This window comes from Lutra lutra, chromosome 7 (genome assembly GCF_902655055.1).
Source record: "Lutra lutra chromosome 7, mLutLut1.2, whole genome shotgun sequence".
Lineage (NCBI taxonomy): Eukaryota > Metazoa > Chordata > Mammalia > Carnivora > Mustelidae > Lutra > Lutra lutra.
Window position 1 is genome coordinate 78174108 of NC_062284.1, and position 72089 is coordinate 78246196.

The window sequence follows — 72089 nt, forward strand, 5'->3', positions numbered from 1 at the left end:
GTATGGGTAAAGATGTTGAAGAAAAGAGCAATCATGAAAACAAATGTTTTCTTTCTAAAACTTCTTCTATGAGCAATCTGAAGCATCTCCTGCCATATTTTGTATTGGGGTATTCATTTAACCCAAGTAAAATTTGAAGTCAAGTTATTAAAAGAATTTAGGAACTTAATTTCTAAATTAGTAATGAAAGTTAAACTTTCTATTTCCCCTTTTATTGGTACTTCTTTGTATAAGGGAGGAAAAGAAAGTATAAAAAGTATATTATCAAATGTTAGATACTTGTAGAAATATCCAAATAGGAGATTAGAGATAGGTAAATGAACATAGAGATAGGTAAATGAACACAGATCTGTTCTCTTTGTTTCTTTATGTAAAAAGGCAAATCATGATAGCTAACTATCTGGTTGTTTTTGTTTTAATCACAAGTATGATTGATTGAGTTTTTATATTTTGACCAAATTGAGCTCTGAAGATAAAGCAGTAGTGAGTAGAGGAAGAGTGATTTTTTCCCCCTATCTCAGGCTTCCTTTTTGCCAAAGTGGCATTCTGTTGAAGTTTATAAGGAATAAGCAGTTAACAAAGTATCATCAGATATCCTACCCGCATTAACAGCCCCAAAACCAATCAGGATAAGACCGAGGAAGGCAAAATAGAAGGGACCAGTTGCTAAAATTTAAGAGCTATTTTCCAGACACTGTGGTTTATCTGCTTTATCTACATATTCTGAAGGCCTATGTTACTGCTTTTACTTTTTACTTTGTTTCTACTTGTTATTTGTGTTAACTGAGTCTAAGAGGTGTTAGCCCCAGCCATATAGCTGTTGGGTAGTAAAGAAACAGTTTCAAACACTTCTATTTTTATGCCACAGAGAGCTGTTGGCTTGGCACATATACTTCCCAAGATATATCAATAATTGAATTAAGGGATTATGTGCTAGAAATGAGAGAGTATCTTTATATATTTTTATTACCAAGATGGTGGCAAGAAGAGATAGGTCTGAAGAAAACTATAAACCGTCATTAGAGTCCTGCTTACAAGTAAGATAAAAAGAAGCTGTTGTCTAATTTCCCTCACATCTATACTTTCTAGTAATAAAAATACTTGGACTACCTAAGTCAGAAGACACATCCCATATAAAAACATTCAGTCCCTAATATTGTACCAGCTTTTCTTTCTGGCTGCTGTGCAATCTGGTGTTTTCTTTTAACTTAAACTCTTCTCACATCATTCAGGGTACTTTTTCAGTGATGGCAGGATACAGGGAAGAAATCAGGCAAAACAGGGATATGAGGTTATATGTATTTCACACCAAAATAGAAGTGCGATCAGAAAAGGGAACTTGTATAATGAAAAACTATGCATAGTGTTAACCCTAGAAATAAAAGCATTTTTACCACCAAATGAAAGGTTTTTGTTTTGTTTTTGTATTTGTTTCAGGAATAGAAGGTAACTATGATTGGGGACAAGCAAGTTATGGTAAAACCTTAGGCAAATCCCATAAACAAAGGAGAGGAACCTTACTTTATTGGAAAGGGGGAATTAGGGAGGGGTTGTTTTGAATGAAAATTCACTGGAGAAAAGTAAGAATTCTGGGTAAATAATGGTTTCTCATTGGCTGAGTTGCAGGGATAGTCAATTTTTTGTAGGAGACATTAGTACTTGTTTCCCTTTTGGGAACTGTAATTGATGATTCTTTCCTGTAATTGACATTGAGTGGTACAGTTCCTCTTCCCAGTATTTCCTCCTGTCCTCCTAAGTCCACTTTAGTAAGCTTTCCCTTTATTAATGTTCACAACAGCATAACTGTGTTCCCATTTAGATTTTCAAAGGTAATTAGAATTGCAGTTTGCATAATTTTCCAGAAATGCTGTCTAGAGTGATTTACTCTTTTGTTTCTGAGACTGAAAGCTTTCCCTGGCAGTGTTATGGTATCTCTCCTTTCTGTCCTGGCACTCCCAGTGCCTTGAATAATCTTCCCTACAGCAGGACTCATAAAGCTAAGTTAGGCAGATTCAAGAAGGAACATTCCTGATTGCTGATGAGGCCTCCTAGGAACTCTAGATCTGTTCTGTAGGGATTTGAGGCTTTTGTCAGATACCTGGTGAGAATAAAAGACTGGTTTAAAGTCAGTAATACCCTGTCATTTGAGGGGTGAGCGTTTGGGTGACGATGCTGCAGTTTGTGGATTACCCAGATTCTGACTCCCATCATCCGAATCTTAGGCAGTAAAACACATTTAGTTCCTTCAAGAAGATAAAGGGGACAAATAATCAACCTGTTTCTTCATTAAGCAAAATTCTGGGTGAAAGAAGCTAAAACCACATCAAAAATCACATTGATGGGAAAGAGGGATTTGATTTATCCGATTCTTACATTATATTAAAGACAGAGTTTGCCATATTCATGTGTTGGAAGTGACTTGATATAATTTCTGGTTGGTAAGTGTGGTGCCCCAGAATTTTTGCTTTTATTGTTTACAGCGGGATTTGTCTTGACATGGGAGATAGAAGAAAAGTCAGAAATGTTAGGTTAATTTCCATTACAAGGGACAGAAATTTCCTAGGCATAAGGTGTGGGTAAATGTAAGAATGCAAAAAGAAGAGTTAGGATGAAATAAAATAGAGACAATGAGTTTTGAGAAATTTGGATGGTGTTGGCAGGTGTTAAATATCTTGTATGTTTAAACATATTTTGAACTCAAATAACACTTGCAGAATTATAAACAGATTATAGTCTATGCATCAGGGTTTAGTGTAAGTAAAACTTCTTGGGGGTCATGATAAAGAAAATACAATAACCATGTTAGAAATGAAAGAATGAATGTTTGACTAAATATGACTTACTATTTCTTAATGTTATTTGTTAAAACAAAATGTTAAAATGTAAAAATTTAGACTCTATTCAAAATTAACATTTGTTTTCAAATTAGTACATGTAGTAAAATCCATGGCAGGAGAAACTATTTGGAACATACCTTCAAGGCTCCTTGGTGATAAATGAGCCTTAAAAGGTTTAGTTAAATCCATCTGCCTCACTCTGTGCTCAGCATTCATTAAATCTATTGGATTGGAAAGTCTCAATAAGGAAAAATTCAGAACTGTTTTCCATTTATCAATTCCTTTGTGACAACGAATTTCAATGATGGTATGTTGAGGGTTTTCAAAATGTGATTTTTGTATTTTTGCCTATTGAAATCCTTGGCATGTAATAAATTTCAGATATACAACATAAGGATTCGGTCTCTGTATATGTTGTGAAATAATCACCACAGTAGGTCTAGTTAATATCCGTCCCCATAGAAATTTTTTTTCTTGCTATGAGAACTTTTAAGATGTACTCTCATAGCAACTTTCAAATATACAGTATTGTTAACTATAGTCACCATGTTGTACCAAACATCCTCAGGATTTACTATTCAGTAACTGGAAGTTTGTACTCTTCTACCTTTACCAATTTTGCTTTTATACTCTCCTTTAGCAAGTACCACTCTGTTTTCTGTATCTGACTTTTGTTTCATTTTTATTTTTAGATTCCATATGTAAGTGAGATCATACAGTACTTGTTTTTGTGTGACTTATCTCACTTAGAATAATGCCCTTAAGATCCATGCATGTTGTTGCAAACATCAGGAGTTCCTCTTTTTTTTATGGCCAGATAACATTTCAGTGCGTGTGTGTGTGTGATAACTTAACCCACTAATGGACACTTAGGCTGTTTCTATGTCTTGTCTGTTGTAAATATGCTGGAATAAACACGGGGTATATATTATCTTTTTGAATGCTTTTGTTTCCTTTAGATAGAAGCAAAATTGCTGAATCATGGTAATTTTAATTATTTTTTGAACAATCTCTGTATTTTTTATGGTGGATACACCAATTTATATGCCTGCCAGCAGTGCATAAGGGTTCCCTTTTCTTCATATTTTTGCTAGCAGCTGTCATTTCTTGTCTTGTTGGTAATAACCCATTCTAACAAGTGTGAGGTGATAACTCACTGTGGTTTTGATTGACATTTCCATGATAATTGATGTAATGTAATTTTTATGTGCCTGTTGGCCATTTATATATCTTTTTTGAAAGGTTCTATTCAGATCTTTTGCCCATTTTTAATCAACTATTTTGGGGGGTTGGTATTTATTTGCTATTGAGCTATACATATTCTTTATACATTTCGTATATTAACATCTTACCCAACTATGACTTGGAAATACTTTCTCTCATTGGACTGATTGCATTTTAACTTTATGGTTTCTCTGCTGTACAGAAGCTTTTAGTTTGATTTGACTCCACTTGTTTTTGCTTTAGTTGCCAAATCCCCCCCCCCCCCAAAAAAAAATTGTGAGGACTGATGTTTAGTATCTTACCCCTTATGTTTTCTTCTAGGAGTTTGATTTCAGGTCTTCAGGTCTTGAATCCATTTTGAGTCGATTTTGGAGTATGCTAGAAGTTAGTGGTTCAGTTTTATTCTTTTGCATGGAGCTTCTTAATTTTCCTAACCCCATTCTTTAGAGAAACTGTAAAGGTATTTTTATATATTGTGGGTATGTAAATTTTATTAAATGTCTTTTTTTCCCACATGTGGCAAAAGATGATTTAGCAGTTTTCTACTTGGTGTACTGCTTTGCATTAATAGACTATATATACATGTATATATACTGGACTACTCTTTGAGTATTAGGATGAATATAACAGTTTATTCTAATTTGTTAATTTAAATTTAGTATATGACTTTTTCAAATACACACACACACACACACACATGCTGTTTCCTGTGTGCATATATTATCTGTTTGGAGTATCAGTTCTTAATTGTGGAGTGATTTCATAATATAATACCTTTCCTATATTTGAACATTTTCTGTAATCTGTACATCTTGATCTATTTATTTGATGTGTAGAATAATTCACAAGAAAACAAGGCTGACTTATTTTTCCATTAACTAATTCAAACTTGGGGCGCCTGCTTGGCTTGGTGGGTTAAAACCTCTGCCTTCGGCTCAGGTCATGATCCCAGGGTCCTGGGATTGAGCCCTCACTGGGCTCTCTGCTCAGCGGGAAGCTTGATTCCCTCCCCTCCCCACCGCCCACCGCCCCCCCCCCCCCCAGTTTGCCTCTCTGCCTACTTGTGATCTCTGTCAAAAAAATACAATCTTTTGGGGCGCCTGGGTGGCTCAGTGGGTTAAGCCGCTGCCTTCGGCTCAGGTCATGATCTCAGAGTCCTGGGATCGAGTCCCGCATCGGGCTCTCTGCTCAGCAGGGAGCCTGCTTCCTCCTGTCTCTCTGCCTGCCTCTCTGCCTGCTTGTGATCTCTCTCTGTCAAATAAATAAATAAAATCTTTAAAAAAAAATACAATCTTTAAAAAAAAATTCAAACTTAGACTTAATTTTTCAAAAGTAAGTTAGGGCAAGGCATCCAAAACACAAAAAGTAATGTAATGCTATTTTTAACTTCAAGAAAATAAATTTAAAATTTCTGAAACACACATAAGACAAACTGTCTTTTTTAATGTCCTGGTCAATAAGATAGTATTTTTTAAAGGCCACTATGTCAAAGTTAGGGAGAGGAGAGGAATAACCTCCAAATACATTGATCAATCCATGGGAGGCCCAGATATCACCTGCCTCTTAATGAGATGAAATAGAAAATAATAACATTGTATAGTATTCTTAGTTACAAACAGTAATAAATGAACTTCATTCTTACTATTCCCATAGTGATAGGGTGAATGGCAGATAGAGACAGTTTGAACAATATGATATGGAATCAGACAAATCCAGAATTTGGGACATTCTTGAGTGCAAACAGTCTTAAAATTGGGTTCTTCAAATGACATTAAGAATAAGGTTCAAAAAAAAACTATGAAGTAGAAGATACTTAAAAACAGGCAAACAAAATACAATGTGTATACCTTGTTTGATCCTGACTTAAACTTATAAAGAGACATTTGTGAGACAATCTTAGAGATTTTAAGACATTCTGGGTATTGGATGATAATTTTGATAAGTGTGATAACATGTCTGCATTCTTAAACATATGTTTAGAAATATTAAGCATTAAAGGTAAAAGAATGGTTATGTGGGATTTACTCTAAAATGCCAAATCACAACAATAATACAGAGATTCAGATAAACATGGAAAAATAGATTTATTGGAAAGGTTTAATAACACCAGGGTTCACTATATTTTTCTCTCATTTTTTAGATATTTGAAACTTTCCATGAGAGAATTTAAAAAATAATAAAAGATCTGAGGGAAAGATAAACCTCTATTCTGAAAGAATAAAGAAACATTTCTTCATAGTGTTCAAAATATTTATGTAAATGGACATTTTTTGGTAACCTGCTAAGACTCATGCTATGCTATTTAGAATCAATGGTTATGTCATCTGAAAATAATCTTTGAAAAGACAGTACCCAGATATTATACAAATAACATTCAAAAGCCCTCATTCAAGACTCATGTTTGGATTATAAAACACAATTCTGATAAATTATTATGGACTATGGAGAAAGAAAGGACATAACAATTGAGAGCAGTTTTCTCCCCATCAGTGTTAATACAGATATAAATTTGTTTACTTTCTATTTTTCAAAAGTAGACATAAAATAGTACCTAAACATGATTATGCTTTCTTTAAAATAACAGATAACTTAGATTTGAAAACAGAAAAGAAAACAAAAGGCTTCTCATGTATGGAACTACATTCAGTATTCAAATATTACTCTTAAATTAGGTTATCATGCCCTGGAGGAAAAAGCACCCCAGGAACTGTGTTAAAATAATCACTTTTTGAGAAGGAACTTTAAGACTAGGTATTTTCATGATTTATCATTTCTGTCTAATCAGTAAATTCATGTTAACTTCTACCATCCAATGAAGACATGACTTTGTATAGAAGACATTGTGTTCATGAATCTTCTGTCCATGGTTGAGGGCCATATTGCAAAGTGCAAGGGAGTTAGAGAATGGCCATTGATAATGTTTGCCAACCATTTTTCATTGGGAAGTTAGCCATGCTTGGACAGTAGGCAGAGGAGACAAGAAGGAAGTGATAAATAGTCCAATTCATTAAAAGAATCGATGAGCAAACCCCTTCCTCAGAGGAAAGGCCAACTGTGACCCAGTATAGAACTTCTATTTTTAAATTTTTATTTTTTTATTTTATTTTTAAAAAGATTTTATTGAGAGAGAGTGCATGCACATGGGGAGGGGCAGAGAAAAAGAGCATCTCAAGCAGACTCCATGCTGAGCACAGAGCCCAAGGTAGGGCTCTGTCCCTGGACCCTGAGATCATAACATCAGTGAAAACAAGAGTCCCACGCTTAACTGACCAACTCAGGCAGTCACCCTTAAATCTTTCTTTTTTTCTTTAATTTTTTAAAAAAATCAGATCTGATTTTTCTTTTTTTTTTTAAGATTTTATTTATTTATTCGACAGACAGAGATCACAAGTAGGCAGAGAGGCAGGCAGAGAGAGAGGAAGGGAAGCAGGCTCCCCGCGGAGCAGAGAGCCAGATAGGGGCTGGATCCCAGGACCCTGGGATCATGACCTGAGCCGAAGGCAGAGGCTTTATTTAACCCAGGCGCCCCGGATCTCATTTTTCTACATGAAATTTCCCTAAGTAGTTTTGGAAAATATTATACATTAGCATTCCTTACTACAGAAATTCCAGAAAATTCTTGAATACCAGGAAGTTTTCCTACCATAGAATGGGAAGTGTATTTAAGCAAGTAGTACCTGATTATCCTTCCCAAATCATTTGTTAATATAACCACGAAAGCATCAGAGATAGAAAGCTTAAGGGGAACACAAATTGCAGCATATATTCCAGCTATGCCAGACTCTTGGAACAATCTACCAAGTTTAAATCTATAAAATAGTAAATTAAGGACAAATGCGATAAAAAGGAGGCTTCTGTGGCTGGAACATTCAAAAATACCAGAGCGCTAGCTCCTCTCACAGAGCAGAGTATCTTTTGACACCAGGAGAACTCACAGGTCCCCAACCTCATCGGACTCTGCATTCAGTCACATAGTTGTTCTCTAACGGGGGAGGAGGCACAGAACCGGGAGTAGCCCACAGGCAGAGAGCCCTCCCCGCACGGTGGAGTGTGAAGTGCTTTATGACAATTTCATAACCCACAGGGCACTTCTCCTGGGGTGTGGTGGGGAAAGCCTCCAAAAAAAGCACTAGGGTGCAAAGTAGATTTTACAGAAGATTCTTAAGGCATCGGAATGAGGATTTATGCCACACACTAGAAGACGAACAACCTAGTAAGACATCTTGTTTAAGATTTGTATTTCCCTCCACATTCCTTTTACTTGGGGGCCTCCGAGCCCCTCCTCTTTCTTTCTTGGGAACTCCCCACAAAATAATATCCTTTGCTTTTCTCTTACTGGAGCTATTTGAGGACTTACAGGCCCTACAGGCCCAATTCAGAGCAGGTTTATCAAATCATTCATCTAATGAACTCCTCTAACTGCCTAGAGGGACTCTGCTGCTGAGAAAACTCAGTTTTGTTTGTCATTATCTTTGTGTCCTGGAATGTGAAAGAAGCAGTTGTTAGGACAGAGGCTAGAAGGGCCCTCAGCGAAGTGCCCGGGAAGGACATAAGGTTTCTTGAACAGCGTAAAGCCTGTGCAGGCCAACCACTGTCCTGCCTTGTTTAGAAATCAGCTTCCCTCATAACAAGAAAACCAAGGGAGTGGAAGTGATCTGTACTGCAAAGCTGACTTCCACAAATGTCTGCTTCATTAGATTGTCCTTGTAGAGCCCATTTGGATAGTGAGTTGGTTGGGTTATGCAGCGTTTCTCAACCTTGAATGTGCACATAAGTCACCGGGGGATTTTGTCAAAATGCAGATTCTGATTGTCTAGGTCTGAGCTGTGACATCTAAGGTTTGACCTCTTGAATTTCCATGCTTCTGGTCTGTTGTCTATAGAAGGAGAGTGTCCTAATAGAGGTGGAAGTGGTGACAGAATGGAGGAGAGAAGGGATAGTAACTTGAAATTAGAAGGGATTTCTGTGTAAAATGTCTGGTAAGTTAACTAAAGGGAAAGATACTCCTACTTCTATGGTGCCAGTAACTTATTTTGATTTCTTTAATCATTCTAAATACTGTATCAATTTTATAACTAATTTTATATTTGTTATTTCATATTCTTGGTCTGGAAGAGGACCAGTAAAATTGTATATGCTTCAGGTTTCATAAAACCAACATTAGTCATTGATGGATACCAGGAATCTGATTTGGAAATGCATACAGATGTTTCCTCCTCTCAGATGTTGACCATGAGGGTATTAGTAGGAGTAAGTAAGTAAGGAGGAAAAAAAATCTCTATATGCCATAAACAAAGCCTAGAAACATCTTTCAGTCAAGCTTGAATAAAAGAAGAGGAACTTAAAAAGCAATCTGTGGCGTTACTTAAAACATAAAAGAGGGGACGCCTGGGTGGCTCAGTTGGTTAAGCAGCTGCCTTCAGCTCAGGTCATGATCCCAGCGTCCTGGGATCGAGTCCCACATCGGGCTCCTTGCTCATCAGGGAGCCTGCTTCTCCCTCTGCCTCTGCCTGCCATTCTGTCTGCCTGTGCTTGCTCTCTCTCCCTCTCTCTCTCTGACAAATAAATAAATAAAATCTTTAAAAAAAAAAAACATAAAAGAGGAGTATTATAAAACTAGGAAGAAAAGACCAATTATTGAATCTGAATAATTTTTAAAGTATTTTTTGCATGTTCAATAATGTAAGAAAGAAAATTGTGAAGTCTTAGGAAAAAGGAGAAGAGAGACTAAATGATGGGTCAAATACAAAAAATCAAAACCATGAAAGTCTGGATAAATTCCCTCTAGGGAAAAGGAAAAAAAATCCACATTCAGAAAAATAAGCACAATATATAGAGAATGTAAAGTAAGATTTTGTGATACCAAGTTACAATCTCAGAATATAAATGTTAAAACCTGGCCTCAGAGATATCCGGCCAAAAGAGGTTACTTTTGCTACAGTGTGTCACTTAAATGAACAGACACTGATGGAAAATTCATGTTGAATTGGCAGAAAATAAATAACTGGGGAAAATATCAGTATAACAGTTTGAGTCTGTGGAATCTTAAGTAGACAAGATACAAAAGAAATAGAATCCATAAAGAACTTAATTAATTGAATTATTTTATTTCTAGTAAACTCTATAACTTAATAGAATACTTTTCAAGAATCAAGCTTTATGTTGAACAGACACATATCTTAGATTAAAACATCATTTAAATACAAAAGAATGCATAAAATTGACATATTTTGCCAACATATTAAAATATGCAAATAAAAAAGCTTTTAAGTTACAAAATGCTTTTCTAAAACATTAAGGGATCAAATATGCAATGAAAGATACTTTGGAGGGAAAATGCCAAAATTGAATAGTAAAAGCTACAGTTGGAAGGCCATGTGTTCTAGTTAAAAAGTACCTTCAGCTATAGTAATTAGAGAAAGAACAAATAAAATACAAATATGAAGAAAATATTGTACAGGAGAAAATGGGAAAAATTAGAACTGGTAAGTCTGAAAGCCACTTTGAGCAAACCTAATAGGTTTAATTGTAGCAAATGTATACTTAACACAAATTCAGAATGGAAAATATGAATTCTTAGTAGAAATAGAAACCCATATCCAACTTCTTTAAAGGGAAAAAGGTGACTATAAGTGCTGAAAGTGAATTATATCCTAGAAAACTGCAAAAAAGATTGTGAAAGGGCGGGGATGATAAGCTAAAAAGATGTGGAAGTGTTGGGGTTTGGAACTAATGATGAAGGAAGAATTATTGATATCTCTTTCTTGCAAAAAGGTGGTTTTATTAAAGCACAGGGATAGGACCCAGGGGCAGAAGGAGCTGTTCTGGGGTTGTGAGGAATGGCAGATTATATACTTTGAAGTTGGGAGTGGGTTAGGGACATCACAAGCCTCCAAAGTACTTTGCAAACAAGGTTTCCAGGACCCTGAGTAGGCCAACTATTGTTAGGAAAAGGTCACATATAACCTTTTAATAAAACTTCCATCATGAGATCCTTCAGATGTGTGTCTGTGGGCCATCTGCTTGGGGGATGACTGCCAGCATAAATCTTGGAGGACAGAAACAAAGGAAGTTTCCAAGGAATTTCTGTATATTTAAAGTAAACTACTAACTGGATCCCTGGGGCGGGGGGTGAGGGGGTAAGATTGCTTTTTGCCTTTATGAAGTGTCAACATCAAGGCAGCTGAGCTCCCAGAGGAAGGTCATTCTGCCTGTTTGAAGGACTTTGTCAATGGGCTGTAAGTAGTAAGGAACTTTAATTTTTTTCCTTTTGCCTTTGTTTCCCACATCATAAAACAAGAGCCTTCAGGTCAGAAAGCTTCTCATTAGGGATTGGGTACTTAAAGCCTTTATTTTTTTTTTTTTAATTTTTTTTTTATTTTTTTCAGCATAACAGTATTCATTATTTTTTCACCACACCCAGTGCTCCATGCAATCCGTGCCCTCTACAATACCCACCACCTGGTGCCCCCAACCTCCCACCCCCCACCCCTTCAAAATTCTCAGATTGTTTTTCAGAGTCCATAGTCTCTCATGGTTCACCTCCCCTTCCAATTTCCCTCAACTCCCTTCTCCTCTCCATCTCCCCTTGTCCTCCATGCTATTTGTTATGCTCCACAAATAAGTGAAACCATATGATAATTGACTCTCTCTGCTTGACTTATTTCACTCAGCATAATCTCTTCCAGTCCCGTCCATGTTGCTACAAAACTTGGGGATTCATCCTTTCTTTCTTTCTTTCTTTCTTTTTTTTTTTTTTACAGCTTTATAAACATATATTTTTATCCCCAGGGGTACAGGTCTGCGAATCGCCAGGTTTACACACTTCACAATACTCACCATAGCACATACCCTCCCCGATATCCATAACCCCACCCCCTCTCCCAACCCCCTCCCCCATCAACCCTCAGTTTGTTTTGTGAGATTAAGAGTCACTTATGGTTTGTCTCCCTCCCAATCCCATCTTGTTTCATTTACTCTTCTCCTACCCCCTCAACCCCCCATGTTGCATCTCCTCTCCCTCATATCAGGGAGATCATATGATAGTTGTCTTTCTCCGATTGACTTATTTCGCTAAGCATGATACCCTCTAGTTCCATCCACGTCGTCGCAAATGGCAAGATTTCATTTCTTTTGATGGCTGCATAGTATTCCATTGTGTATATATACCACACCTTCTTTATCCATTCGTCTGTTGATGGACATCTAGGTTCTTTCCATAGTTTGGCTATTGTAGACATTGCTGCTATAAACATTCGGGTGCATGTGCCCCTTCGGATCACTATGTTTGTATCTTTAGGGTAAATACCCAGCAGTGCAATTGCAGGGTCATAGGGTAGTTCTATTTTCAACATTTTGAGGAACCTCCATGCTGTTTTCCAGAGTGGTTGCACCAGCTTGCATTCCCACCAACAGTGTAGGAGGGTTCCCCTTTCTCCGCATCCTCGCCAGCATCTGTCATTTCCTGACTTGTTAATTTGAGCCATTCTGACTGGTGTGAGGTGATATCTCATGGTGGTTTTGATTTGTATTTCCCTGATGCCGAGTGATATGGAGCACTTTTTCATGTGTCTGTTGGCCATCTGGATGTCTTCTTTGCAGAAATGTCTGTTCATGTCCTCTGCCCATTTCTTGATTGGATTATTTGTTCTTTGGGTGTTGAGTTTGCTAAGTTCTTTATAGATTTTGGACACTAGCCCTTTATCTGATATGTCGTTTGCAAATATCTTCTCCCATTCTGTCAGTTGTCTTTTGGTTTTGTTCACTGTTTCCTTTGCTGTGCAAAAGCTTTTGATCTTGATAAAATCCCAAAATTTCATTTTTGCCCTTGCTTCCCTTGCCTTTGGTGATGTTCCTAGGAAGATGTTGCTGCGGCTGAGGTCGAAGAGGTTGCTGCCTGTGTTCTCCTCGAGGATTTTGATGGATTCCTTTCTCACATTGAGATCCTTCATCCATTTTGAGTCTATTTTCGTGTGTGGTGTAAGGAAATGATCCAATTTCATTTTTCTGCATGTGGCTGTCCAATTTTCCCAACACCATTTATTGAAGAGGCTGTCTTTGTTCCATTGGACATTCTTTCCTGCTTTGTCGAAGATGAGTTGGCCATAGAGTTGAGGGTCCATTTCTGGGCTCTCTATTCTGTTCCATTGATCTATGTGTCTGTTTTTGTGCCAGTACCATGCTGTCTTGATGATGACAGCTTTGTAATAGAGCTTGAAGTCCGGAATTGTGATGCCACCAACTTTGGCTTTCTTTTTCAATATTCCTTTGGCTATTCGAGGTCTTTTCTGGTTCCATATTAATTTTAGGATTATTTGTTCCATTTCTTTGAAAAAAATGGATGGTACTTTGATAGGAATTGCATTAAATGTGTAGATTGCTTTAGGTAGCATAGACAATTTCACAATATTTATTCTTCCAATCCAGGAGCATGGAACATTTTTCCATTTCTTTGTGTCTTCCTCAATTTCTTTCATGAGTACTTTATAGTTTTCTGAGTATAGATTCTTAGTCTCTTTGGTTAGGTTTATTCCTAGGTATCTTATAGTTTTGGGTGCAATTGTAAATGGGGTGGACTCCTTAATTTCTCTTTCTTCTGTCTTGTTGTTGGTGTAGAGAAATGCAACTGATTTCTGTACATTGATTTTATATCCTGACACTTTACTGAATTCCTGTACAAGTTCTAGCAGTTTTGGAGTGGAGTCTTTTGGGTTTTCCACATAGAGTATCATATCATCTGCGAAGAGTGATAGTTTGACTTCTTCTTTGCCAATTTTCATGCCTTTAATTTCCTTTTGTTGTCTGATTGCTGAGGCTAGGACTTCTAGTACTATGTTGAATAGCAGTGGTGATAACGGACATCCCTGCCGTGTTCCTGACCTTAGCGGAAAAGCTTTCAGTTTTTCTCCATTGAGAATGATATTTGCGGTGGGTTTTTCATAGATGGCTTTGATAATATTGAGGTATGTGCCGTCTATCCCTACACGTTGAAGAGTTTTGATCAGGAAGGGATGCTGTACTTTGTCAAATGCTTTTTCAGCATCTATGGAGAGTATCATATGGTTCTTGTTCTTTCTTTTATTAATGTGTTGTAGCACATTGATTGATTTGCGGATGTTGAACCAGCCTTGCAGCCCTGGAATAAATCCCACTTGGTCGTGGTGAATAATCCTTTTAACGTACTGTTGAATCCTATTGGCTAGTATTTTGGCGAGAATTTTTGCATCTGTGTTCATCAAGGATATTGGTCTGTAGTTCTCTTTTTTGTTGGGATCCTTGTCTGGTTTTGGGATCAAGGTGATGCTGGCCTCATAAAATGAGTTTGGAAGTTTTCCTTCTATTTCTATTTTTTGGAACAGTTTCAGGAGAATAGGAATTAGTTCTTCTTTAAATGTTTGGTAGAATTCCCCCGGGAAGCCGTCTGGCCCTGGGCTTTTGTTTGTTTGGAGATTTTTGATGACTGTTTCAATCTCCTTACTGGTTATGGGTCTGTTCAGGCTTTCTATTTCTTCCTGGTTCAGTTGTGGTAGTTTATATGTCTCTAGGAATGCATCCATTTCTTCCAGATTGTCAAATTTGTTGGCGTAGAGTTGCTCATAGTATGTTCTTATAATTGTCTGTATTTCTTTGGTGTTCGTTGTGATCTCTCCTCTTTCATTCATGATTTTATTTATTTGGGTCCTCTCTCTTTTCTTTTTGATAAGTCTGGCCAGGGGTTTATCAATCTTATTAATTCTTTCAAAGAACCAGCTCCTAGTTTCATTGATTTGTTCTATTGTTTTTTTGGTTTCTATTTCATTGATTTCTGCTCTGATCTTTATGATTTCTCTTCTCCTGCTGGGTTTAGGGTTTCTTTCTTGTTCTTTCTCCAGCTCCTTTAGGTGTAGGGTTAGGTTGTGTACCTGAGACCTTTCTTGTTTCTTGAGAAAGGCTTGTACCGCTATATATTTTCCTCTCAGGACTGCCTTTGCTGTGTCCCACAGATTCTGAACTGTTGTGTTTTCATTATCATTTGTTTCCATAAATTTTTTCAATTCTTCTTTGATTTCCTGGTTGACCCATTCATTCTTTAGAAGGATGCTGTTTAGTCTCCATGTATTTGGGTTCTTTCCAAATTTCCTCTTGTTATTGAGTTCTAGCTTTAGAGCATTGTGGTCTGAAAATATGCAGGGAATGATCCCAATCTTTTGATACCGGTTGAGACTTGATTTAGGACCAAGAATGTGATCTATTCTGGAGAACGTTCCATGTGCACTAGAGAAGAATGTGTATTCTGTTGCTTTGGGATGAAATGTTCTGAATATATCTGTGATGTCCATCTGGTCCAGTGTGTCATTTAAGGCCTTGATTTCCTTGTTGATCTTTTGCTTGGATGATCTGTCCATTTCAGTGAGGGGAGTGTTAAAATCCCCTACTATAATTGTATTCTTGTCGATGTGTTTCTTTGATTTTGTTATTAATTGGTTTATATAGTTGGCTGCTCCCACGTTAGGGGCATAGATATTTAAAATTGTTAGATCTTCTTGTTGGACAGTTCCTTTGAGTATGATATAGTGTCCTTCCTCATCTCTTATTATAATCTTTGGCTTAAAATCTAATTGATCTGATATAAGGATTGCCACTCCTGCTTTCTTCTGATGTCCATTAGCATGGTAAATTCTTTTCCACCCCCTCACTTTAAACCTGGAGGTGTCTTCGGGTGTAAGATGAGTTTCTTGTAGGCAACATATAGATGGTTTTTGTTTTTTTATCCATTCTGATACCCTGTGTCTTTTGATTGGGGCATTTAGCCCATTAACATTCAGGGTAAGTATTGAGAGATATGAATTTAGTGCCATTGTATTGCCTGTAAGGTGACTGTTATTGTATATTGTCTCTGTTTCTTTCTGATCTACTACTTTGAGGGTCTCTCTTTGCTTAGAGGACCCCTTTCAATATTTCCTGTAGAGCTGGTTTGGTATTTGCAAATTCTTTCAGTTTTTGTTTGTCCTGGAAGCTTTTAATCTCTCCTTCTATTTTCAATGATAGCCTAGCTGGATATAGTATTCTTGGCTGCATGTTTTTCTCATTTAGTACTCTGAATATATCATGCCAGCTCTTTCTGGCCTGCCAGGTCTCTGTGGATAAGTCTGCTGCCAATCTAATATTTTTACCATTGTACATTACAGACTTCTTTTCCCGGGCTGCTTTCAGGATCTTTTCTTTGTCACTAAGACTTGTCAATTTTACTATTAGGTGACGGGGTGTAGACCTATTCTTATTGATTTTGAGGGGGGTTCTCTGAACCTCCTGGATTTTGATGCTTGTTCCCTTTGCCATATCGGGGAAATTCTCTCCAATAATTCTCTCCAATATACCTTCTGCTCCCCTCTCTGTTTCCTCTTCTTCTGGAATCCCAATTATTCTAATGTTGTTTCGTCTTATGGTGTCACTTATCTCTCGAATTCTCCCCTCGTGGTCCAGTAGCTGTTTGTCCCTCTTTTGCTCAGCTTCTTTATTCTCTGTCATTTGGTCTTCTATATCGCTAATTCTTTCTTCTGCCTCATTTATCCTAGCAGTGAGAGCCTCCATTTTTGATTGCACCTCATTAATAGCTTTTTTGATTTCAACTTGGTTAGATTTTAGTTCTTTTATTTCTCCAGAAAGGGCTTTTATATCTCCCGAGAGGGTTGCTTTAATATCTTCCATGCCTTTTTCAAGCCCGGCTAGAACCTTGAGAATCATCATTCTGAACTCTATATCTGACATATTACCAACGTCTGTATTGATTAGGTCCCTAGCCTTTGGTATTGCCTCTTGTTCTTTTTTTTGTTGTGAATTTTTCCGCCTTGTCATTTTGTCCAGATAAGAGTTTATGAAGGAGCAAGTAAAATACTAAAAGGGTGGCAACAACCCCAGGAAAATATGCTTTAGCTAAATCAGAAGAGATCCTGAATTGTGAGGGGGGAGAAAGGGGATAAAAAGGGGTTCAGAAAGAAAGAAAAAAAAAACTATTAAAAAAAAAAGAAAGCCGATAAAAAAAAATATAAAAGGAGGAAAAAAAAATATATATATATATATATTAGATAAACTATTTAAAAAACGTTAAAAAAAAGAAAATGGTAAAAGTTAAAAAAAATTTAGCAGAAGAAGAGAAAAAGAAAAAAAAAATTGAAAAAGAAAAAAAAATTAAATTAACTGCAAGGCTAAAAAATCATGGGGAGAAAGCCATGAGTTCCGTGCTTTGCTTTCTTCTCCTCTGGAATTCCGCCGTTCTCCTTGGTAGGTGAACTTGGTCCTGGCTGGGTTTCCCGTAGATCTTCTGGGGGAGGGGCCGTTGTAGTGATTCTCAAGCGTCTTTGCCCCAGGCGGAGTTGCACCGCCCTTACCCGGGGCCGCGCTGAGTCATCCGCTCGGGTTCGCTTTCGGGAGCTTTTGTTCCCTGAGCGCTTTCCGTAGAGTCCGGAGGACGGGAATAAAGATGGCGGCCTCCCGGTCTCCGGCCCGGAGGAGCCGAGAGCCCGGGGCCCCACTCCTCAGTGCGCCCTCAGAGAACAGCGCCAAATGACTCCCGTCACCCTGGCCTCCGGCCGCGCTCCGAGCTGACCGAGCCTGCGACCGGTTCAAGGCAACCCCGAGCTGAGAGTCACTCCTCGGCTCTGTCTCTACAGCCGGCTTCCCCGTTCTAATACCGGTAAGCTCTGCGACACTGAGACACCCCCGATCCTTCTGCGACCCTGCGGGACCTGAGGCCGCGCTGACCCCGCCTGGGCTTCACCCCAGTTAAGCCTCTGGAGCGATGTCCCTCAGCGGAACAGACTTTTAAAAGTCCTGATTTTGCTCCGTTGCTCCGCTGCTCGCCGGGAGCCGGCCCCTCCCCCCGCGGTCTATCTTCCTGTCGCTTTGGATTCACTTCTCCGCCAGTCCTACCTTGCAGAAAGTGGTTGATTTTCTGTTTCTGGAATTGCTGTTCTTCTTCTCTTCAATCTCCCGTTGTATTTGTAGGTGTTTGCAATCTTTAGATAAGCTATTTAGCTGATCTCCCGCTACCCGAAGTAGTCTCAGCCTGCTACTTCTCCGCCATCTTGACTCCTCCCCCTAATTCTAAAGCCTTTATTTTAAGAGCTGTAACTTATTTACCAGGCCTGATTTTTATTTTATTTTTTTTTACACCTTAACTCCCATAAAATTTGTGTCAGTTGCTTTATGATTTTTATTTCTGATACTTCAGTATAAAAAAAACTAGAAATTTTGTGCAGTTAAGCACTTATGGTTTTTGAGTTTTTTTTGTTTTGCTTACTTTTTCACAATGTATTATCTGAGACTGTACACACCCCAAACTAAGTTTCTGGAGGTTGCTTTCCCTGGCATAATTGGGTGACTCTGCCTGGGAAAGTCCAGCATTTTCAAGCTCCTCTATACTCTATAATGTTAACTCAGGCCAGAATGAATGCTTTAGATTTAACTTGACCAAAGTATACATTATTCTGAGAGCATGGAAACAACAAGAGTTGATGTGGGATTATCAGATTACACTGAGATTTTTAGCTACTCTGTAGCTCTATTCCAATGGGATGGGCCCACAGTTTGAGTATTAGCACACTAACTGGAGGTTGCAAGTAAATCTGGGCCTTATACATAAAAATCGGTTTCTCACCAGTTGGTTTCAAATCATCTGCCACAAGAGAAAACCTGTCCTTTAACAATGTTAAGTTATAACACTATTTTCTTCCTGTTTTGTACATGAGCCCTTGTGGATTGAACATGAACATCTTGGTTACCTTGATTTAGGCCATAAGAAATAGTAATAGTGTTCCAGTCTTAGGAGGCACTTGCCCCAAGACCTACCTAGTAGTGTTTTTGTTTCACTGTATAAATTGGTCTGTCAACTGCCCACTCTAGGATCAGGGACACTTACTATTCCTACCCAACTCCAGGAGGAGATACAAAGCTCATGAGACCTTTGAAATCCCACAGCAAGCTGGTAGACCTAAATCATATTAAATATGTCCTCTACTTCTTGCAATATGGAGCAATGGGATCTGGATTGATCCTTTCTCCTGAAACAAATACAAAAAAACAGGTTTCAGACATTCGCCTCAAGTAGTGAAGATTCTTGACACAAGGAAATGAGTTCTACCACTGCTCCAGCTACTGTCTGGAGAGACTTGTCTAGGCTACATTGAGATGAGTCAGAATCCAAGCAGACCTGTGAGGCCTCTCAGTTGAGGAGACAAGTGAGAGTCTGCGAAGGCCACAGTGGTTAGGGATCACAGGGCAAATAGTGCATTTAACTCTAGTAAAGTCTGCCTCAGAAAACTATAAAGAAAAAAGTTATTCTAAAGCTATAATTGAAAGAGTAATACTAGCATAAGAGGAGACAAAGAATGGATAGCTTGGGATCCTATTTCAGTATTTGAACTAAAGCTGGTAACACAAGTCAGGGAGGAAAAAAAAACTTAAAAATATTTGAGATGGTATTAGATTTTTAAGGAATAGTGAGATTGTAATCACATAACATTAATTACCAAAATGCTAAAGTAAGTAACGCGTTTTACCTGTAAGTGCTAAGATGTGTAGGATATTAGAAGTTCTGCTAGATGCTAAGAGTCAAATGTGGAATAGGGAGAAACTTATTTTCTGCCATCAGAGATTACACAGTCTTGATATGAGGATGTGGATACTAAAAGTGTGACAGACCATGTAGAAAGAGAAAGTATGAAGTTCACAAAGAGTGCATTTAAGGTGAGCCTGTCCTAGTTCTAGAGTCAAGGAAGGTCTTTCTGTAGCAATTTGTTTAAATATGTACTTTAAAAGGTTACCAAAAGCATGGACAAGGAGGTCAGGAGAGTAAAACAATCTTATTGTTTCTTAAATACCTAACGCCTATCCTAAGAACCCACTTCCACAAATAGCATGGTACATTTCTAATTTTACTTTCACCTTAAATATACATATATCTATAGGTATAGAAAAATGTCCATGTTGAAAGGCTTCCCACCAGAGAAGCTGTTAAAGTGAGTAGGTTTTGCAGCAAGGGGAAATTGTATTGGGAATGGTTGTGGATTACCCAAACCCCAAGCCACAGGGTCAACCACAAAGAAGGCTGAAGCTTGATCCCTGGAGGGCTTGCATTTCTTAAGGACTTGTCTTTATCTTTAAGACAAACTGAGAGCTATTAAAAAGCTTTAGGCTTGGGGTGTGGGAAAACCTCTAGGCTTGAAAATTTCAAAATCCGGCATGTTTTTGGAAAGCATGTTTTTGTGGGAGTATAGAGAAGAGAGAAAGGTGGCATGGAGAAGATGATGAAGGTAGTAGAAAAGGTTATAAACTGATAATTGGAGAGAGATTAAGAAATGGCATCACCATAGTATAAAGATCAATGGGATTTCAGGAGTAAAACAGATGAGGTCAATGATTTTCAGGTCTTTGGTCTGAATATTTGAGGGGACTTTAGCGGTATGGATCCAGACAGGAACCAGAGCTGAATGGAAAATAGGTTTGAGGAGTAGAGAATATGGACTTCTCTTTAGTAGTTGAATTTCTCAAAGAAATCTACCCAGAAATGATAATTAGAGAGCTATTTGGAATTGGAATTTAAGGAAGAGCTTGAAATATTTGCATTAATAAATGTGCCATAGAGTGTTAACTGTCATGCATAAGAGGACCTCAGAAAGAGCTTTAAGAAACTTCAATTAAAAAATGCTTGGTGGACAGGTCAACAAAACAAATTGAGAATGTGTGAAGTAGAAGAAAACCAGGACAGAGGATTCCACAACAACCAAGGAAAGTGAGTTGAGAAAGAAATGATCAGCATGCCAAAGGCTGTTGTGATGTAAAGAAATTAAAGAGCAAAGAGAAAAGTGTACCTTATAGTCAGAGACATCATAACAGGAGACATTGCAGTTGAATAGTAATTATCTGTATGTTATAATAATTTGTTTCTGAAAGAATGCAGGGGAAGCAAATTAATGAAAAAGGCCTTTTTTTTTAAATGAATTTCATGGTAAAAGCCAGTAAACAGGGGGGAATGGTGTGGGTTTGAGGAAAATCTATAAATGTGTTTTTCATGAATTCAGAGAATTAAATATGAATAAATGCCAAAGAAGACCAGTCAGGAGATGGAGGGACAGCCCTGGTGTGGGCCTGGCAAGAGGATAAAAAAGGGTAGGATGAAGTAGGCTATTTTGAAAATATGCACACGGACGGGGTTCCTAGGTGGCTCAGTCATTTAAGTGTCTGCCTTCAGGTAAGGTAGTGGGGAGCCTGCCTCTCCCTCTCCCTCTGCAGCTCCCCCTGCTTGTTCTCTTTCTCGCTCTATGTCAAAGTCTTAAAAAAATATGCACATGGAATGTTGTGAATTTTCTTCCCTTATTCTGGCTAGTTTTCTTTCTGAAGTACAGGCAAAGCCATCTTCCTACTAGAAGAGAGGATGAAGAGTTGAAGAGAGTAGAAGTTTGAAAGTCATTTTGAAGAATGAGAGAAGCGTCTGACACGGAGAAAACAGTTGCCATAAAGCTTGAAAATCTGGTTGATATTGAACCATAAATTTATACTGGCAGCTTGGTTAACAACCCAGGTGCAAGCTTAGAGAAGACAGCTAATCGGATTTGTCTAGCTCTGTAGTTTTGCCAGGCAGGTGTGTTGAAAGGACAAAGGCTCAAAAGATAGTGTAAATTTTACAGATTGTACTTGAAATGATGAAACATGGAATCTAAAATATCTGGGGGATGGGTTATGATTTTTATTTTCATAATTTTCAAAGTTGCCCAATTGTCTAGAAATGAACTGTATTTTAAATGCAGTTTAAAATTAATATTAATATTCAGTATTTTAAAAGTTTTAAGTAACTCAAGAGAACAGGCAATGCCTGGCAAACATTACTAGACAGCCTGTAATGCTATAGCTTCCTGAATATCAATAGTTTATAACTCTATGTCCCTCACTCTCCCCTGCCACCCAGAAGATTTGATCGTTTCCTTAGGGACAGCATGTTTAACTTGAACTTCACTGCCTTTCATGTTTGGGTCATATACTTGCAGTTCTTCTGGTCATGATTTTCTTTTCTTTCTTTCTTTTTTTTTTAAACGGTCCTGTTTAATTGACCAAAGTAAAGCCATGACATTTCGTTTGGTAACCTGCTCAGAATTATAAAAATCAATCCATTTGGCCCAGCCCATATTGTGCAGCTCACCATCTGCTTTAGTGATGGTAGCTTCAGTGGTCCATGTAGCTCATCCTTCTCTCCGTGGTCCCTACTGAAAGTATCCATCAGCTAGAAAAATATTCTGTGTCTTATTCCCACTGGCTTTTCATCTATTCCTCACATGGCTGTCTCTGGTCCTGTATCCTAATTGTTTGAAGAGATGTTTTATATCTGCCTTTTGAAATGCATATGCCAGAGTAGCTGGGTGGTTCAGTTGTTAAGCCTCTGCCTTTGGCTCAGGTCATGAACCCAGGATTCTGGGGTCAGCCCCACATCGGGCTCCCTGCTCAGCAGGAAGCCTGCTTTCCCCTCTCCCACTCTCCCTGCTTGTGTTTCCTCTCTCGCTGAGTCTGTCAAATAAAGAAAATCTTTAAAAAAGGAGAAAAGAAAAGATGCATATGTCAGTTGGTGGTTGTTACCTCTATAAACTCAGACTCTCTGATTTATCCAAATGCACTGGAAATCCCATTCATTTAACAGTGGTTGCCATCTTGTTTTTCTTTATTTCTGTGTCTTCCTTTTTGTTAACCAGAAAACTTCATTATATATCTTTTCATCATAATTAGATCTCCAAGGGTCTCCCTATTTCCACATTCTTAATTTTCTCAGTCTGTTCTTTGTAATAGTTTTATTTTGTAAGTTTGACTACTTTCATAATATAAAATTTTCTTTGCTGATTTCTTATTTAATATTTGAACAGTTAATTAAAAAAAATGATAGCCTGTATCAGTAATACTAAGAAGGATTAAGGAAACACTTTTTAATCCATGGTTAAGTAAGTTTTTAAATTTGTACATTTATTTAGATAAGTCTACTTTTTAAAAAAGCAAATGGTATAAGCAAATACAATAACCTGTATCTCTACCAGCAGAGAGCTACTTTTAGTGCCTCTATCAGTATCTTTCCAGAAATACTATGCAGGTATTGATAAATATATAAGATCAAGATATACTTTGATTTCTTGGTTTGATCATTTACGTAGAATGTTGAAACTCTTGGATTTATACATTGTTAAAGAAACTGGATGCAGATCATTTTCATTAAGGATTTTTCCCCCCCCCCTAGGAATCCTGCAAGGCATTGGACCTAAGAATTCCTTTCAAGGTTCTCTAAGTCAGTTGTGGTTGTCTGTCCTAATTTATAAGAAGATACCTGTTGGAACAGAAGAAGTCAGAGCTATGTTATGGGAAGGCCTAATAATCTCTTAGTCACAAGTTCCTGTGAAGATTTAGAATTGATTCCCCAAAACTACAGGACCAGAAAAGTGGAAAATTCAAAATGTAAATTATTTGTGCAGGTGGAAAAAGACATAATTAGGAAAACTTAAATTCACTTTTTAAATGTATTTTTGTCATGTTAACATTGAAAAATGATCATGAACTCTTTCTTTGGTTAGAAGTGTTTTATGACTTAGAACATAATTTTCAAGGTTGCATAGTATTCTATTGAATTCATATGACTTGTAATAACCATCTATTATTGGACATTTATCTTTTTCTAATTTCTATGTGATGAATAGTAATGAACATACTTTATTACTTGGATGAACCTCAGGTAGTTTCATTAGAATGAATTCCTAAAAATAGAATTGCAAAGTCAAAGGCATGCTCATAGTAAGAATTTTGGCCTAACTTGCCTATTGATATCTGGAAAACTCCTTCCAAATTTTATTTCCATAGACAGTACATGATTTTAATGGAAAATTAATGGCCAATGTAATTCTTTTGTCTGGGCATAATGATAATCACTGTTAGGGAAACCTAAGGACAAAGTCAAAACCATGAGGAATGAGTTTAATCTGTTTCTACAATTACCCTTCTCCATCCTAAAATCCTCTTACTGATTTTCTTCTAGAAGCCATGAAAGGGATGTGACCTCTTGGGTTGCTGTTGATGATGCTGTCATTCATAACCTAAGGAAATCTATCTATAAATGTATAATGGGAGAGTGTTTCGTTCTTCATAGAGCATATGCTTTTTCAGCTATGACAAGGAAGCTTTGCTTCCTAGTAGAGCCTTTTCACAAATAGGTGTGTACGTTTGTGCGTATGTGGGTGTGGTTAATATGTATATGCATATATATATGTATGTATATATATATATATATATATATATATATATATATATATATATAAAACCCACACATAACTTGTTGAGCTATAAACAAAATGAAGCTTCAGGAAAGTACATACTTTTAGAAGGCAACAGATAGTTATGTTCAGCACATCCTTATTTACCTGCACAGGAAGGTAGGAAAAACAATAGTCATGGAGGTTGTTGTATGGCACAAGCACCATTGGATCATTATTGACTATGGGCAGAGGGAAGAATAAAGATGGCTTCCAGGAAGTATCTAACATGTGGTTCCTGTTATACCTATACCCAAAACAGACAACTCCAGTAGAGATCAAATAAGTGGTCTTTTATTCAAATCTCTAACCCATGAGTAATCTCAAGTGCAAATAAAATCAAAATGCTGTTTTAGGGGCATCTGGGTGGCTCAGTCATTGAGCCTCTGCCTTCCACTTGGGTCATGATGGAATTGGGCCCCACATCAGGTTCCCTGATCAGCGGGAGGTCTGCTTCTCCCTTCTACTCCCCCTGCTTCTGTTCCCTCTTTTCTCTCTCTCCCCGTTCTCTGTGTGAAATAAATGAATAAAATCTTTAAAAAAGAAATTTTTTTAAATAAAATTTTTAAAGATTTTATTTAGTTGACAGAAACACAGCTAGAGAGGCAACACAAGCAGGGGGAGTGGGAGAGGGGGGAGAAGGCCTCCCAAAGAGCAGGGAGCCCAAAGTGTGGCTCGATCCCAGGACCCTGGGATCATGACCCAAGCCAAAGACAGATACCCAACGACTGAGCCACCCAGGTGCCCCAAAAGGAAATCTGTTTTAAGGACTCCCATAGAAGGGTGTCCTACACCTTTTCTCAGGAGTTTATTTAAAAAGTTTCTGCTCTAACTAATCTAAACTGACTGTCCCTTGGGATGTCCTAAGTACTTTTGCATTGCGTTTTCTTGGTTTCAAATAATGCATTTTCTCATCGTAAGATTATCCTTCATTTAAATTCATTTACAAAATTTATCTTAAAATGTACAAATCTGAATAGATTTTTCCCCTCTCTACAAATTGAATTAAAGATATCTTTTGTTACTTTACAACCGAAGTTTTTATTTTTTTATGTTTTATTTTTATTTTATTTTTTTATAGATTTTGTTTATTCATTTGACAGACTGCAGGAGAGCAGGGAGAGCGGGAGAGGAAGAAGCAGGCTTCCCACTGAACAGGGAGCTTGATGCAGGGCTCAATCCCAGGACTCTGAGATCCTGACCCAAGCTGAAGGCAGCCACCTAACGACTGAGCCACCCAGGTGCCCTCAGCCAAAGTTTTTAAATACTTTTTCTAAATGAAATTTCACCTATTAACCCTCATTTTCAATATTCTCTACAAATCTAAGTGGTTATTTAAGTTTGAATAATGTACTTGAACATTTCAAATGTAATTCTAAACTAATGGATGTGAAATATGCGTGCCCTGGTGAATGTAAAAATTTGTCTAGGAATATTTTATATGCAGAACAAAAATATTAATTTATGATAAAACATGAATAGTATAGGAACACATGAGTCAGACTGTGTCAAGAGAAATACGTCAGTTAGATGTTTACTTAAAATTAAAATTTAGATGTATTTACTTTAATATTGATATTCTCATATTCTGTTTCTGCATTTAAGAGGTTGAATAAAGTATACTTTGCTGGTAACAAACTATTATGATGAGTCATTTAGAGCCTAAAGTGACAGTTTTAATTTAGTTTTTTTATGGAGATCTGAAAATAGTTTTAGGCACTGTTAATATTTCTGCATTAGAAAATTGTTTACTTTCAAATGATTCTTCCAGGCATAAAAACTCACATACAATGAGAAACTCGTAAAGTTTTAGTCAGAAATTTTCAGTATTAGTTTCTGAGAAAGCTACTAAATGATTAAGAAAGATTGGATATAACCATTGTTTAAAAAAATATATTTTGGTATTAAAGTTCATCGGCTCAATATTGGGGGGAGGGAAGAAACACAGTGCTTGGTAAATGCTGATTATTATCAACAGAAAAATGAAAAAAATCTTCAAACTATATTGTTCTGGATACAATGATTGATGCAATTAAAATTCTATGGAAGTAAGATGAGGATTTAATTTTTTAGTCCTTTTTCCTGCTTTCACTTTTTCACATTACCATGGATGATTGAAAATTAATTATATGTTTCTCAACATACTCAAAATTACCACAATCCCTAACTTGTCATATTCTATGTACTGTTTGTACTCTCTATCACTGTGATGATATCAGGTGTAATCTGGTTCTTATTTGTGTTCTGACTAAATGTTTCCTCAGTTTATAATATGCAGTGTCTTTCCATAAGCAAAACTGGTGTGTCTAGTGAATATGTCTTTTGAAAAATGTCAAAATTTGATGGGGTAGAAAATGTTTAATGCATTTTTTCTATGCTGTCAAAATGTTGACATCTGACAGAGTGGAGATAAACTTTAGTATTATTCCTGGAAGGCATTTGTATTCTTGTCTAAGATTTCATTTTTTTTCTCCCTATAACCCCATTTTTACCCCACAAAACTTTAATCCTCAAGTAGAAGGCCATGGGTAATGGTTTTGACTGAAATGCTGAAAAGTGCAACAATGTGTCATTCATTTTGCAATGCTATAGTTACAGCAAACCTGTGTTATTGCTGGGTAATGTGCAAAAATCGATCATCCAATGGCATTTTTTTGTGTGGTAGAGGATAGAATCTTCTGTAAGGATTGATGCAACAGAACTGTGGAACTGTCCTTTTACAGTTGTGTAATACTACCATTCTCAGCCCTATTATTATGCGAAGACTAACAGACATTTTAAAAGCAGAGTTGCCTCAAGGAAAAAATGTCTAGAAGATTGTTGCAATTTATCATAAAATATTAAGATGAATGTGTGTGTCTAGAGAGATTAGTGAAGAGAGCTAGTAGTTGTCATAAGTCACTTTGGGATTGAGGTAGTAGATAAACTATGGACAATTTTAAAGCGATCAAAGAGTTTTAACAATCATAATGATGTAAACATTTGCACAAATGGTAATAAAATAGATAGGTTGTAGTTCTGCATGGTGTAGCAGTGATTTTATGTTGGTGTTTGATATGGTTTAGTTTTTTTGTTGAAATAGTTATCAGACCATATGTCTGAGAAGTTCTGTACCTTTAGATTCATTTATTCTTTACTGATAGCAGCAAAGTATTAAGTTTTGTTTTTAAATTGAGATATAATTTAGCCTTGTTTTGTAATGCAAGAAAAACCTTAAAAATTTAAAGAAGCTGATGAAGGACAAGGAGAAAAAAGTTCCAGGGCTAGAGCATAGATACATTATAACAAAGAACAAAAGTTTAAAGTCATACATGTCAATACCAGCTGTCAATTTCTACACCCATTCAAAATATAGCTAGGTACAGCTTAATCTTTGGCTTAATCTTTGATCTGGGGACTAAGGAGATACTAATTAATACATTAGAATACATTAACAAGCTCTTGAATGATCTTGTGAGCAAGAATATATTTTAGAAGAATTACTATGACCATATAATGTTCTGTAGGCTGGTACTCTCTTTATTAATGTCACTTTGGATTTTTTGAGAAGCATATGGGAGAGAGTTAGGTGACTGTGGAAGTACTGAAGACTTTTAGGCTTGATAACCTCTATTCCATTCTGTTAAATGTAATAATATCCAAAATAACACAGTGAAATAGTATCATGGATCTAGATCCAGTCATTAAAAATATTGCAAAATGTGTCCTGTCTTTTGCAACTCAAAGAGGCGATATTATGGCTTTGGCATGTACCATGAGCTGTCATGGATAAGAGTTCTTATGTTTTATAAATGGTATTTCTAGATTTGATGGTTTAGAATTTTTTAATCCGTTATTTTCAAGGTGGCCCATACAGTTGATGAGATTTATTAAAAGAAACTGTCATATGTACAACAAATAAAAATCAGATATTAATTTTTTTTAAAGATTTTTATTTATTTGACAGATCACAAGTAGGCAGAGAGGCAGGCAGAGAGAGAGAGGAGGAGGCAGGCTCCCTACTGAGCAGAGAGCCCGATGTGAGGCTCGATCCCAGGACTCTGGGATCATGACCTGAGCCGAAGGCAGAGGCTTTAACCACTGAGCCACCCAGGCGCCCCAAATGTTAATCTTTTTTAATTCATTGTTTTGCCCCGGGTAGATAACTCAAAGTACTTGAGAATAAAGCGTGCAGATAATTGCTTGCACATTTGCTGAAATCATTTCCTCAGTAAATATGAAAAAAGCCAGAGAACTTTCCATAAATATTAATGTAAATTTGGTACCTTAAATATGGAGAACGATACCTTATATTTCTAATGGAAAGTAATTTCCAATTGTATGCGTGTACAGAGCCTTATGGAGTCGGCAGAAGTATTTCAAGAACTGTTGTAAGCATCCAGCAAAGATTAGGTGTGGATCTGAACCACCTACCTCAGTTAAATTCTTAACTATTGAATAAAAAGAGAAGATGTGTACAAAACAATTTAATGTGTTGTTAAAAAAGTTGAAAGACTCTAAATGTAAGGCACTTTATTAACTAATAAAAGAGACCCCCAAATGTAAGGTACTTTATTAACTAATGAAAAAAATTAAGGAGCACGTTATTCTATATAAAGCAATAGGTAATTGGAATACAAAGGCTAGCCCCATCCCTCAGGTTTATTCATTGTATTGGAAAAGAAGACATAAAACCTGTGACAAGTGAATGTTTTAAAATTAGATAAAGGTTTTTTGGAAGACCAAAAGTAATTAATTTTGCCTCAGAGGAAAGGCGAGAAATAACACAAACTAGTACCTAAAGGTTAAAAAATATTTCAGCTAAGCCAGATACAGGGAAAAACTTGAGAATCAAAGTGAACAGAGGCAAGTAATATTATTATTAATATTAATATATTTATAAAATTAACATATGTGAATTACTATTGTATTAGTAATGCCATTACTATTATGTCTGGTACTTATAGAACACTATGTACTAGTACTGTGCTAACAATAATTCTAATCTTTAGCCCTATTTGATAGGAACTATAATCATTCTTTAATGAAAAAAATTGAGGTACAGAGAAGTTATGTAATTCTCCCCAGATTCCATAGTGGTAACAGATAGAGGCAAGGTAGGGATGCTGACTTTTGTAATTTGAAATATAACATAATAACAGAATAGTAGTTTGAAGTAACATGATCTGTTAATACAGTGATGAAATATTTATTAATCCTTTTATATTCTAATGTTGTCCTAGACATTGGTACACTAATACCTGTTCTTTAAACACATGCATTTTATCTGGGCATATGTACATAGATAATTATAATATGTAAGTGATAGCCAACACTTAATAGTTTTTAATATTCAAAGGGGTTTACATATATTGATTCATTGTTGATAATCACTCTAGGTCAGAAGAACTATTATCAGCCTAATTTTTCACTTATTTTTCACTCATGAGACTGCCATGGAATGAAGTGACCTAAGACTACACAGCTGGTAAATAATGGAACCTTGCTGCAAACCCCAGCATGTAGGTGAGAAGCCAATGCAGTAACAAGAGATTGTGGTTCTATTACAGTATCCTCAGATGAGAAGAAAAAATATACTTGTGTTAAAATCAAGGAGTTGGTTTCAGCTTAGAGAAGGAAATTGGAAAAAAAAAAAACTGTAAACAGGTGAATAACAGTAACAACAACAAATAATAATGCCAGATAAAACCTTTTATGACTTTCTTGAACCCAAAATTTAAGGAGCCACAGCTTACCTGAGCACTGGCTTGCTTAGAAACTTGAAGCTAGACACTGGTTAAGAGTTAAATTAGGATAATTATCAAATCTGTGGAGGATAAGTCACATGTGTAAGGTAAGAGAAGGTCCTTTACCCCCTGAACCCTCCAGGTACTCAAAAATAACAATTAGAATTCATATAAAAAATGAAGGAATACACACATAGATAGTTAGATGGATGAATGGATGATGGAAAAAGTACTAATAGAAGCTCTTTCCTGCTGCAAAACTGGGTGAAAGGAACAGTACTTGGGAAAGGAGTGGGGGAAAGTGTCCAGAAGCTCCACTAGGAAACTTTTTCCAATCTCACAGATCAAAATTCTTCATCTGTGAGAGAAGGGCAATGAGGATGGTTGCCTTTAGGACATATATGAAAGTCCATTGCCATGGCAAAAGTAAACAGAAAGCAAATCTTCTGTTCTGGGCTCAGAACAAGGCCAGGGATGTGGCAGGAGCACTAATAACACCAACTCCCTGAACCTTGGGATCTGGTTCCTACTTAAAACAGAGACTTGATAAAAACTAGTTAGAATGCACTTTCCACCCACATCTTCATCTTCAGGCTGAAAATTACTTTGTACCGGATACCTTGCAAGATATTTCTCTGGTTGTATAGCATAAAGGAGAGACCTAAGGCTGAAGGTATAATAAACATTGAAGGGGAAAGAAACACACTTAAATAACCCAGTTCCTACCATGCCAGCTATAGCTAAAGAAATTTAGAATGGAGTATATACTAAGGGTAAACAGAGTAGTGTCAACTTCTTGAACTTCTGGTTGGATGAACTGTAACCTCCCACACCAAAGCCCTAGCAGAAGTGGCATGACCATTTCTGGTTGTAAAGGCTAGTTGCCTCCATCTTGACTATCCTACGCAGGATATTTTTTTTTAAATGAAGGACCTGGGGAGTTAGGAGAAGGGAGTTGGAAGAAATTGGAAGGGGAGGAGAACAATGAGAGACTATGGACTCTGAAAAACAATCTGAAGGGTTTGAAGAGGTGGGGGGGTGGGAGGTTGGGGGAACCAGGTGGTGGGTATTAGAGCACGGAGTGCATGGAGCACTGGGTGTGGTACAAAAACAATGAATACTGTTATGCTGAAAATTTAAAAAATAAGGGTTTTTGTTTTTGTTTTTAATGAGGTTTCTTGGGTGACAGTAATGTTCTATATTTTTGATAGGGGTTTGGGTACACAGATATGTTAAGAATCAGAAAACGTACACTTAAGATTTTACATTTCATTGTGTACAAATTACACATAAAAAAAATTGAACTGAAGTTCTTAGGTGAAAATTGGTTGATGCCTACAATTTACCTTTTCTTTTTGAGCTATAATGTATAACCTATTAGTTTTTTTAATTTTTTTTAAAGATTTTATTTGTCATAGAGAAGCGAGAGTGAGCACAGGCAGACAGAGTGGCAGGCAGAGGCAGAGGGAGAAGCAGGCTCGCTGCCAAGCAAGGAGCCCGATGTGGGACTCGATCCCAGGACGCTGGGATCATGACCTGAGCCGAAGGCAGCTGCTTAACCAACTGAGCCACCCAGGCGTCCCAACCTATTAGTTTTTAATATAACATATTTGTATGTGTTGCAAGATGATTGCCACAGAAGTCTAGTTAACATCCATCACCATACATAGATAAATCATTTTTTCTTGTGAGGAAACTTTTCAGATCTACTCTTAGCAACTTTTAAATACACAATCAAGTATTATTAACTACAGTCCTCATGCTCTACATTACATCCCCCTGACTTACTTATTACTGGAAATTTGTATCTTTTGATTGTCTTGACCCATTTCACACACCCTTCACCCTCTGCCTCTGGTGACCACAATCTATAAGCATAGTTCTGTTTTATAGTCTACATATGAGATCATATAGCATTTGCCTTACTGTCTGAATTACTTATAATATCCTCAGATACCTTTCATGTTGTCACAAATCTCAAGATTTGTTTCTTTTTGGTCAAATAATCTAGGGTGTGTGTTTGTACTTTTCATTCATTGATGGGTACTTGGATTGCCTCTGTGTCTTAGGTATTATAAATAGTGATGCCATGAATATGAGCGGGAATGTATCTTTTCAAGTAAGGATTTTCATTTCCCTCTAATTTCTGGATTATATGGTCGTTCCATTTTTAATTTTTTAAGGAACTTCCATGTTGTTTTCCATCTTTAAACAAAATAATAAAGCACCACAGTCCAAGGAGACAAAACAGTTATTAAAATTAGACTCAAAAAAAGAAATAGGCTCAGATATGACTAATATGTTAGCAGTGTCTGAAAGGGAATTTCAAGAACTGTGATATGTTAAAGGCTCAAATGGGAAAGATGGACAACATGCAAGATCATATAGCTAATTGTAGCAGAGAACAATATAAAATAATCAAATGGTAAGGCTGGATTGAAACATGGTAAAATGAAAAATGCCATTGGTGGCTCATTAGACTAAGAAGAGGAAATCGGGTGAATTTAAAATGTCTGTTGAAACTGTATAGACATAGAGGAGGGAGAGAGTAGATCCATAGCTTTTAGGACAACATCAGATGGTCTCTCATATGTGAAATTGGAATTCCAGTAGAAGAGAAAACCAGACCAAAGAACTACTTGTAAAAAAAGATTTTTTTTCAAAATAAAAGATCCAAACTACAAATCCAAAAATTCCTAGAAACATCCCCCATATTAAAAAAAAAACAAAACAGGTGTATTATATTTCAAAAAATGGAAAACCTGAAATATTATCTTGAAGGCACTCAGAAGACAACTTACATTGAAGGAGTAAAGAATTACCACATAATTCTTAGCAAACACATTTCACCAAATAAGTTATACAGATGGCAAATAAACTTAGGAAGAGAGCAACAATGTTATTCATCAGGGAACTGTAAATTAAGCCACATCTATTAGAATGGATTAAAAAAGGCAATACCAAGTGCTAGAGAGGTTGTATTTACTCATGGGAATGCAAAAGGGAAGAGACATTTAAAAAATATTTTAGCTATTTTTAAAAAGTTAAATACTTACTTTCACATATTCAGAAATTCCACTTCAAATTATTTACACTTGGAAGTCAAAACTTATTGACACACAATGTTGTACATTGTGTGGGGCAGCTTTGTTCATCATTGCCAATGGATAGGAACAACTCCTATGCTCTTCATCAGGTGAATGATAAACCAGATTAGTCCCATAATGGAAAGCTATTCAGCAATCAAAACAGGAGCAGATTATTAACAAAAACATAGATGAATCTTAAATATATTTTACTAAATGAAATGACTTGGACACCAGAGTGCATGTTGTAGGATTCCATTGATAGGGCATTCTGGAAAAACAAAAGTGTAAGGATGGTAAATAGATTGTTGGTTTGTAGGGATATGGAGTAGAAGAGGGGTTGATTACAAAGCTTTAGTGTGGGGGAAATTTTGGAGTGCTGGAACCCTTCATGAATGTTACATGGTGGTAGAAACAACATTCTAATATTTGTCAAATTCTTCAGAACTGAACACTTAGTTTTACTGTATGTAAATTTTAAAAAAATCAAGGATGTCAGGGGGAATCCAAGAAGGAATGCAGACTATGACAAATGAATCTACTTGTATTATAAGTGAATGATAAAGGCACACTAAAGGAGATCTAGAGGAAAGCAGAACAAATCTAATTAACTTTGGAAACTAGTTGTTTTTAGTTGATTCTCTAAGGCCAAAGGAAAAAAAATAAGTAAGCACTTTATTAGTTTAGTTTACTTTTGTTTTGTTTCCCCCCCCCCACATTTGTATATGTATGTGTAAACAGTTGTGGAAATACCTGAATAAAAACTAAATGGGGATAGGGTACAGAGGGTCTGGGTGTGTGGTTTTGCTGGATTTTGTTTTTTGTTCCAGTGTGGGGCATAATGTACTTGTTTATAAAACCCCTGAAGAGATCTAAGATAGGGAAAGGGGAGCTGGGTGCTAGTCTAATCCTAGAAGGGTTAAAAGGGGAGACGCAAAGAGATTAGAGAATTGGTCTTGAGCAGTAGAGGCTCATATTCTGGAGCTAGGACAGAATGAAACTAAGTATCTGCCCACTAGAGCAAAAACAAAGACCTTTTTATGGTTTAACAGAAACAAAAATGTAAACTATTCAGCGACTTGGCTTGCTTGATATTTTTTTTTTTAAGATTTTATTTATTTATTTGTCAGAGAGAGAGCAAACACAGGCAGACAGAATGGCAGGCAGAGGCAGAGGGAGAAGCAGGCTCCCTGATGAGCAAGGAGCCCAATGTGGGACTCGATCCCAGGACGCTGGGATCATGACCTGAGCCGAAGGCAGCTGCCCAACCAACTGAGCCACCCAGGCGTCCCTTGCTTGACATTTTTAATGCAAGTTTTTTAAAGCCACCTTTAAATTTGCAAACAAAGAAGCAACAGTGGAAAAGTTCATGCCTGCCATACTTGGGGAGGATTACGTAAAACAGGACATTACATAAGTCTCTATAAAGTCAAATTGTTTTTCTGAAGTAAATCTTTTAATCTGAAATATTCAGTATTTTCAAATGTTACAAATGGTGGGCTTCTTTCAGAGGATCCAAGGGGTGCATTAGTTCAAAAAAAGGAAGCTTCCTGTGCAAATGTTGAGCATCTAAATTAACCTAAGATCTCCAGAAGCTGCATTTAAAAGTGGAAAGGGATAGTGTAACTAAATGCCTATGACTGAGATGTTGAAATGACAGACTCCAGATTTGGAATGAGGTAATATCCTCTTTAAAAAATAAATAAATAAATAAATAATAAATATCACATGTCAGCAATTTAAAGATGTTGACCACTCAGTACAATACAACTCACTAAGAGAATTCTAGTACGATCCCAATCTCTTCCCTTCATTAGCCAATTAATAGCCAGTTGATATGCCTAACATGGAAGAATTTACCAAACCAATTTCAATGACAATCTCTGCAGACCACAGGGTTAAATGATGTGGATCTACGGTAGGAGTGAATTCTGTACAGTGTACTCAAGCTTATGTGAAGCCACAGTATAAATTAAAGACATTTTAATTTTCTTTTATTTTTCGGTCAATGTTAAGCCTACTTTACTTCCAAATATTTTATTGAATCCAATTAACAGTTTCAGTATAATATACTTAGATTATATTTCAATTTCATGTAACAATGTAAGATGTAATTCTAATAGTTATCAATTACACATCAGTTGCTAAATTAACAATTCTTAAGTGCTGATTCATTTTCATGAATCTCAATCTTACTAAATACGATTTAGTTAATTATCTATTAAAAAATACTTGCTATCCTTTTTGTCACAAAACCAATAATTAATATTGCTTACTCTACCTTTCTAAAAATGTCTAATTTTTAAGTGGTGCATTCCTGAATATCCATGTTTAATGAACATCCTTAAGAATGTGAAATAATTTGTACTGAGACAATTAGTGGTTTTAAGAAATTTATATAATTTAAATATCTTAAATATAATGTCTAAGTGGAATTTGCTTAATTGTACGGGACAATAGTTCAGGTTTTAAAATGCATGCTCTTATATTTAAGCATTAATAGACAGGTAAAGCAATCAACTGTTTTGTTTCTGGTCATAAATGCAAATATTCTAATCTGTTTTCTGAGAACTTTCCAAGACACATGTGTGTTTGCTTCCTATATATGAAGTGATTTTCTTTTCAGTTTCTTTGAAATTCCAGTATAAGCAGGTTATGCTACCTCTTATCCATCCTTCTACCCAACAGTGAGATTGTAACCTGTTTCCTTTCAAAATGGAGTCCAATCTGAATTACTGCCAGTTCAGAGTAAATTCCTATTACCTGTTTCTCGAATCTGTGTTGTGCCTGAAAGCACATGCACTCCAACATCTATACGGTTACATGGAGCCCAGCAAGTATAGCCTTGCCTTGGTGGATCTGGCTAGTCCTAAAATCTCTAACTAATCTGGTACCCTACACTACCAACCATAGAATAAGAAGACTTGTTTTCTATTTGGTGGTGGAAATCTATAATTATTAAAGTGAAAATAAATGCTAATAAATTATAAAATTGCAGTAGGATCTTAACATTCATACAAGATGATAAAGGAATAACTAAGCAAGGCAATGAGGCTTTTTGTTCCAAGGCCAATATGGTAGGAATAGCACAAATGTTTGAGGGAAGCCTAGGAGTTTACAAGCTATTATCTGCAGCAGAGTCTTTAGGAATTATCGTAGATAGTACTTAACATGGTACCAGCATAAGCATGGCTTATCATTATTTAGTAAGAATAAAACCAGAATATATACTACACCGAGGATTTGTCAAGATTTTCCATCAAATAGCAAAAGGTGAGGGGTGCCTGTGTGGCTCAGTCAGAAAAGTGTCTGACTCTTTTTTTTTTTTTTTTAAAGATTTTATTTATTTATTTGACAGAGAGAGATCACAAGCAGGCAGAGAGGCAGGCAGAGAGACAGGAGGAAGCAGGCTCCCTGCTGAGCAGAGAGCCCGATGCGGGGCTCGATCCCAGGACCCTGAGATCATGACCTGAGCCGAAGGCAGCGGCTTAACCCACTGAGCCACCCAGGCGCCCCAGTGTCTGACTCTTGATCTCAGCTCAGGTCCTGATCTCAAGGTCGTGAGTTCAAATCCCGCACTGGGCTCCACACTGGGCATGGAGCCTATGTAAAAAAAAAAAAAAAAAAAAAGGCTCACATATATGTTGCTCCCAGTGCAAAATCTTGTTACAAAGCAGCCTGTTGGAAGTGCTATATCTCTTGTGCAGAAAATGGCTGTCTATGCTGTGTAAGTTGGCACGGAAATTTTGTTTCTATGAAACTGAAATTTAAGAGAGTCACATATGGTAGCTCATGTGTTTCAAAGTCTAACTCAAGTGATCAAAATCAGCTGAATATGTGTTAAATCCATGTAGGAAACAAAGGAATTCATACTCAGATAACTTTATAGAATCTATATAAATAAGATCAGGATGTAAAACTTACAAGGTTAAAATCTTTTGAACTCCAGTATAATATGGTATTAGTTTCAGGTGTACAATATAACAATTCAGCAATTCTGTACGTTAATCAGCGCTCATCACATTAAATATATTCTCTAGTCCCCTTATTTCAAATATTCAGGAATATTTCACACACTGTCCCACCATCTCCCTTTGGTAACCATCAGTTCTCTATACTTAGTCTGTTTTTTCATGCGTTCCTTCCTTCAATTCCACATATGAGTAAATTATATGGTATTTGTCTTTCTTTGACCAAATTCATTTAACATTAAATCCTGTAGATCCATCCCTGCTTTGCACATGGCAAGATTTTATTCTTTATTCTTACCCATTGTTTATGCACTACTTCTTTATTCATCTATCAATAGACACAGGGCTGTTTCCCTAATTTGGCTATTTTAAATAATGCTGCAAAAAACATAGGAGTATATATATCTTTTCAGTTAGTGTCCTGTAAATATCTAATAGTGGAATTACTGGATGATATGCTAGTTCTACTTTTTGAGGACCTCCATACTGTTTTCCATAGAGGCTGCACCAGTTTGCACTCCCACCAGCAGTACAAGAGAGTTCCTTTTTCTCCACATCCTTTCCAACATTTATTTCCTTGTGTTTTTGATTTTAGCCATTCTGACAGGTGTAAGGTGATATCTCATTGTGGTTTTGATTGACATTTCTCTGATGAGTGCTGTTGAGCATCTTTTCAGGTGTCTGTTGGCCATCTGTATGTCTTTGGATTGTAGCACTTAGTCCATTTACATTAAAAAAAATTGGTGATAGGGATGTACTTACTACCATTTCATTATTTGTTTGATGGTTGTTCTAATACCTTTCTGTTCCTTCTCTTGCTCTCTTTTCTTGGTTTCTTGGCTTTCTTAGTGATATACTTGGATTTTTTTTTTATATCTATCACTGGTTTTTGATTTGTGTACAACACACTATGTATATAGCAATCTAATTTGATGTTTGCTTAATTGATGGATCCATTGTAAAAGCACTAAATTTTAACTCCTCTCCCCAGTTTTAGGTATATAGTATTATACTTCATATCCTTTTATTTTGTGAATCCCTTGACTGATTTCTATAGATACACTTAATTTTAGTGCTTTGGTACTTCTTACCTTTCTTACTCTTACTTACAGTCCTTCCTTTCCACTCAAAGAATCCTCTTTAACACTTCCTGTGGGGCTGGCTTAGGGTTCATGAATTCCTTTAAATTTTGTTTATCTGGGAAATTATCTCTCCTATTCTTAGGATAGTGTTGCTGGATAGATAATTCTTGGTTGCATTTTTTTTCTTTCAGTATTTTGAATATGTCATGCCACTCTCTTTTGGGCTGCACAGTTTCTGCTGAAAAATCTGATAGCCTTATGGGAGCTTCTCCTTATATGTAACAGTCTTCTTTTCTCTTGCTGCTTTAAAAATTTTCTCTTTATTACTACTTTTTGACATTTTAATTACTGGTGTCTTAGTGTGGACCTTACTTTGATGGATTTTGTTGGGGGTTCTCTGTGCTTTCTAGATCTCCATTTGCTGCCTTTCCCAGATTTGGAAAGTTTTCAGCTATTACTTCTTCAAATAAATTGCCTTCTTTTCTCTCTCTTCTTCTGGGATCCCTACAATGTGAATGTTATTATGGTTAATGGTGTTGCTGAGGTCTCTTAATCTATTTACACATTTCATTACTATTTTTTCTCTCAGCTGTTCAGCTGGATTGCTTTCTGTTACTGTGTCCTCCAGGTTTCTCATTGATTCTTGTGCTCCCTTTCTATTTATTCTAGTATATTTTTAATTTTAGTTAATGAGTTCTGTAGCTCTGATTTGTTCTTTTCATGCTTTGTATCTCTTTGTTGAGGTCCTCCACTCTTCTCAAATCCAGTGAGTATCTTTGTAACCATTATTTTAAATTTTCAGGCATATTACTTATCTTTGTTTTGTTTAGGTCCCTTGTGATTTTTGTCCTGTTTTTCCATTTGGGACATTGTCTGTCTCATCATTTTGTCTAACTCCCCATGTCTGTCTATGTGTTAGGAAAGTCAGCTATGTCTCTTGCTCTTAAAAGTAGTTGTCTTATAAAGAACTAGTCTTAGGGTGGCTTAGTCAGTTGAGGCCAGCTCTTGGTTTTGGCTCAGGTCATTCTTCCTCTGTCCCTGCCCCCCACTTGCTCATTCTCTCTCTCTCTCTCAAATAAATAAATCATAGAAAAAAATTTTTTAAAAAGTCCTGTAGTGCCATGGTCTTTGTTCACTATAACCTGCAGCTTCAGGAGTGTCTCCGATGTTTGTCACATGCACCCTACTGTTGTGGTTGAGCTGCATCTGCCTTTAGTCATATGCAGTGTTCTCCTTGCCTGTTATGGGGAGGGTTTTGTGCCTGTGTTATTAATGGGACAATTTGGGGCTGCCTTGGGCTTGATTGAGACCAGACAGGCATTTCTCAGAACTTTGGTGGCACTGAACTACAGGATGTTCTCCCTGTGTTGTCCCCTGAGAAGCTTTGGTCGGTGGGCAGGTCCTTCAGTTGCACTAAATGTCTTCCCCTAGCCCACAGCTGGGGCTACAAGTGGAAGTGGTAAGTGTGGTTTTCTTCCTCTCTCCCCAGGGCAGGAGTTACTTTGGAATGGTGCTGGCCTGTGTCAAGGCTGCTTTGCTGTGTATTTCAGCCAAGAGCATGTTGGAGGGAGTGGGTCCCCAGCAGAAAATTGGGGTGGGGTATACCGTTAGCAAGTTAAGTGGAGAATATTCATGCTGGGCTGATTCCTGCAAGTGTCCCTGTATCTAGGCTGGGGGTGTGGAAGGGAAACTGTGCCCACCAGCTCTTTTGTTCTGGAGAATTTTCCCAAAGATACCTTCCCTTCCAGTACCTGCTCTTCTCCCTGTATACTCTAGGCCTTTTTCACTCTGCTTCTATGCTGTATCTCAGTGAGGCTGTTTGTTTTGCTGTATCTTTAAGGACAGTGATTCTATGTAAAAGATTGTAAAAACATTTTTTAAGTCAGGCCCCTCTGGTCTTCAAAGCCAAATGTTATGTGAATTTGTCTTCCCAGTGTGGGTCTCTTGTGCCTGCAGTACATGATGTGGCATCTGCTCTCCCTCCTCTGGAGCAGCCTGCAGAATCCGTTCGTTGTGTGGAGAAGTCAAGGCACTTAACCCCATCTCCGTCTTTCCTGCCCACTTTGGTGTGGCCCCTTTTTTACAGTGAGCTGTGGAGAGTCTGTTCTGACACTCTTCAGGTCATTTTCTGGTTGTTTACTCTGATGTGGGTGTTTTGTAGGCATATCCGTGGGACTGGGATCCTCCTCCTGCGCCAGCTTCCCCTGAGGCAGTACCTTACCTAAAAGTCAAGTTGAGAAGTTTCACTCTATCACTTGTAAAAGTCAAGCTTGTGGTGGCTATTTTAAAGCTCGTTCACTCACTTTGAGAAAATAACCGCATCATATTTCTGTACACTGTACCTCTAATGCATGGGAAGACCAAGAGTATAAATCTTATTTTATTGATTTCTTAATTTGTTATTTTTCTCTATCTAGTTCACCTAAATTGGCATACAATAGAATATTACAGGGTGCAAAGGGTATGTCAGAATTTCATACCTTTATTTTTTTGTATTTATTTTCAGTACTTAGGGAAAGTCATTCAGTATGGACCGCAGGGTATGATTCTGGTCATGGACTGTAAAGGGAAAAAATCAACAGAAATAATGTTTGGAAGAAGGAAAAAGTGGAAAAATATTTGGACCTTTCTGAGAAACAGAAAAACCTAATCATCAGGGACTCCAAATGTTGAAAGAGTAGCAACCTGTAGATCTGAAAATGTGGACATGACATAAAATGCTAATCTTAATCATTCAGCATGTAAATGCCAAGTAAAAGTATAGACTCTTAAAGTATCTTATGTATGACAATGTGTACATGTAAGTTGATTTATTAGACCAACGTTTTTATTACCTCACAACAGCATACAACAGTGGCATTTTGATGCATCCTGCCTTTTCAGGGCAGCAAGCTGATACTGGGCCCTGTTCTCATGGTAGACTTTGCCCTGATCAGAGTAATCTTTGCTTTTAAGGAATTTCTTTCTATGAACTGTCCTGTTCCATGACATGAAAAGGAATTTATGCTATTTTATAGTTTTCTACCAAGACTCTTTTAAAACTTGTTTTATTGCAAAGGTACTCATTTTGAGGAATCAGAATAGAAAAAAGGGAACCTTAAAAATTATTTTCGGAGTTATAATGTTGGGGAAGATGCTGACATAACATTTCCCAGTGTTCCTTTGTTTGTGGCTGGACAAATGCCATTGACTTGCATTCTGCTGATAGGAAAGGAAAGTTCCGGATTATTACTGTCATTTTATTTAAAAATATTACATGGGCCATTAGGAAACTAAAAAATGCTGTCTTTTATTTTCTTGATGTGTTAAGAGAGGTATATGAGGTATCCATTAAGGGAACATTATTATATTAATAATCATAACCATAAACATAAATGATCATCTTTGTAAAGTGACTGACTATTGGCCAAGATTTATCTACATGCTTACATTTATTGTTACTGTCAGGTGGATGTAGTATTGCCCATACTACAGTATGGGCAGTGTCTTCTCTGGAGTTGAATTTTACCTACTCTCAGTACCTAAGTAATGTATCTATGTTTTAGGATGTTTTGGTAAAAGGGCACTTCTGTTCATCTCTCACAGTATTAATTCATTCTTTTTAATTTTCTTTTGTGTGCTTTATTTAATCTCCCTACTATTGACATTGAAAACATTTATTGCCTAATTAATATTATCTCTATATCAGTTTGTCTAGCGTCTAAAGGACTGTTGGTGCTTAACAGATATGTGTTGAATTAAATTTAACTGAAAGTAGCATTTGCTACCAGGTAAGATTTTTTTTTTTTTTTTTAATTATTTGGCAGAGAGAGATGGAGAGGGAGAGAGCATGCGCACAAGCATGAGCACATAAGCCAAGTAAGTGGCAGGCAGAGGTAGAGGGAGAAGCGGGCTCCCCAAACAGCAAGGAGCCCAACATGCAGCTCGGTGCATGGAGCTCCATTCCATGACTCTGGGATCAAGACCTGAGCCAAAGGCAGATGCTTAAGTGACTGAGCCACCCAGGTGCCCCAGATTTTTGTATTTTTTAATGAGAAGACTGCTTTGCTGTTAGTTTCTTTTCAGAGGAGAACGACGCCATTGGTAAATTTTATGAATGTTTAAGGGAGATATTGTATTGCCTAAATCAGCTGAGAAAATACTACCTAAAATTATTTTGTGTTGGCAAGGACTCATGAAATAAATACGAAATAAGGAATCTGCTGATTTTTTTTTTCCCCTTAAGATAACCACACAATGTGAACAAGGGCCATCTCAAACTATTCCAATAGAGAAGGAACCTAATACTTTGAAATAGTCTTTGGCCAGTGAAGTATTCTTGCAACACAGGCATCTTTCTGAGAATAATAAAGTATTGCTTTCAAGTATGTTAATAAGGTCAACTGGCACTTATATTATGCTAAGTCAAATCATTATTTTCAACATTCTTTGCTGCATTGAGATTTAATATTCATTCAGTTCTAAAAATTTAATCATATCAACTTTAAAGTTGAACCCCTCAAAGACAGAAGTTTTTAATAATGCCTTTCTAATTAAAACTCCTATTTATCACAAAACATGTCATTGGTGATGCTGATGCATTATATGTGTATGTGTGCACACAGACACATACTAAAGCTTGTGAAAATAGGAGATAATCGTATTGATAACTGTGATTAGGTATGCATTTTAATAGTATTTCATGTGACCCATCATCAGTTGGTGTATTAACTAGTCACAGGGCTTCTGAGAGAAGTAAAAAAAAGTTTTCCCTAAAGAATGAGCCTGTTCCCAAGGAAGTAAGATGAATTTTAATATACATAAGAGTGGTTCAGCAAATGCAATATGTGTACACTGTGTAGCTGGGGGGCCACATTTTGCCAAAGTATGTCTTAATGACAGTGAGTACTCTTTCAAAGTTAATGATAACAACAAATCTGTATAACCTCTAAGTGACCCAGTATTATGCCAAAAAAAATTATGAATGTAGATGTTTAGAAAATTTATTCTAATGTAATATTCTAGGTGCTGATGTAGAGACTGTTTATTGCAGTCCTTTAGCTTTTAGATACCTATGTTCTTTTGAGCTGGTGATCTCTTTGCTAGCACAAAAACTATCTTTATTCTATTTCAATTTTGTTTTCTTGTCCTAGATTCAGATCATTACATTTCACCTAAGATTATTCTGTATAAAAATATTTCTTCAGAGATCAAACTATCAGGAACAATACATGATGCCTACTTTTACTGGTTCCACTCAACATAGTATTTAGAAGTTATAGCCAGGAAAATTAGGACAAAGGCATAAAAGATGTTTAAGAAAGAAGGGAAGAAATAAAATTATCTCTGTTAGCAGAATACATGATTTTATATGGATAATAGCCTAAAGGTTTGCCCCCCCAAAACAAAAAACCTGTTAGAACGGATAAATTAATTTAGCCCCATTGCAAAATACAAAAATCACTAAACAAACCTCACTGTTGTTTCTACACACTAACAATGAATAGCTTAAAAAGGAAATTAATAGAACAATTCTACTGATAATAGCATAAAAAAAGTAAAATAGGAATAAACTTAACCAAAGAGGTGAAATGTTGTATAGTGAAAACTACAAGATGTTACTGAAAGAAATTAGACATAAATAAATGGAAAGATATCCTGTGCACATGAATTAAAAGACTTACTATTATTAGAATGTTAACATTACCCAAAGCAATCTACAGATTCAAAATATGGTCTCTATCGAAATTCCAATGGTGTTCTTTTGCAAAAATAGAAAATCCATCATAAAATGTATATGGAATCTGGAAGGACCCCAGTAACCAAAGCCGTTGGAAGAAGAACACATTTGGAGTTCTCACTTTTCCTATTTTCAAAACAAATTACAAAGCTACAGTAATCAAAATAGTGTGATATTGGCATAAAGACAAGATGAATGAAATAGCCCAGAAATAAACCCTAATAATGTACATGCTCAAATGATTTTCAACAAGAGTTCCAAGACTCGTAGGAGAAGAGTGGAGAAAGGCCAGTCTTCAACAAGTGTTGTTACACATGGATATCCACAAATGGAAATCCACATGGAATAAATTAAAGTTGGATGCTTATAGACAAAAATTGATTCAACATAGATCAAAGATCTAAAGAACTAAAATTCTAGGTTTTTAGAAGGAAATATAGGGTACAATCTTCATGACTTTGGATGTGACAATGATTCCTTGGACGTGATACAAGAATCATAAGCAAATAAAGAAAAAAATAGATTTCATGAAAATTTAAAATTTTTGTGCATCAAGGGACAGAACAGTGAAAAGGCAAGTCACAGCACTGGTGGAGATATTTGCAAATGATAATTCTGACAGGGTTAATGTCTAAAATATATAAAGAATTCCTATGCTCAAGAACAAAAACACAAATTAACACCTGGGTGGCTCTGTTGGTTATGTATCTGCCTTCTGCTCAGATCATGATCCGGGGGTCCTGGGATGGAGTCCCACATCTGGCTCTGTGCTCAGTGGGGAGTCTGCTTCTCCCTCTGCCTGATGCTCCCCTTGCTTGTACATTCTCTCCCTCTCTCTCTGACAAAAAAATCTTAAAAAACCCAACAAAACAAAACCCAAAACAAAACAAACCCCTAGTTTTAAAAAAGGGGCAGGGGTGCCTGGACTCTCAATCTCAGCTCAAGTCTTGATCTCAGGATTGAGAGTTCAAGCACCACATTGAGCTCCAAGCTCTGTGCAGAGCCTACTTTAAAAAAAAAAAAAAAAGTCGTAAATACTTCCATTCATTCTTCTCTCCTTAATTTGAATGCTTTAGTGTTTTCCTTGATCACTTTGTTCATGGTGGCATATTTGTATACACTTTGCATTTGCTAAGTGGCAATATGTTTTTCCAATAAGTGTTCTTTATCTGTTTGTTTTTTTTCTTCCTTAAGCCTTTGCTCAGCTTATTTTCTATTATCTTTGTAGATCTGTTTTTTCAATATGTTATCTTTGAATAAAGTGAATTCTTACTAATATAGCTGACAGCAGTTAACACTGGTTTGTCCTATACACTACTTTTCCTATAAAACATAAATGTGTATATGTTTGTGTGTATGTAAGAGTCTTTTTTTTTTTTTTTTTTTTGTAAAATAATCTGTATCCTGAACATGGGGCTCTAACTCACCCAAGATCAAGAGTCCTATGCTCTACTGACTAAGCCAGCCAGGAACCCCTGTAAGAGTCATTTTAATCCTTGTTTCTGTCACCTAAATGAGATTAGCATTTGTATGGTTGCCTGTTGTCTACCAACTAAAAATGCCCTTGCTGATGTGCTGTATCCTAAAAAGATTGTGACATTGTGTTTACTCATTCAGCACCAACTCTCATATACTCAGTGGTACCCAACAGGGTCTAGGGAAATGTTTACCACCAGCCTGTGCCCTCTATGCTTCTTCTGGCCCTCAGGATATTCCACTTCAGGGAATTGTGTTCGACCATCTGTATCTGAAATCAGCTGCTATCATCCTTTCCTGACATTTTCCATGCTCACTTGATTTTTTGTTTTTGGCGGCCTACAAATACTTTGGTTTGGGACTACAGATGTAGTTCCTTCAAAGAGCGGGTTTTTATTTCTGTTTCTGGTTCTGTTGTTTACTTGAAGATTATTTGTAAGAGAATGTGGCAAAGACTACTAATTCTTCCACTTAAAAATAAAAGATCACCATTCTTTATAAAGATCTATTTTCCAATGTTATTTAAATATATATATATAAATGCTCCACCCAAAATTTTAGAAAAATTTAAGATACCAAATTATGTATATTTCATTCTCCATAATGAGTCTCCTTCTATTCTATTTGTGTTGAAATTCTTAATGATTTCTTGGTGTTGCTGAATGATACCATCATAGATTTCTTGTGCTCCTCCTGAGCGTGACAAAGTAAACACAGCTGTTGTTCAAGTCCTAGCTGAAAAACTTCTGTAAAATTTCGTTTTTAATCAGAAAAATTTAAGAATTGTCTGTTTTGAATAATATTCACACACACATACATTTATCTACTGTAAATTATTATTACATGTAAGGCTTGCTCATTCTTCGTATGTATAAAGTAGGAAATTAACTATCCAGTGTTGGTTTCAAACTCATGCAAAATTATAGCTCGCTAAGAACATCTTAATGATCATCTGATCATCAACCATATTTTGTGGCTTAACAGAGGGAGAAATTTGATATATAACAGTTCTCATCACTTCAACCAGTAAGCATTGCACATTCATTTAATGTGTCACATAAGTGATAATATCCAGTACTTGTGAAATTCTGAACTGCACATTCATTTAATGTGTCACATAAGTGATAATATCCAGTACTTGTGAAATTCTGAACAGATGCCACCAATTTCTGCCTGAATGGGTCATATCTGACCCTTCCAAGCATGAGTGGATCATATTTTGCTTAATTAAATATGCAGCCATCTCATTTATCCATTTCAGAGTCATTTATACATTCACTAATAAGCCATTGAAAATATACAACCAATTTTGCTAATCATTGGGAGGTTCATAGAAATCATACGTTCCAACCTCCTATCTGTTGCAGGAATATCTAATACAATGTGTTGATTTCAGCTTTTGTTTGAATCCAGATAGGAATGTTGAATTTGGATATTACTTAAAAAAAAAACAAATGAACAGTTTAACACCAAACATTTAATACTTTAGAGAACCATAGTAGTAGTATTAGCAGCAGTAGTAATAATAGTGATAGTGATGATAATAATAGTACTTGAAGTCAGGGCTTAAATTGGTTCAGTGTTTTATTGCATATAAAGCATTATGCTAGGCACCTTACCTTGATTATTTTACTTAATGCTTTCTACAAATCTAAGATTTCTGTTACTTTCCTCATTTTGTGGGTGAGAAAATTTAGGAGCAAGAAGGTTAAATTTAAAGGGCAAAATTAAAATTGAGTTCCAGCCAGTAATATTTGGAGTAGCCAGTCCTTAGGGCAGGCATTCTCTTTCCAGGGCCTACTTCATGTCAGCTCTGCTGCCTCCTTTTATGCTAAGCTATGTACTTTTCTTTTATTCAAATATTTTGTAGCGATTGACAACAACTTGTTTTAGAGTTTTGAGGATCAAAAAAATGATTCCTGTTCGAAAGAGAATCAACTCTTCTCCCAATTTTCAAACAGTGCAGTTTTTTGTAAATTTTTAAGCATGGCTGACAGTAGTTGAACTCTCCTAAGGATGTATTCTGTCTAGGATGTAGTTCGTCTGAGTCTGAAGTCCTGTTGGAACTTTCATATTATTTATTTGCTTCTCCTGGGCTGAATTGCTTCTGAAACATGCTTATTTTAACTTTTCTAATTTTGAAATTCTCTCAGAAACAGTATTGAATAATTCTTTTCTCATTCAGCCACCAATTATCTTGATCTCATCACAAAAAACAAAAACAAAAACCTCTTATCCTTTATTTACCCTCTTGCCTTGGGTACTGCTTTTAAAAAGCATTGTTTTACTGCCCTTACATTATTTTGGCCTTTTAAAAAATTTTCCTAACAACATACTCTAAACACTCCTTGTCAGTCTTTGATTCTCCTTTGGCCAAATGCACATCCTCAAATAAAATTCTTTTTTTTTTTTTAAGATATTATTTATTATTTGACAGAGATCACAAGTAGGCAGAGAGGCAGGCAGAGACAGAGGAGGAAGCAGGCTCCCTACTGAGCAGAGAGCCCGATGCAGGGCTCCATCCGGGGACCCTGGGATCATGACCTGAGCCAAAGGCAGAGGCTTAACCCACTGAGTCACCCAGGTGCCCCTCAAATAAAATTCTTACATACTTTTAAGTTCAGGGAATTCCCTAGTATTTTTTTTTTCCTTTTTCTTTTCTTTTCTCTTCTTTTCTTTTGTTTTCTTTCTTTCTTTCTTTCTTTCTCTCTTTCTTTCTTTCTTTCTTTCTTTTTTGATCTTCATTTATTTCCCTTATGTTCTTTTTAAGCGTATTGCTAGAAATCTATTTTTGAGAATCCCCAGAGAACTTTCATATAGTTATATCTTTTTCAGTTGTGGAATCTTGGCTATCATACATATTTAAAAAAAAAAAAAACCCTGCTTTCCTGTGGTGGAGATTAAATGCCTTATGATGCTCACAGATTCTTTACTAATTTAATATGTATTAAAATTTCATGATCATTTTATTACCAGCATTCTGTTTTCTAATTTATCAAGTTTTTTCTCAATTTTATTAAAAAATTTTGCAGGTTTTCTCACTGCTAAGTATACCTTAGTAAGTTGTTATTAATGGCAAGTTAAAAATATATATTTGTTCTGCTTTTCCTAAAATAATTCTAATTGTTGTTACCTAATGACTATGTAGTAATTCTAATTAGATGTTTAATATTAAATTCGATATGCCATCTGTTGAAATTTTGTCATATTGATTGGGAGATAATCATCCATACTTACCAGCTGGTCAAGTGTTTTATATCATGTTCTCAAAATACCTTATTTCTATTTCCTTTCTTTTCTAATCTTTAAGTATTTCCACCAAATACTAGATTCATCTCAGCAGTATAGGATTGATATTTTTGTTATATAGAGACTCCATCCTCTGCCTTTCTGATTGATGTGTTTTATTGGAACATGACATCCCTCACATATGTAATTTGACCCATGGATCTGTCTCATTAAATCATAGTGCTAAGTAGAGGATTACATTAGTATCTTTGGGGAAAAAAAAAAAAACCCTTTTGATTTATTGCAGTGTTGTTGTATGGAGTCTTGTAGAGACTTGAGCTTGTAAGTACTTTCTAGATCTTCTCTTCTATATATATTCCTTTCGATTATTGGACTCCTCATCTGTTGTTTCTTTTTAAATATTACATTTCCATTCAGAGTGCATGAGTGACAATTTTCTCTCAGCTCCACAAATTTAAATTTGACAGAATAAACTTCAACATCAAGTTTGGATGAGAAGCAAACATTTAATGAGTAGTAAATATGTGTATATTGACAAAGAAGATACATTTATTACATGTGGTTACATGAGGAAAAAAAAGATTATTAACTACTATGCTTTTGTTTTTATTTTTTTTATTTTTATTTTATTTTTTTAAAGATTTTATTTTATTTATTTGAGAGACAGTGAGAGAGAGCATGAGCGAGGAGAAGGTCAGAGAGAGAAGCGGACTCCCCGCGGAGCCGGGAGCCCGATGCGGGACTCGATTCCGGGACTCCAGGATCATGACCTGAGCCGAAGGCAGTCGTCCAACCAACTGAGCCACCCAGGCGTCCCTATGCTTTTGTTTTTAGAGTAGATCAGAAGAAAGGAAAATAAAAGCTACCTCGAAGAAGATGGGTGGAGGAGTAGAGTTATTCCAAGAGAAAAAGAAGAGGGGAGAAGTTGAGGTATTCTGAGGGAAACGTGGACCACAGAGAGCACTGGAAACTCCAGTAGCTCAGCACTTGTGTGGCCTAGTTTCTCCAGTGTACAGTGTCCCTTTGCTGCTGCATTCTCTTTTTTACTCTGGTTGACACTCTGTATTAACACATAGATTTTGCTTCTTTGCATTGGAATCACGTGGATTTTTTTTTTTTCAGATTTTTAAAATTTATGAGCGAGAAAAAGAGAGCAGGGAAGGAGGGAGGAAGAGGGAGAAGGAGACTCTCAAGCAGACTCCAACTGAGAGCTGAGCTGGATGTGGGGCTCGAACTCAATACCCTGAGATCATGACCTTAGCAGAAATCAAGAGTTGGACACTTACCCGGCAGAGTCACGCAGACTCACCCGGCTTCGAATAGCTTTAAGTAGCTGCATTCAGTTGTCTTATTTTCTTGTGCTTTTTTTGTTCGTTTTGTTTTGTTTTGTTTCCTGATACCCTTTCTACATCATAATCTTTCTGCCTTTAGTTATTCTGCTACTGACAGGTGCTTAGTAACCCAAGTCCACATTCTGAAGAAAGAATCTGGCTGACCTACCTTATCTTTGCATATTTTACACAACAAGGTCACAAAGCGACCTAAGAGATTAATAGATGGGCTTTCCATGGTGCATGTGCCCAACCTGTTGACAAATAGACAAATCAGCTGTGACCTGGGGTAGGAGGGACAGTTATAGGAAGAGTATGTTTGTTTAGGTATCAGGTGCCCTTTGCAGAGGTTTAAGATATTAATTGATGGTCCTTTCTTTGTCCATATACACACATTATCTGCTTCACAAAACAAACCCATATATACCCCTTCTCAACAGGATCTACCTACCACTGAAACACCCTCTCTTCTTCAAAAAGAAAAGGTGTAAGACTAATGCTGTGATGATACCAGAGGCAGAATCACAGGCCGGATGAATATGGGCTGTCAGTCTTCGGATCCACCCTCTATAGAGGGTGCCCATGTACTTCTTTTTCTAGCCCAGTCTTCTAGTATATTCTCCACACCTGTCTAAACGTGATGCTTAAACTGCAAATTTAACCACTAGTAATATACCTTCAAAAAAATTATAATGCCGTTTAGAAAATAAAATCTTCTGAATTTCTGTCCCAAAGAACAGTAACTTGCCCTGCAATGTAATCTCCCATTTAATACTATTAATATCAACATCACTTTAACAGTAATGTTGGGCCAGTCTAAGCCTGGCCTAAGACTGGTGAATCTCATGGATATCTGATCATTGTCTCATCCAGTGAGAGTACAGTCTGTCCCTTGGTCCACAGTGCTAATTCTTCCACATTCTACTTTTTTGGAGGGATTCATTTCTCCCAAGGGACCTCTCTAGCCAGAAGTGATGTGGACTGCTGAAAACATCTCTCATAACTTCGTCAAGCAATTGCTGAGCATCTAAGATTTGGTAAAGATTTGAGTCAGTCTTTCGTGGTATTAAACTGTGCATCACACAACCATATTGATCTGATCTGTGAAAGGGCCTGGAGAAATATATCTGCAGGTTTCAGGTCCTCATGAAACGACCCAGTCCTCAAAAATCCATCTTCCTAATAATGTTAAATAATCCATGATTCTTAAGGGTGGGATATAGAGACACAGCATCAGAGAGCCTTTATTTACATTTGACTATTTCTCGTTGGATCTCACTATATTCAAGCCTTAGGCCCTAGCCGATAAATTTGGAAATACCTACATTTATCAGGGCTTGGTAGGTTGCTGAATTGGAGTGGGGGATTAAAAAAAAAAGGGTTTCATTCACTTTGATCCTCCTTCCTAGTACAACAGATAAGTCAGGATGGAAAGATTTCAGAAAGGTTGGAATTTTGTGGACGGTCCAGCCCTTTCTGTGAATCTCTCTCCTTAGGAAGATTCTAGCCTTCAACATACCAAGAATTCATTTTTAACCATTGCAACAGAAGTGGAAATTTGTTTGAATTCAGTAATGTGCATAATGAGTTTTTAATGATTTCAGAATTTGCCTCGAAGCAGGAAATGTTTCCAGAAACAGAGTCAGAAACTATCTCTGCCTTTTCTTATCTGCTTCCAGCAGGCAACATGGTCTGCAGTTAATCCCTTTCTCACCAGTGCTTGCCTTATTCTCTTGGAACTTCTCTCAAACATTAGCTACAATGTCCTTCAGACCCTTACACTCAACGTGCATGTGATCCTTACATTATAGGTGGACAGTTTAATTACTACACTGTATATATCAGCACAGGATTGAGAGGGGTATCTCCTGAGTATAATTCCCCACTGTCCATAGTCAGCAACTTTTAGTGAGTCTCATTTTCTGTTTTAGGTTCCTCTGGTCATAAGGATAGAAGCCTACTAAAGTTACCTCAAAAGGTTAAATGATTCTGTGACGACAGCAGGTTTTATATTTTGTCCCTAAACAAACCTGAAGTCTAAAAGAATTACAGGTCTAAAAGAATTCTGTCTTTATTTTCTATAAACAACTTTAATTTTGATTCTGTGATGCTTTTTACTTGGAGGGAGGTAAAACTTACTTTTGTAACAGCACATCTTTCCCCTAAGTTGATGTCATGGTACAGGATCCCCTAGACACTTCCAGATGTTGGAGAAAGGGAACCAATCAGGCCCTTACTCATCTGTCTTGTTATTACTACTGGGAAATCCACTGTCACTGGTGTTTAGATCCCTTAAGATTTTTTTCCTACTGATTGCAAACCACTCTTAGGGCGGAAGACTTTTTTGTGCCTATGGACCTGTCTGTCAAGAGATAATATGTAGTTAGATCCTTTCTGCTGCTTGCTCTACAAATCCCCTGGTGGCACTGCCTATTTTAGTTCACATGTTCCTCTACTCTTAGGATTCATAGATTCTGAGAGTCTCCCATGGAGGGAGACTTAATGGTGTAACTTCCAATTTATATGTTGATGTTGTAAGCTCTAGTCTCTCAGAGTGTGTATTTCGAGAGAGGGCCTTTAAAGGGTCATTAAAGTGAGGTCATAGAATGGACCAATATGACTTGTGTCCTTAGAAGATTAGGACACAGACACAGAAGACAGTGTGAACACAGAAGATAGCCATCTATAAGCCAAGGAGCAAACTTGCTTTTTGCTTTTTTTTTCTTTCCCCCTCTCTTTTCTTCACCCTCCCTCTCACCCATACCTGGAGTAATAGAAGGGGTGGATTTATTTTATCTTTTTTTTTTTTTTTGTATACACACATTATTTCTTTTTTGTGGCCAACATGCTTCACTCATGCCCATTGTTTCCTTTCCCCTAATTCCTCTAACAAACATATAAGTTCTCCTAATATATAGTTCGGGGAACTAAAAACAAACATAAAGCAATGCACATACTTCTAAGCTATATCTTCCTCCTGCCCTACTGAGACTCCTATTTCTCTCAAAATAATGTGCACAGAGCTATATATTTGCTCGAATAGAGGTAGGGGAAAGGGAAACGGAAAAAAAAAATGCCAGCAGTTCAAAGTACTTTTCTTTCTACAACTGGAAGGACATGTATAGGATAAAGCTGCAATCTGAAAAATACAAATTTACAAAAAGTAAACCAACTCCTCAGATATCTTTTATAATTACCTATGTGGATTTCTTTTCTCCATCTTTATGGTTTCTTTACTAATTGCTGTAATTTTTTTTCATAATTTTTCTCCCCTATAACATGGTCTTTTTCTTCTATGTTGGCTACTATCTGATTCTTATGTGAATCTTTTATGTATATAATGGTCCTAACAGTTCTATTCTCGTTGTCAACTGATGAAGCCCCAGAATTTAAATTGTTTGGCCTTGGGTCAAATACCAATTACAGAAGGATAAGACTGATGATACGGAATACAGCACACCCTTCTGTCAGAGTATAGTGCTCTGGTAGAGCTGGTGGCAAGGAGAAGGTCTGGAAGTGGCCAGCATGACATGAGGAGTAGAGAAGGTAAAAATAAGCATGGAATAGATCAGTAGCTGCCATGAATGTTACTTTGGGAGAAGAAATTTGTTTGGATATGCCTCTAGGAAACTTTTTCTGGGGTGGAAACCATACAAGTTACACCCTTAAAACTCCTTAGTATCTGCTAATATCTGTTAATCCTCAAGATATACCTCAAGGTATATTTCAGATATATGTTTCTTTGAATGTCTCTAAGTTAAGAAAAGGACCTTATAATTAGAGTTGTGTTTGGAGGGGGGTTAATGTCAGTATTTAGCACTTCATAAGTAGTACTCAGCTACCTTATAGGTTAAAAAAAAAAAACCCTTAGACATAAGCTAAGAACATCTTTGACAGTGACTTCCCAGTCAGAGGATTCAAGGTAAAAAGGAGCTGTGGGATGATTAGATACACACTATTGTGCTTCTTGGAAATACAACTGAAAAGTCAAAGAGACTTCATAGGGTTGGTGATGATGGAGTTAGAATTATTTTAGAAATAAATATATCTGATAACACTGTGGCCTAGAATAAGATGATTCAGATCAAAGATCAGGTTAAGGTGATATTATGCAATATATTACAATTTTAAAAAGATTTTATTTATCACCTGACAGAGATCACAAGTAGACACAGCAGGCAGTCGGGGGGGGGGGGCACGCAGGGAGCAGGCTCCCTGCTGAGCAGAGAGCCTGATGTGAGGCTCTATCCTAGGACCCTGGGATCATGACCCAATCCTAAGGCATAGTCTTACCCACTGAACCACCCAGGTGCCCTGGAAATATACTAAATTTAAGTCGAAAAATCTCACTTATGAAATGGGGGGGAGATATATAATATATATATATATATAAAAGATATATAATATATATGTGTGTATATATATATTTTTTTTTTACCTACATCTCAAATAAAAATACTTTATCAGGAAAAAAAGTTCTGCTTTTGATAGCAAAAAAAAAAAAGTCTTTGTCAAACATTTTCATAATCGGTCAAGGCTGCTAAACAAATTCACCACATAAGACTTAGTATACCTGAATATGTAGCAGCTACTGTAGAACCTGTGATAAACATAATGACGCTATAGGAAAATGGTACAGACTGAATTTCTCTGAGAAACTTGAGAAATTAATGGGAAGTACCATGCCATGAAAATCAGTATAGGATTTTCATTTATCATTAGGGCCTGACTAAAAATTGCACAGAGATAGACTAACACATAAATGAGGGTGTATGACGAGGTTCTACAGATGTATATGCTTACAAGGGTCAGGCAGGTAGTGTAAATAAGTAAATTGATTGAGTTTAATATGTACGATAAAGTAGTGAACTTAATATTTCTTGCCAGAGGTGAAGGGAAAATTGCTGTGAAATAGATTTTGTTGCTACAACAGAATACATGTTCAGTTTTGGTATCTTTCCCAATAAAACTAGAAGTCAATCCACATTTTGCGACAAATATTTGAATCTTTACATGTTGGCAACTGAAAAAATTTATTAAATATTTGGTTTACCAAAAACATTTTTGTAGACCAAATCTGGTCTGCAGATAGTTCATCAATTAAGTCTTTTTGAGGCTGCAGGTTTGGCTATTTAGTGGTATTCATAGAACCAAACCTATATAAAATTTTATTTCTTTAGGGCACTTGCCTTCTTACATTGGACCATATCTATGAAGGGTGGATAGTAGCCAGAATTCATGGGTCAAGTAGTGAATTGGCATCATTCCCAGGGAGAAAAAGGTTTAGAGGCTCCGTAGTTACTTTGAAAAAAATTACTCTTTAACTGTCCACTAGAGGTCACTTGAAAGGACATGGTACCTTAGAGGTATTTGAATAAAATACACGTGGGAACAACTTACAATGAGGTGAAAATTTTAACCGCTAAAACTGAGGCTTTGAAACCCTATACTGCATTTTGTCTGTAAGTGCTTTTATCTATATTCATAAATTATTCTCTTATTGGATACTAAAGTAAGAGTTAAATGGGTCTTAAAATTGCCACAAAGATATCTCTGTCTCCTTTTTTAAAGCAAGCTTTTTCAAGTTGAAAAGGCTTTCTCCTGACATGGTCAGAGTGTAGGGTCCAAGTTGTGAGTCATAACCAGTCTTCATTAAGTTTTACAGAAGGCCAACTCTTTTTCTGGGAATTTAGTTGGCAGGGCACCAGTCTTGAATGACTTAACTATTCTTACTTTAGAGCAAAGCTAGATTAAAAAAGTACAAAGGAAATGACTAGCATTTAGAAAAGACATTCTTGCCACAAAACTTGTTTTTCAAGACAATTTTCTCACTGTATTTTTTTTAAAGATTTTATTTATTTATTTGACAGATCACAAGTAGGCAGAGAGGCAGGCAGAGAGAGAAGGGGAAGCAGGCTCCCCACTGAGCAGAGAGCCTGTGCGGGACTCAATCCCAGGACCCTGAGATCATGACCCAAGCCTAAGGCAGAGGCTTAACCCACTGTGCCATCCAGGTTCCCTTCTCACTGTATGTTTAAAAGAGTAACCTTAGAAGACTCAAAGAAATCTGTTGCTTGTTCTAGTACCAACCATTTCCATGGACCATGAGCTCTAGAATCCTATCCAAATTGCTTCTCAGTATCTGTAGTAGACATGTAATAGGCGTCTCAAGTTTGGTATGTGTACAATATATCTCTTGATTTCTAGTCAACATCCATGACAATCCTGATTAATCCCAAGATCTTTTGCATCCTAGTAATTGGCACCCTATTCACCAGTTAAATAAGGTTAAACAAAAAATGTCAGCCCCAGTTAATCTAATAATCTTATTATACCTCCTACACAATTAATTAGTAGGTGAATCTAAATTTACCTTTTTAAATCTGTCTCAGTGTAACCATTGTATCATCTCGACAGGTACCATGAATGTCTGACCTCCATTGCTAACAAAGCCTCATGATTTCCCTGCTTCTTTTCTTGACTCTATAGACTGATATTTTAGAACAGATTCTAGAGTCTAGAATAACAGTTTAAATATGTATGCCATATCAATTTCTTTTTCTTAAATTTGGTAGCCCTTCACCAATTTTTTCCCCATCAACATGACCCCGGAACACCCACCAGTCTGTCCCTGATTCTGTGAAAGTTTTTCTCCCCATATAACAGAGATAATATGGTATTTGTCTTTCTCTGTCAGACTTATTTCACTTAGCGTAAAGATCTCAAGCTCCATCCATTGTCACAAATGGAAAGATTTCGTTCTTTTCTTAAAAAAGCTGAATAACACTCCATTGTACTATTTATTATGTATGAAACACAGACCTTGCTTTCTTGATCCCTTCACCCAATGATGGACTCAGGTTCTCATATTTTGTTTGCTGAAATAATGTTGCAGTGAACATGGGGGTGCATGTATCTTTTTGAGTTTAGTGTTTTGTTTTCTTCAGATAAATACCTAGAAGTGGAATTGCTGGATCATATGGTAGTCCTATTTTTAATATTTTGAGAAACCTCCATAGTGTTTTACTTGGCTGCACCAATTTATACTCCTACTAAGAAAACACAAGTGTTCCTTTTTCTCCACATCCTTGCCAACACTTGTTATTTCTTTCTTTTTCTTTTCTTTTCTTTTCTTTCTTTCTTTTTTTTTTTTTTTATAATAGCTGTCCTAACAAGTGAAAGGTGATATTTCATTGTGATTTGGGTTTATGTTTCGCTGAAGATTAATGATGTTGAACATATTTCCATGTCCTTTTTGGCCATTGGTGTGTGTTCTTTGTAAAAATTCAGATCTTCTTGTTTATTGAATGAATTCTTTATATATTTTGGATATAGATCCCTTACCAGATACGTGATTTGCAAATATTTTCCACCATTTGGTAAGTTGCCTTTTCATTTTGTTGATAGTTTTCTTACTGTGCAAAAGATTTTTAGTTTGGTGTAGTCCCATTTGTTCATTTTTGCTTTTGTTGCTTTTACTTTTGGTGTCAGATTCAAAAAGTCATTACCATGACTTACATTAGGTAGATTGCCACCTATGTTTTCTTCTAGGAGTTTATGGTTTCAGGTCTCATGTTTAAGTCTTTAATTCATTTTGGTTTAGTTTTGTATGTCATGTAAGATAGTGGTCCAGTTTCATTCTTTTGCATGTGACTGTCTAGTCTTGCTGACATTATTTATTAAAGATAAGTGAAGAAAAAACTATTATTTCCATAATATATCATTGGCACATTTGTCATAAATTAGTTGACCATATGTGCTCGTGTTTATTTCTGGGCTCTGCTGTCTTCCACTGATGTGTGTGTTTTATGCCAATATCATACTGTTTAAATTACTATAGCTTTGTAATAGAGTTTGAAATCAGGGAGCATGATGCTTCAGCTTTGGTCTTCTATCTCAAGATTGCTTTCTCAATTGAAAACAAATTTAGGATTGTGTTTTTTCTATGAAAAATGCCACTGGAATTTTGAGAGGGATTGCACTAAAACTATAGATTTCTTTAGGTAGTAGGGACATTTTAACAATATTAATTCTTTCATTTCATGAGCACAGCATATCTTTCCATTTATTTGTGCTTCAATTTCTTTCCTTGAGGTTTTATAATTTTCAGTGTATATCACCTACTTGGTTAAATTTATTCTGAAGGATGCTATAAGAAAATACAATCGCAAATGGGATTATTATCTTAATTTCTCTTTTTGATTATTATTTGTGTATAAAAATGCAACAGATTTTTGTATATTGATTTTGTATCCTGCAACATTACTAAATTTATTAGTTTTAATAGTACTTCTGATGGAGTCTTCAGAGATTTTTATATGTAATATGTCATCTGCAAATAGTGACAGTTTCATTTCTTCCTTTTCAGTATGGATGATTTTGTTTCGTTTCTTTCCTAATTGCCCTGACTAGAATTTTCAATACTATGTTGAATAAAAATGGTGACAGTTGGGGTGCCTGGGTAGCTCAGTGGGTTAAGGCCTCTGCCTTTGGTTTAGGTCATGATCCCAGGGTCCTGGGATCGAGCCCTGGATTGGGCTCTCTGCTCAGTGGGGAGCCTGCTTCCCCCCTTCCCGCTCCCCCCCTGCCCCCGCCTGCCTCTCTGCCTACTTGTGATCTCTGTCAAATAAATAAATAAAATCTTTGAAAAAAAATGGTGAGAGTGAGCATCATGTTTTGTTTCTGATCTTAGCGGAAAAGCTTTTAGCTTTTCACCTTTAAGTATAACATTAGTCATGGATTTGTCATATGTCTTTTTAAAATTGAGGTACATTCCCTTTCTAACCTCTGTTGGGAGTTTTTATCATAAATGGATGTTGAATTTGTCAAATGCTTTTCCTGTATCTATTGAGATTATCATATGATTTTTATCCTTCATTTTGCTGATGTGGTATAACACATTGACTATTCTCCATATGTTGAACCAGGCTTGTGCTGCTGGAATAAATTCCACTTAGGTATGATCCTTTTAATATATTACTGAATTTGGTTTGCTAAATTCAAATTGTTGAGGATTTTTGTGTATTTTTGTCAGGAATATTGCTGTAATTTTTTTTCTCTTAAACTTATTAAGACTTATTTTGTGGCTTAATGTATGATCTATCCTGGAGAATTTTTTTTTTTTTTAGAGATTTATTTACTTGAAAGAAACAGAAATTGAGCAAGCATGGTGGGGAAGGGGCACAGTTACAGGGAGAGAGCATCTCTAATAGACTTCATGCAGAGCGCGGAACCCTGATACAGGGCTTGATCTCACTACCCTGAGATCATGACCTGAGCCGAAATCATGAGTCCAACACTCAACCAGCTGCACAACCCAGGTACCCCTATCCTGGAGAATGTCCTATATGTACTCGAAGGATGTATATTCTGTTGCCTTTGGATTAAGTGTTCTGTATGTATCTGTTAAGGTCTTCTAGTCTAATGTGTCATTTAAGGACTGATGTTTTCTTAATCTTGTGTCTGGAAGGTCTATCCATTGATGTAAGAGGGGTGTTAAAGTCTTCTGTTATTATTGTGTTGTTGTCTATTTTTCCCTTTAGATCCAAGGTCTGTTAATATTTGCTTTATATATTTAGGTGTTCCTATGTAGGGTATGTAAATACTTTGAAATGCTATATATTCATGTGGATTAACTGTTTTATCATTATGTAATATCCTTCTTTTGTTTCTTATTACAGTTTTTTAAAATACTAAGAATGTAATCCAAACTCTTTAACAGAGTCTAAAGGGCCCCATATAATGGAATGTCTCTTTTCCTTTCCAATTCTGTATATGACTGCTTCTGCTCTTTCTCAATGTGTTGCAGCCATCCTAATCTGGTCATTGAAACACCTCAAATTCATCTCCACCTGACAGCCTTTTCTGCCTAAAACCCAGCTCCCAAGTCTTTGGATGGCTTATATCTTTAGTTAAATTAGGTATCTGCTCAAAGAATTTTTCTGAATGCCTTACCCAAAACTTTTTATTCCTTCTATAACCCAAGTTATTTTCTAATTTATGTTCCCCTTTCATTTTTTATTATAATACTTACCAAAAAAAAGTGTTGTATATTTAGTTTTTGTTTGTTAAAGATTTCCCCTATTATAATGTGAGATTCACTAAAACTGAAACAAAAATGTCATGATCATCTATGTATTCTAGGTACCTCATACAGTATCAGGAGATTGTACTATTAAGTAAATACCTGTAAATGAATGATTGAATGAATAAATAAGTCAACAGAGAACCTTTCATTCTGGGTGGATTTACCCTCCCCTTGAAAGAGTAATATGTCTTCAAAACATGGAGATACAAGGGACAAGAATATTTACAAGAACTAAAACTCCACCAGTAAAATTTTCAAAGCATTCTTTTGTTTAAAAAATGTATTAGGAGCACTTGGTTGGCTCAGTTGGTTAAACATCTGACACTTGATCTGAGCTCAGACCTTGTCTCAGTGTTGTGAGTTCAAGCACTGCATGGAGCCTACTTTTTAAGGAATGTATTAAAAAATATGTTCCTACTACTTGTCTATTTAATTTCCATTTTCAAAATAACATGAAAATTTCATAGAAATTTATTTTTGTCTTTGCTATGCCTCTAGTTGTCCATATTTCTCATCCTTAAATCTTCTTTTTTTTTTTTTTTTTTACCTGTTTTTTCCTGGTTAATCTCACTGGATATTTGACAATAGCATTCATCTTCTCAAGGACCAAATTTTCTATCTTGTATCTTTGCTTTTTTTATTAGTCATATCTGTTATTTGTACTATTGCCTGCATTATAGACTATTACATTTATTTATTCTTCTAAATTCTTGAGTTGCAGAATGGCTTACTTAATTTTACCCATTTCCTGCTATTATGACCACTTAAAGTTATACATTTACCCCCTAAGAACCACCTTATCTGAATCATACATGCTTGCTATGTTTTATGACCATTCACTCAGTTTTATTTAGTTCCACATATTTTGTAATTCTCAGTATAATGCCTAATTTGATCAATGAGTTATTTAAAGTTATTTGAAATGTGTGTGCTTTTGTGTTTGTTTTTTTGAGTTATTAATTTAAAAATTACATTAGAATCAGTATTTTGGTGTGTATGATTTTAATTTCTTGATATATGTTACAATTGCATCATGGCCTAGTACATGGTCAATTTTTATAATTATTCCATGTGTCCTAGAAGAGAACATGCACTTACCAGTCTCTGGATACAAAATTCAATATATTCCCCATATTAGTGATTTTGTTCAAATATTCTATATTCTTACTAATTTTGTTCACTGACCTATAAATTACCAAGAAAAATTTCTTGAAATCCTCAGTCTGATGGCAGAATTTTTTGTTTCTTGCATAATTTTGATCATTTTATATATATAAATATATATATATTATACATATTTTATATATCATATATATGATATATAAAATATATATATTCTATATATTTAAAGATTTATTAAAGAAAGAATGAAGATGCAAGCAGTGGGGTGGGTGGAAACAGGCAGAGGAAAAGGATCCCAAGCAGACTCCCTGCTGAGCACATAGCTGAATACAGGGCTTAATCCCACCACCCCAAGATCATGACCTGAGCTGAAATCAAGAGTCGGATGCTTAACTGACAGAACCATCCAGGTACACCTCTCCCTATATTTTAAATAAAAATTTTATATTACCCTAATTTTAAATTTACAGAAAAGTTGCAAAGATAGCACAGAGGTTCCCATATACTCCATACCCACTATCCTCCATTATTTGCATCTTAAGTTAATATACTACGCTGATCATAGTTATTGGATCCAGACTGATATATCATTATTAACTAAAATCTATACTTGATTCAGATTTACTGATTTTTTTTAAGCTGGTATAATTTTTTAGTTATCATATATTCCATCCTGGGTACTGTTAAATTTAGTCATTGTGTCTCTTCAGGCTCTTCTCTATGACAGTTTCTAAGTTTTTGAGCAGTTTTAAGGTAGTTTTGAAGAGCTCTAGTCAGGTATTTTGTAGAATATCTTTTGGTTGGGATTATCTTTTTTTTTTTTTCTTATTTTTACATTCAAGTAACGGGTATTTGGGAGAAAGACTACAGAGATAAGGTATTGTTCTTATTATATCATATTGACTGGGTATACAGTCAATACTACTTAATATTGATATAGATCAATTGACTGAGGGTCACATCTGTCAGAATCTCCTTTGCGAAGTTCCTCTATTTCTCCCTTTCTATGTTACCTTCTTTGGAAGGAAGTCATTAAGCATAGCTCGCATTTATGGCAATTGTGCTCCACCTCACTGAGAACAGAGTATCAACATAAACTATTTGGAATTCCTCTGCATGTGAGATCTTTTTCTTCTCCTAATTTATTTCTTTAATAATTAACTTATATAGATACAGCCTTGTAGAAAATAGTTTTATATTTAGGGTTATCATCCAATATTACTTTTTAAATTTTTGCCTCTTAAATTATTCCAGCTCTGGTCATCAGATGTTGAGCTCTTTCATTTGAATTCTGTGTTCCTTTAACCTACCCCCGTAATTGTGGGTTTCTGTTTGCTTTGGCTTGTTTTTGTTTTTATTTTTTTTAGCATCTTGTATATTTCTTGCTCAACTCCTGGAAATAGTTATTTCTCCAGAGATCTCTGATTCCTGTAATTGGACCATGGTATTCAAAACCAAGATTTGGGTGCTCAGTATACTTGTTGCTGCTGAGGTATCTTTCCTTCCCTCTAGGCTTTCTCAGGGGACAGCGAAGGAAATAATGTGTGTGTGTGTATGTGTGTGTGTGTGTTAACCCATATATGTATATTTTTCTATAAATACTTTTCTGTGTAGCCATCTATATTTATATTAAGTTTTAAGCATGAATTCATAGTTTTATATTGAATTTTAATCCATTACCAAATGGATCATTCTAGACTTCTCTCCTTGTCTCTCTATAAGCTCCCACTTCAACAGTAAAAAACCTGATTTCAGTGATCATTTGTTTACTGAATTTTCAATTCAAGTATACATGTATAGCAATGTCAGGATTGTTAATCTGTACTCTTGTAGAAAACAAGTTCGTCAGTAGAACGCAGTGCTTATGTGAAGTTCCTTTGCTTTTTAGTCTGATATCAGACATCTTCAAGTTTGGATAGAACACCACCTCTCCCTCCACCCCCTTCAGTGAGGTTGTTTCACATATTTTGAAGATAGATTATTGGTAACATTATGAATTTCCTCTTGTTATGCCCCCATCACCTAAATGATTTTTAAAATTTGCAATAATTAAGGGTCATTCTGCGCTGTGTGTTTTGGTTTTCACAAATGCATAGTGTTATATATCCATAATTATGGAATCATACTGAATAGTTTCATTTCCCTAAAAAATCTCCTGTATTAACATCTGTTCACCTCCTTCTTCCTAAAATTCCTGGCACTCACTGATTTTTTTAACTTTCTCTATAGATTTGCTGTTTTCAGAATATCATATATTTGGAATTACATATTATGTACCCTGAAAAGCCTGGCTTCATCCACTTAGCAATATTCACTTAAGATTCATCCACATCTTTTCATGCCTGATATTTCACTTTTTTTAAAATTAAAATACTTTATATTTTATTTTTTATTTTTAGAGCACTTTTTGGTTCACAACAAAATTACTGATTTTTAAATTTCTAAATAACATTCCATTGTGTGAATGTACCACAGATTGTTTATTCAGGCACCTGTTGAAGGACATATTTGTTGATTCCAGTTTAGAGTGACTATAAATAAAGCTGCTATAAACATTTGTGTGCTGGTTTTGTCTGAACAGAAGCTTTCAGATAAGTTGGATAAATATCTAGAAGTATGATTGTTGGATAACATGAGAAGCCAATGTTTAGCTTTGTAAGAAACTTCTAAACTGTCTTCAGAGGGTTTGTGCCAGCCTGCATTGCCATTGGCATGCATGTAAGTTCCTTCCATGCCATGTCTTTTTTTTTTTTTAAGATTTATTTATTTATTTCAGAGAGAGAGACTGCATGCAAGTATGAGTGGGGGGAGGTGCAGAGGAAAAGAGCAGACTCCCTGCTGAGCAAGGAGCCTGAAATGGAGCTCAATCTCCCCACCCTTAGATCATGACCTGAGCCACATTAAAGAGTTGATGCTTAACTAACTGAGCCATCCAAGTGCCCTTTGTACTATGTTACTTCGTCTTTGTCAACATTTGGTGTTGTCCAGTTCTTGAGCCATTGTATAATGTGCATTGTTATTATTTTGTTTTGTTTAAGTAGCAGTTCCCTAATGGCAAATGATTGTGATCATCTTTTTATGCACTTATTTGCCATTTATATAATATTTCTTTCTGGGGTTTATGTTCAGAACTGTTGTTCATTTTTAAATTGGTGGCTGTTTCTGATGAGTTTTAAGAGTTCCTTGTATATTTTAGATATACAACTGTAATCCAGTATGTTCTGCAAATATTTTCTCCCATTGTATGATTTTCTCCCATTGTATGATTTGTCTTTCTACTCTGTCTACAGTTTCTTTCACAAAACACAAGATTGAACCTGAATAATTCCAATAATCAATTCTTATTTAATGAATGGTACTTTGATGTTATACCTAAAACTTATGCACTTAACTCTAGGTCACGTGAACTTTCTCCTACTTATAGAAATTTTATAGTTTTGCATTTTTATATTTTGATATAATTCACTTTGAGTTATTTTTTACCAATTGAGCAAGATCTGTATCTAGGTTCTTTTTTTTTTTTTTTTTGCCTATAAATGTCCACTTATTCAGAATCTTTGTTAAAAAGACCAACCTTTCTCCACTGAATTGTCTTTGACATTTTGTTAAAGATCTGTTTACTATATTTTTATGAGTCTACTTTTGGTGTGTCTGTTTTGGTCTCTTCTTCCACATGTCTATCCTTTCAACAATACAAGGCTGTCTTGATTACTGTAGTTTTATAGTACATTTAGAAATTGAGTAGTGTGAGTTTTTCAGCTGCTACCTCCTTCTTTCCCCAACTCTTCCTTCCCTTTTTGTACTTCAGCATTGTATCGGTTATTCAAGATCTTTTGCCTTTACATTTAAAGATTAAAATTAGTTTGTCCATATCTAGAAACTAGCTTGCTGGAATTTTTTTTTTCTTTTTTTAAAATTTTTTATTTTTTTAGCATAACAGTATTCATTATTTTTGCACCACACCCAGTGCTCCATGCAATCCGTGCCCTCTACATTACCCACCACCTGGTGCCCCCAACCTCCCACCCCCCACCCCTTCAAAATTCTCAGATCGTTTTTCAGAGTCCATAGTCTCTCATGGTTCACCTCCCCTTCCAATTTCCCTCAACTCCCTTCTCCTCTCCATCTCCCCTTGTCCTCCATGCTATTTGTTATGCTCCACAAATAAGTGAAACCATATGATAACTGACTCTCTCTGCTTGACTTATTTCACTCAGCATAATCTCTTCCAGTCCCGTCCATGTTGCTATAAAACTTGGGTATTCATCCTTTCTTTTTTCTTTTTTTTTTTTTTTTTTTTTTTTTTTTTTTTTTTTTTTTTTACAGCTTTATAAACCTATATTTTTATCCCCAGGGGTACAGGTCTGCGAATCGCCAGGTTTACACACTTCACAGCATACTACTACTACTACTACTACACTACTCACCATAGTACATACCCTCCCCAATATCCATAACCCCACCCTCCTCTCCCAACCCCCTCCCCCCATCAACCCTCAGTTTGTTTTGTGAGATTAAGAGTCACTTATGGTTTGTCTCCCTCCCAATCCCATTTTGTTTCATTTACTCTTCTCCTACCCCCTCAAGCCCCCATGTTGCATCTCCTCTCCCTCATATCAGGGAGATCATATGATAGTTGTCTTTCTCCGATTGACTTATTTCACTAAGCATGATACCCTCTAGTTCCATCCACGTTGTCGCAAATGGCAAGATTTCATTTCTTTTGATGGCTGCATAGTATTCCATTGTGTATATATACCACACCTTCTTTATCCATTCGTCTGTAGATGGACATCTAGGTTCTTTCCATAGTTTGGCTATTGTAGACATTGCTGCTATAAACATTCGGGTGCACGTGCCCCTTCGGATCACTACGTTTGTATCTTTAGGGTAAATACCCAGCAGTGCAATTGCAGGGTCATAGGGTAGTTCTATTTTCAACATTTTGAGGAACCTCCATGCTGTTTTCCAGAGTGGTTGCACCAGCTTGCATTCCCACCAACAGTGTAGGAGGGTTCCCCTTTCTCCGCATCCTCGCCAGCATCTGTCATTTCCTGACTTGTTAGTTTTAGCCATTCTGACTGGTGTGAGGTGATATCTCATGGTGGTTTTGATTTGTATTTCCCTGATGCCGAGTGATATGGAGCACTTTTTCATGTGTCTGTTGGCCATCTGGATGTCTTCTTTGCAGAAATGTCTGTTCATGTCCTCTGCCCATTTCTTGATTGGATTATTTGTTCTTTGGGTGTAGAGTTTGCTAAGTTCTTTATAGATTTTGGACACTAGCCCTTTATCTGATATGTCATTTGCAAATATCTTCTCCCATTCTGTCAGTTGTCTTTTGGTTTTGTTCACTGTTTCCTTTGCTGTGCAAAAGCTTTTGATCCTGATAAAATCCCAAAAGTTCATTTTTGCCCTTGCTTCCCTTGCCTTTGGTGATGTTCCTAGGAAGATGTTGCTGCGGCTGAGGTCGAAGAGGTTGCTGCCTGTGTTCTCCTCGAGGATTTTGATGGATTCCTTTCTCACATTGAGATCCTTCATCCATTTTGAGTCTATTTTCGTGTGTGGTGTAAGGAAATGATCCAATTTCATTTTTCTGCATGTGGCTGTCCAATTTTCCCAACACCATTTATTGAAGAGGCTGTCTTTTTTCCATTGGACATTCTTTCCTGCTTTGTCGAAGATGAGTTGACCATAGAGTTGAGGGTCCATTTCTGCCATATGATACTCTCCATAGATGCTGAAAAAGCATTTGACAAAGTACAGCATCCCTTCCTGATCAAAACTCTTCAAAGTGTAGGGATAGACAGCACATACCTCAATATTATCAAAGCCATCTATGAAAAACCCACCGCAAATATCATTCTCAATGGAGAAAAACTGAAAGCTTTTCCGCTAAGGTCAGGAACACGGCAGGGATGTCCGTTATCACCACTGCTATTCAACATAGTACTAGAAGTCCTAGCCTCAGCAATCAGACAACAAAAGGAAATTCAAGGCATCCAAATCGGCAAAGAAGAAGTCAAACTAACACTCTTTGCAGATGATATGATACTATATGTGGAAAACCCAAAAGACTCCACTCCCAAACTGCTAGAACTTGTACAGGAATTCAGTCAAGTGTCAGGATATAAAATCAATGCACAGAAATCAGTTGCATTTCTCTACACCAACAACAAGACAGAAGAAAGAGAAATTAAGGAGTCCATCCCATTTACAATTGCACCCAAAACTATAAGATACCTAGGAATAAACCTAACCAAAGAGACTAAGAATCTATACTCAGAAAACTATAAAGTACTCATGAAAGACATTGAGGAAGACACAAAGAAATGGAAAAATATTCCATGCTCCTGGATTGGAAGAATAAATATTGTGAAAATGTCTATGCTACCTAAAGCAATCTACACATTTAATGCAATTCCTATCAAAGTACCATCCATTTTTTTTCAAAGAAATGGAACAAATAATCCTAAAATTCATATGGAACCAGAAAAGACCTCGAATAGCCAAAGGAATATTGAAAAAGAAAGCCAAAGTTGGTGGCATCACAATTCCGGACTTCAAGCTCTATTACAAAGCTGTCATCATCAAGACAGCATGGTACTGGCTTGCTGGAATTTTTATTGGAAATCTGTAAATTGTTGAATCTGTCATTAGATCTGTAGATTAAGTTAAGAATTAACATCTTTACAATATTGAGACTTCCGATCCTTGGACATGAAATATCTCTTCATTTATATAGATCTTTGATTTCTTTTATCAGTGTTTTAGTTTTCTGCATATTAACCTTATATTTATATTGTTAGATTTATATCTGAGTATATAATATTTGTGTGTTATTATGCTATACATATAATGTATGTACTTTTAGATATATTGAAGTTCAAATTCTAATTATTCTTTGCTGCTATATAGAAATTGGGTTTTGAACATTAATATTGAATCTTAAGACCTTGTTAAACTTGTTTATTACTTTCAAGAAATTGTGTATTGACTTACTAGAACTTTCTACATACATAATATGTCTTCTGAGAATAAAGGACATTCCATTTCTTCTTTTAACCTGTTACCTTTTATTTATTTTTCTTATTTACGAGGTAGAACTTCTACTATATATCAAACAAACTGATAGTGAATGCAGCTTGTTTGACCTTTTTGGGGTCTTTCTCCCTATCTCAGGAGAAAGGAATCCAGTCCCTCAGTATTATGTATGATGTTAGCTGTAGGTTGTTTTGAATATGCTCTTTATCAGGTTGTGGACATTTCCCTCTATTCTTAATTTCTTGAGTTTTTAATCATAAATGAATGCTGAATTTTGTGGCTACTCTTTCTTCATCAATTGATAAGATCATATCATTTTTCTACTTTAGCCTGATGTAGATTATATTGATTTTTGAATGTTGAACTAGTCTTATATATGTGGAATAAATTCCACATTGTTGTGATGTATAATTCTTTTTATACATTGTTGGATTCAATTTCTTAATACCATTGATAATTTTTGTATCTGTATTCATTCATGAGAGATGTTGATCTGTAGTTTTCCTTTTGTGCCATGTCCTTATTAAGGTTATACATAAAATGAGTTAAGAAGTGCATTCTATTTTTCCGGCAAAGATGATGGAGAATTATATAATTAATTTTATAAGTGTTAGATAAAATATACCAGTGAAACCATCTGAGTTTGATGCTTTCTTTCAGAAGGTTATTAATTATTGATAAAATGTTGTGTGTGTGTATGTGCATGCACACAGACACATGTGTACACATGTGCGTGTATAGTTCTGTTCAGGTTACTTGATTCTCATATGAATTTTGGTATTTTTTATCTTTTAAGGAATTGGTCAATTTTGTATAAATTATCAAATTTGTGGTGATACAGTTTTAGAGTTATTCTATTATCCTTTTAATGTCCATGTGATCAGTAGTGCTAACTTTATTTCTAGTAGTGGTAGTTTGTCTCTTTTTTCTTTGTTAGCCTGGGTAGAGATACATTAGTTGGCTAGTGCTGCGGTGACAGAATCCCACAGACCGGGTGGCTATTAAAACAACAGAATTTATTTTCTCTCACAACTCTGGGAGCTAGAAGTCCAGGGTCAAAGTATCAGCATGTTTGACTTCTGGTGAAGCCTCCTTGGCTTGCAGATGATTGCTTCCTCGCTGTGTCTTCACTTAACCTTTCCTCTGTGCATGTGCACTCTGCATGTCTCTCTTCCTCTTCTTAAAAAGACACTAACCCTGTTGGATTAGGGCCCTATTCTTATGACCTCATTTAATTGTATTTATGTTACTAAAACCCCTAAATCTAAAAATAGTCACATTGACAGTTAGTACTTCAACATGTGTATTTTGGGACTGGGGAACACAATTCAGTCCATAATAGAGGCTTATTAAGTTTTACTGATGTTTTCAAAAAGCCAGCTTTTGGTTTTATTTCATTGATTTTCCCCATCATTTTCCTCTTTTCTATTATATTGTGGTATGCTCTAATTTTTATTATTTATATTCTTCTGCTTGCTTTAGACTGACTGTTTTTCTTCCCTAATTTGCTGAAGTTGAAGCCTTGTCACTAATTTTAGATATTTATTCTTTTCTAATGGATGTATTTATTGATACAAATTTTTCTTTATGTGCTTTGTGTATATCCCCAAATTTTTAGAAGATATATTTTCATTTTTATTTTCTTCAAAATACTAATTTCTCTTGAGATCCCTTATTTAATCACTGGATCATTTAAAACTCTTTTGCAATAGGAGATTTTTCCAGCTATCTTTCTGTTACTGATTTCCTTTTCAATTCCATTGTGGTCTAAGAATATACATTCTATGTGTTCTATTTATTTAAATTTTTTGTGGTGTGCTTTATTGTATACCTTAATAAAACATGAGAGTTTGAGAAGAAAAGTGCATTCTGCTCTTGTGGGATGGAGTATTATAAAAATATCAGATCAAGTTGATTGTGCCAATAGATCATTTATATCTGTGCTGATTTTAAAAAAAATATTTTATTTATTTGAGAGAGAGAATGCACACTAACAAGGGGAAGGGGCAGGTGGAGAGGGAGAAGCCACCTTCCCACTGAGCAGGGAGCTCCACTACAATGCAGCACTGGATCTCAGGACCCAGAATTCATGACCTGAGCCTAAGGTAGGCGTTTTACTGACAGAGCCTCCCAGGCACCCCAATCTGTGCTGATTTTTGACTGCTTAATCTATCACTCCCTGATATAGAGATATTGAAGTCTCTTGATGTAATAGTGGATTTCTCTGATTTTCCATTTAGTACTATTAGTATTTGTCTCATCTAATTTGACTCTCTTTGGTTGGTAGATGCATGTTAAAGATTGTTATGTCTTCTTGGAAAACGGATCTGTTCATCATTATGTAATGCTCCTCTTTATTCCAGATAATCTACCTTGTGGTGAAATCAGCTTTGTCTGGCATTAATACAGCTACTCTTATTTGGTTTTAGTGTTAGCATGTTATATCTGCTTCATCCCTTTTTATTCAACCTAAATAAAATTTTATACTTAATAATGTGGGTTTCTTTTTTTTTTTTTTTTTAAAGATTATTTATTTATTTATTTGACAGAGATCACAAGTAGGCAGAGAGGCAGGCAAAGAGAGGAGGAAGCAAGCTTCCTGCTGAGCAGAAAGCCCAATGCGGGGGTCGATCCCAGGACTCTGAGATCATGACCTGAGCCAAAGACAGAGGCTTAACCCACCCAGGGTTTCTTATGGACAACATATAGCTGGGTCATGATTTTTGTACTTACTCTATTATGTCTTTTAAGTGGTAAATTAAGGCCATGTACATTTAAAGTGATTGTTGAGGGGTGCCTGGGTGGTTCAGTTAGTTAAGTGATTGGCTCTTGATACTGGCTCAGGTCATGATCTCAGGATCCTGGGACTGAGCTCTGTGTGGGGCTTCTTGCTTGGTGGGGAGTCTGCCTGGGGATTCTCTCTCTCTCCCCCTCTGCCTCTCCCCCGGGATGCTCATGTGTGCTCTCTCTCTCTTTCTCTCTCTCTGTCTCTCTTTCTCCCTCATATAAATAAATAAATCTATAAAAAAATAAAGTGGTTATTGAAATAGCTGGGTTAATACCCACCATGTTTGTGTTTGCATTTATTCTTTTTTTTTTTCCACTTTTTGTTTTTCCTTCTCACGTTTTACTGAGAATTTTTAAGCTTAAACCTACCTACTTACCTAGCATATTAATTAGACTTATTTCACTAATTTTGGGTGGAAACTGAGTACTGGATTTCCCAGTGTACATTTCTAAGTCCACCTTCAAATAACACTCTACCACTTGATGGTAGTGTAGCTGCCTTATAACACATATTTCCAGTTTCTTCCACTGTCTCATGTCCACTTTTTTTTCTCCATGTACAAGATTTCTTTTTTTTCTCCACATACAAGTTTTCCTTTTTTCTTTAAATTCTTTTAAGTTTTCTTTTCTTTATTTTCTCCATTAGAATATGTTATGCCTCTCTCTTTTTTTTTTTTTGACTTTGCTTGGTTTTATTTGGTATTTTATTTGGTATTTTATCAGTCTTCTCTGATCCTCGTGGGTCTTTGGCTTGAAGTCTGTCAATTTTGGGAAGTTTTTACTTGCTATTTTTAATATTCCTTCCCCACTTCCTTTTTCATGTCCTTCTGCTATTCCAGCTACATGTATATTACACCTTTTGAAATCGCTCCACAGTCCTTGGATGTTCTGACTCATCCCCCACTCCTATATTCTCCTTGGTTTAGGAAGCTTCTAGTGATCTATTTCTGAGTCATTGGATCTTTCTTTGGCTTTGTCCAGTCTGCTTGTTAGTTCCTCAGATGCTCTCTTCATTATTGTGTGTGTGTGTTTTAAT